Raw genomic sequence first — 72,089 nt, 5'->3', positions numbered from 1 at the left:
AGCACCCTGTCCCCATGTCGATGAGGACAGGACCTCTTCCCGACAACCCTTGCCATTGGTTGTCGGGGTCTGCGGGCGGGGGCTTATCGGAATCTGGGAGTCCCCTTTAATAAGGGGGCCCCCAGATACCGGCCCCCCACCCTAAGTGAATGGATATGGGGTACATCGTACCCCTATCCATTCACCTGGAGGCAAAATGTAAAAGTTAGTAAACACACAACACAAGGCTTTTTAAAATAATTTATTATTCTGCTCCGGATGCCCCCCCTGTCTTCGTTATTAGCTCAATTACCAGGGGGGGCTTCTTCTTCCACTCTCCGGGGGTCTTCTCCGCTCTCCGGGGGGGGTTTCTTCTTCCGTTCTCCGGGAGGGGGGTTTCTCCGGACTCCGGGGGGCTTCTTCCATCTTCTCCCCTCTTCCGCTGTTGACTCGGCGAACCCCGGTTCTTCTGCAGCTCTCCGGTGCCTTCTTCTTCAGCGCTGGCTGCCTGCTATGTTTGTGTGTTAGCTCAATTAGTAACAGGCAGCCGGCGCGGTCTTCTGTGACGTCAGGGTCTTCTGTTCTTCTCCCCTCTTCCGATGTTGACTCGTCGCCTGTTGTCGCTGTAATGATGGAAGCGCGCCTTGCATCACATTTATATAGGCATCACCGTCCCATCATGCTCCGGCAGGTACCCACGTGGTGGGTGCACGTGGGTAGGCACCCACCACGTGGGTACCTACCGGAGCATGATGGGACGGTGATGCCTATATAAATGTGATGCAAGGCGCGCTTCCATCATTACAGCGACAACAGGCGACGAGTCAACATCGGAAGAGGGGAGAAGAACAGAAGACCCTGACGTCACAGAAGACCGCGCCGGCTGCCTGTTACTAATTGAGCTAACACACAAACATAGCAGGCAGCCAGCGCTGAAGAAGAAGGCACCGGAGAGCTGCAGAAGAACCGGGGTTCGCCGAGTCAACAGCGGAAGAGGGGAGAAGATGGAAGAAGCCCCCCGGAGTCCGGAGAAGCCCCCCCCGGAGAGCGGAAGAAGAAACCCCCCCCGGAGAGCGGAGAAGACCCCCGGAGAGTGGAAGAAGAAGCCCCCCCTGGTAATTGAGCTAATAACGAAGACAGGGGGGGCATCCGGAGCAGAATAATAAATTATTTTAAAAAGCCTTGTGTTGTGTGTTTACTAACTTTTACTTTTTGCCTCCAGGTGAATGGATAGGGGTACGATGTACCCCATATCCATTCACTTAGGGTGGGGGGCCGGTATCTGGGGGCCCCCTTATTAAAGGGGACTCCCAGATTCCGATAAGCCCCCGCCCGCAGACCCCGACAACCAATGGCAAGGGTTGTCGGGAAGAGGTCCTGTCCTCATCAACATGGGGACAGGGTGCTCTGGGGTGGGGGGGCCCGCAGTGCGCCCCCCTGCCCCAGAGCACCCAACCCCCCCATGTTGAGGGCATGCGGCCTGGCACGGCTCAGGAGGGGGGGGACGCTCGCTCGTCCCCACTCCCATTCCTGACCGGCCGGGTAGCGTGCTTTGGATACGGGTCTGGTATGGATTGTAGGGGGACCCCCTACGTCAATTTTTCGGCGTGGGGGGGTCTCCTTACAACCCATACCAGACCTAAGGGCCTGGTATGCTCCTGGGGGGGGAACCCATGCCGTTTTTTTCTTTGAAAATTGGCATGGAGTTCTCCCTCTCAGGAATGCATGCTGAGCGACGCTGTCATTTTTTTTTATAATTATTTGTTTTCCCGGCGCGTCTTTTTTTTTCACCCGTCGCAACTTTAGTGTCCCGTCGAAATTCTCAAAGCCGCCCGGCGTTAATTACGTTCGCGCGCTGCACGTCGGGAAAATTACGTCACACGCATGCGCAGTACGGCCGGCGCGGGAGCGCGCCTCATTTAAATTTTAAACGCCCCCAGGAGAGGAGGACCGCCTTACGACGGCGGCACTTAAGTTACACGGCCTGAAATTTCTACCTAAGTGCTTTGACGATCGGGCACTTAGGTAGAAATTTTAAGTCAGTGTAACTTAACTGCTGAAATTTAAGTTAGGCAGACTTTTTGAGAATTTGGCCCTATATTCCTGGGCAGTCAAGTACAACAGTTTGTAAAGTTCACGGATAGATTTATTACTGAAGATAAGATAGATTTTCACTAAAAACAGACAGAATAAAGAAGAAGTGATCAGGGTCAGGATGATTGCAGTCACAAGTGCAGCCAAAGGAGGAGTTTAGGACTCTGGCTGTAACCTTGTAATAAATCTCTTTCATGATGCATCTCACTGCTCTTGTTCAGCACTGCTTTACCTTGTAACAGGATTGATAAATGTTTCCAAATGTATATTATGGCAAATACAAATACAATAGAGGGACATTCTGCCTGTATCTACTGGTGCTGAGGACAATCTCCCAAAGTCATTGTTCTGATTTAATATTTATGAAAAAAAAATGAAACGTAAAATAAATATTTGTAATTTGTCTTTTAATTGTTATCTTGTTTACTGTTATTGCAGGGCTAAATTCTCCAATACCGCAAAGGAGAAGAAGATCAAGATCGCCACTGCGGGACAGAGAAACTGAAAATCAGTTTCACCGGAGACGTCACAACCACGACATCTCCCAGAGATACGGAACTCAGCTGCGCCAGAGACATCAGGACCCTGACGTTCCAATGGTATTCACACCTCTTGAGGTCGACCAGAACCAGCCAGATCCGGGGAGCATCCAGAGCCCCCATCTTCATGATCAGCAGATGGAAGCAGGGCCGTCTTAATAGCATCATGGGCCCCTGGGCAAAGTAATGCTCTGGGACCCCTACACAAATGACAGGGCAGGTAAACAGACATCAAGTAGGTAGGAGGCAGCCTGCCTCTCCTGTGTATCTATCACTCTCAGTGCCATCATGGGGCCCCCAATTTTGGGACAGTGTGGGCTCAAGGACCAGCTGCTTTGGGGAAAGTACAGGGGCTCCCATGCAGCTGGGGCCCCTGGACAGTGCCCAGGTGTGCCCTCTCATTAAGACAGCCCTGGATGGAAGAGCATCCTGCTTGCAGAATATGCCAACAGCAATTGGAAGAGGAAGGAGAAAACCGCAGACTACCCTACTCCCACCAGTTTCGTGCCGTTTGCCTCACTAAATGGGCACAGGAGAGGGATTCCAACTGTCCCATCTGCAAGGTTCCCTTGGCATATGACGGTAAGTGTCTTATATCTGTTTTTTTCTCCCACATTTTCAATACTGAGTAAAGGTGATTGTTTTTATTAGCTAGAGGAAATTATATAAACTTATTTAGTTGATTCCGAATTTTTACTTTTGGGAAACTCTTAACCACTTCTCTACTTTGGGTCTTTTTCAGATTTGGCGTTTACAAGACTAAAACTGTTTTTTTTGCTAGAAAATTACTTAAAACCCCCAAACATTATATATATTTTTTTCTAACACCCTAGAGAATAAAATGGCGATCATTGCAATACTTTTTGTCACACCATATTTGCGCAGCGGTCTTACAAGCGCACTTTTGAAAAAAAAAACACTTTTTTGAATTAAAAAATAAGACAGCAATAAATTTGGCCCAATTTTTTTATATATTGTAAAAGATAATGTTATGCCGAGTAAAATGATACCCAACATGTCACGCTTAAAAATTGCGCCCGCTCGTGGCATGGCGTCAAACTTTTACCCTTAAGAATCTAGATAAGCGACGTTTAAAAAATTCTATAGGTTGCATTTTTTGAGCTACAGAGTAGGTCTAGGGATATAATTATTGCTCTCGCTCTAACGATCGCGGCCATACCTCACTTGTGTGGTTTGAATACTGTTTTCATATGCGGACGCTACTCACGTATGCGTTCGCTTCTGCGCGCGAGCTCGTCAGGACAGGGCGCTTTAAAAAAAAATATATTTTTTTCTTATTTATTTTTATTATTTTTTACACTGGAAAAAAAAAATTGATCACTTGTATTCCTATTACAAGGAATGTAAACATCCCTTGTAATAGAAAAAAGCATGACTGGTCCTCTTAAATATGAGATCTGGGGTCAAAAAGACCTCAGATCTTATAATTAGACTAGAATGCAAAAAAAAAAAAAATATGTAAATTTTGTCATTTGAAAAAATGACAACAAAAAAAATGTCTCTTTAAGACACTGGGCGGGACTGACGTTTTGACAATGCTATGGGGACGGGTGGGGGCCATCTTACCCTCACTCGTATCCCCACACAGCAGGCTGCAGCACCCGATCGCCTCCGCCGCTACCGACGGCTCCGGTAAGTGGCGGAGGGCGCGGGAGAGCGGCGGGAGGGGGGCCCCCTCCCGCCGCCGATAACGGTGATCTCGCGGCGAATCCGCCGCGGAGACCACTGTTATCTTTTACAGGACCGCTCACACTAAAGATGGTCTCTCGGTTGTGTAATGTAAAGTAAAGCCGTCCGGCGCAAGCCCGCCTAATTGAAATGGGGCGTGTACCATTTAAATTAGGTACGCTCCCGCGCCGAACGTTCTGCGCATGCTCCGTTAGTAAATTTCCAGACGTGCTTTGCGCGAAATTACGGCGCCCCAACGTATTGTTTGAACGGCGACGTGCGGAACGTATTCCCGGACGTCATAGGAAAAACAAAAATTTGAAATTCGACGTGGGAACGACGGCCATACTTTAACATGGCTGGTCTAAAGTTAAGCCATGAAAAAGCAGGCTTAACTTTGCGACGGGAAAAACGACTTGCGACGACGTAACGCACGCGAGTACCTTCGTGGATCGCCATAGAAGCTAATTTGCATACCCGACGCTGGAAAACGACGCAAACTCCACCCAGCGGCGGCCGAAGTATTGCAGCCTAAGATCCGAAGGCGTAAGAAGCCATAAGCCTGTCGGATCTTAGCCAAATGCCGTCGTATCTTGTTTGTGAATCACAAATTAAGATACGACGCAGCAAATTTGAAAATACGCCGGAGTATCAGTAGATACTCCGGCGTATTTCTTCTGTGAATCTGGCCCTATGTTTTAAGGGCATGGTAGCCCATTTTTATTAAAAAGGCAAAAATAAAAAGTTCAATCAAAGGTTTTCCACGCAGGGGGTTCTTCTCCATCAAATGCAAACAGAAAATGCTAGCCCACCTGGCTTTCTGTAGCAGTACTTCTGCATGTTATCCTGTTCACCCAGACCAGCGGATTCCTCAACATAGGCGGCTTCCCTAGAGCGTCTATAGCTCTGCCTCTTGCAGTTACCAATTTTCTGGCTGTCTCCTACAGCCTCTCAGACTTCTGGAGACCTCCTGTCTCTTACAGGAGCTGTCTCCAACTGGGAGCCCTGAGATCTTAGCACACTTTCATTATAAAGGCTGTGCTCATCTGAGTATACACCCTGCTGGTAATCACAAAGTCTGGATACAGGGTTGGAGATTCCGTCCCACCCCAGACACTGTGGAATCTCCAAACTACAGAGCCCCATGACACAGTACCAAAACCTGGAGAAAGCTGCACCAGCAGTCTTCTCCAGTCCACATCTACGCTCTGTAGAGTTGCACCCATCAAATGTGCATACCCTGTGTCCATTTTAACACTATTTTTATCTGGACAGAGCCTTGCTCTACCACAGTATGTATATATATATATATATATATATATATATATATATATATATATATGTGTGTGTGTAAGCTATTTGGATTTCACTACAGATATATCTTATTTCTATTGCATAGTGCAGATCAGTGACCATACCTGAACCCAGGGGTGTATTTAGGTTTTGTGCTGCCCTAGGCCTGACTAACTTGTGCACCCCCTAATTTAAATATGACCCGCCCCTTCCTGTCAAGACCGCACCCCTTGCGGTTTAAGACCCACCCTGAATTTTTCAAGTGGGGACACTAGTTCTGATGGCCTGGAGGGGAGGGCGCAATGGATTCCCTTAATTTGCATAGATTTCCTCTCACTTCCTGTTTGGCTATGGGACAGGAAGTGAAGGGAAATCTCTGCAATGGGACAGGGATGGTAAAAAAATTGAAGCGACGCCTCCCCCCCACAGTTGAAGAATGCCAACCGCCCACATACTGGAAGCAGTGCGGCCGATTTATGGGGGCTCTAAACAAATTTGCCTAACAGTGTAGCACAAGCCGGCGGGGACACTGTCGCTGCTGCCCCCCTGCAAAGTGCTGCCCTAGACCTGGGCCTTGTTGGCCTAGGCCAGGATACAGCATTGCCTGAACCTGTAGCTCTCCTTGGGCACCTGATGTGGACTCTGACAAAAGGAGGGCTCTCTGATAGAGACTCTGATGAAAGTAGGACCCTTAGGGCTACAGGGAGGGTTAGTGTTAGAGCTACAGGGAAGGCTGGCATTAGAATTAGTGTTAGGGTTACAGGGAGAGTTACAGTGAATATGAGTTTTAGGGCTACATGGAGGGTTCGTTTAAAAAAAAAAAGTTAGTGTTACAATGAGGATAAATGTTAAGGTTGCAAAAAGGTTTAGGTGGAGAGTTAGTGTTAAGGTTACATGGAGGGCTATGGTAAGGGGTTACGGGAATTATTAATGTGAAGTAGATCTTAGGGTGCTAGAGCATTGCTCTTTGCACCATAAACTACCAGTATCCCAGCACTAAAACCCAACCCTAGTAAAAATGCAGTAAAGATATGTGAGGATTTCCATCAGTGGTGGCTGGTGCTCCAATTTTGGGAGGGGCAGCAAACAAACCACCCGCCACCACCCGTTCACTCGGATGGTCAATCAGTTAAAGCCCCCTCACTCCCCCCATCATTCGCCTGTCTGCCCCACCCCCAGATTTGGCTCCTTCCTGCGTCTCCTCCTCGACGGCTTCCTCCTTGGTCGTTTTACCCTGCGTCCTATATGATCGCTTCTCCTCTCTCTCGGCCAATCGGGTCTGCATTATGATTGGCTGGGAGGAAGATCAGGAAGACAAAAGAAAATATTAATTTGCTATTGTCACACAACTTGGTGGGATCAAGGCGTAGTGCTCTGCGCCCCGAATCCACCCTGTTTTTAAGCCAATTAGAGCCTCAGGCTTTAATCATGTGCTTAAAAAAAAACATTGAAATCTATATCCGGCGCCCTGCATGTAGATTAGGGGCCGGGCACATGGATTAGGGGTGGTCCCCCTGTGCCCCTTATGGACGGGCCACCACTAATTTTCATCCATAGGGCCCCATCTCTCAATGTCAGTTTTAATGACAATGGTTACAGTGTTGACATTTTACAACACCCTAAAATTTTGCACAGGGCCTCACACAGCACAGCCTATATCTTGCCCTGTAAACATACATCCTCCTTACCAATAGCAGCCTCATAGGATGGGAAATGCTGAAGGGCCACAATGCTCACTTCTGCTCCACCGTGACACACGATGGAAACAAATATGATAATGATAATGATGATAAATGTAAATGAGTAAACTAGCATGTGTTGTCTGTAGTTATCCTGAATCACAGCAGGGAAGCCAAAGTCCAGAATAAGTAAACGAGAAATGAACACGATTATACAGCTGCAGGGCATGCTGGTAACATGTGTCTCGCTTAATAATATGCAGACAAAGAATTATTCAAAACGTTCCCTTTTACTCCAGCGCTCAGTCACACTTTATACGGCTGCTTGACCCAAGGCATATTTTCTATGGATTTAGTCCCAATAGTTCAAGCTAATGAGAGCCCTGAGGGGAAACAAATTAAAGTTATTCATTTGAAATCTACAGTCTGGTCATTCATTCTCCCGGGTCCCAGGTGAGGGGCCCGTCTTTGGCTGAGCAGAGATTTTACCATGGGATAAAGGGGATGTCGTCTATTTTAAATAGAGGCTTAGGATCATTATTTCCTGCTCCAGTGTGCTGATGAGGGGTGCTGGCAAAATTCTCAGTAAGAAAATGCAGAATGGGAACTATTACTCAGACAAAGCACCCTGATTTCCTGATTTCCCTGTATCCCCATTTCACAGAATTGGCAGATCATTTCTTACAAAGAGTGGCGTGTGACAGTCGTGTGTATATAGTATACTCTTGTGTCACACAATAAGGGATTGGTGTATAAGGAGTTTTTATAGCTATTTTCCCAATAAACATGCATACACATTCATCCTGTGTAAATAGGGCAAACAAATAACAGTCTATATCCTGTACTATTTGACTGTAAATTATTGATTTTAAACAGAAAGTACTACATTTAGCCACTAGATGGAGGTAAGGTTAATATACATTTCTTATAATACTACGTTCCACCTAGTGGCCAAATGTAGTATTTAACATTCAATTATTTACATTCGCACAGTACAGGATATAACCTATTTACACTTGGGGCGTTTTACCAACATCATTGTAACATAATGGCAGATATGAATATTATATATATATATATATATATATATATATATATATATATATATATATATATATATATATATATATATCATCTAAAAAGTTTTTGTTAGATCATACAAACAATATAGTCAATACAGGGCATTCATAGTTGCTGTATATATAATATTCATATCTACCATTATTTTACAATGATGTTGGTATTGTATCTCTAAAGCTTAATGTTAACATTCCTTTATGTGTTATTCTCTTTGTGTGCTATTCTAAAGGCCCTGACAAAGCAGGGTTACCGGCAAAACGCGTAGGCCACACCCTTGATACATCTGACCAGGATCTACACACCCTGGACCAAAGAAATAGTAAAGCTGTAATTTGCTTTAAACTGTGATCTGTTTTTAAAATTTTTCATCCATTGATGGAGAATAACGTTTTTGATATGCTTTTTTAAAACTATGGTAAGGTTCATTCATTTTCTCTAACCCAATGAGGCACATTTAAAGTCCCACCCCACTTTGTATTTTATTTGATTTTCATATTCTGCAGGGACGGTGCCTCCGTGGAGTTATAATCCTCTCACGCTTAGCCCTACCCCCATATACAATAATTTAGTATCACTTTAATTCTGTTTTATTGAGTTTTAAAAGTATGCAGGACAATTACATTAATACAAAAAGCAAAAACTACTCCCAGGTAGGCAGCAATAACAAAATTCAGACATGCTTGAAGCCCACCCTGGGTGACAACCACGGTTCTCTCCATAGAAACAGTGGAGAAGTGAGTGTAGCCACTTAGGGAAAGGAAGTGTGTTATTCACAGGTCCACCAGGTAAAAAAAAGGGGGAAAAGGGTGGTAAAAAGAAAAAACAAATGCAACTACTACATCTAAGGACTGGTAAGCTCCAATATATAAAAATCTGGGTTTAGATATGCTAACATGACTCCCTCTTTAGTTTATTTTTTATAAATCCTCCCACCATCTTTTAAAATATATATATATATATATATATATAGCACTAGTGAGTTTCTCCATCCTCCACTGCTGATTTACCATGTCCTCTGCCACCATTCAGTACCACCCACTTCTTGGGTGAATGACAGTCAGCATCATCTTAATATTTCTTGTGAGCCTGGGCTGTCATGGCCCCACCCCCTTGGGATACATCATCACACTGGCCTGTACACACAGTACTCCTACACTGAACAGAACCCATACTCATTGCATAAGTGCTTCAGTTAGGACCACCCCCTGCCCCTGCTGGACAAAAAGAGGAAGAGCACATGACATCACTAGCCATTCCAATAAACAGTTGGATATACTTTAACGTTGGAGTGATGATGCACATCCAAGAATGCAGACTTGGAAGACACGAATCCCCTCGCAGTCACGCCCCCCGGCCGTGGAGAGGCCGAAGGCTTCTCATCTGGCTCCTCCCCCCTCTGTGTTAACGTCTGTGACCAATAGAAATCTTTTTACTGTATAATAATAAAAATGACAATGAAACAGTGCAAAACGATAAACAGAATGACAAACTCTAGTCATCAGTCAAGGTTAGTCCTTAGGGATCAACCAAGAGCCCTGAGAAGAGGAGCAAATTATCACATAGAACACATTTTTAAGTAAACCAAAAACAGTAACAAAAGGAGAGAAAAGGAAAAGGAGAAAAGAAAATAGAGGCAGAGGTATAGAAAATAGGTGAGTTCAGCACTCCTGGGTAAGACGAGAGCATACCAATTATGGAAGCAAAGAGAGTGAGAGGTTCATGGGGGATCCTCCCGCAAATACCAGGGCTCCCAAATTACATTATGCCGCTTCACTGAGGGCAGCCAGCTCTGGAGTGTAGAGCGGGGCAGTAGTGTTAAAAAAGTAGCATCGATGCTTCTCTAATTTCCAGTATAGAAACAAAATTGGACAATGTCAATAAATATGGAGCAGAGCACCAACAGTCTTTAAGGCAGCACCAGCAGTGGTCCGAGGATGAAGGATAAATGTCTTTAAGATGGGTGAGAGTCATGTACCAGAATAATAGCACTTTATAAGCATTCTTGTAGAGTGTGTATATGGAGCTCTTAGCCACATGAGACCAAACCATCTGTCACTGTGGCAAAGACAGGGCTTCCTCAATGGCCTCCTCCCATTTAAGCATACCGGTGCTTGCCTAAGGTGTCCATTGGGTACATTTAGCAATTTATAAATGTCAGAGATTAGGCCCTTCTGAGATGGACCCACAAGGACTAGCTGTTCAAATGGGGATAATTTGGAGAAATGTAAATTAGGAGCAAAGGATAAGGCATAGTGGCAAATCTGAAGGTAGCCAAAGAAGGCACTATGGGGAAGATCATGCTTGTCACACAATTCCGCAAATGACAGTAGTGTGCGCATAACCGGATTAACTAGGTGTCCAAAAGGGAAAAGATTATTTCGACAGCCACAGGGAAATCATGGAGAGAGAAAGACTATCAGGCAACCTAGGGTTGTAAAAGAAAGAAGTCAGAAATGAGGCATCAGACTGGAGGGAGTGTTTTCAAAGACCACGCAGAAGGGCCATAGAGTGTAGTAAACAGGCATGAGGCACATTGGTATCAGCATTCCAGAGCAAAATTTTGGGGTGGTTCGGAGCCAGCCATAATTTATCGATTTCGGTCCAGAGGTTATACGCAGGCAATGTCACCCAGGAATCTATAGCTTTCAATTAGGCAACATAGTAGTAGTGAATCAAATTGGGGAAGGCCAGACCACCATCATTCTGAGAGGCAAAGAGAACCTTATTAATTACCCTGTGCTATTTATAGTTTCACACAAAATTTTAAAGATTTGTCTGAAGATTATGGAGAACAGGGACCGGAATGGGAAGAGTTGTAAAAAGATATTAGGTAAAATTGTCATTTTATTTGAGGCGATGCAGTCTAGCCAAGAGATGTGGAAATGTTTCCACTTCGCCAAGAGGGTTCTGATTGACGTGAAAAGGAGTCTAAAGTTAACGTTATAGAGGGTTTTGTAGCCTAGGGTAATGTAAACTCCCAGATATTTAATAGCAAAGAATTTCCATGCATAGGGGAAAGAACTCGAGCGAGACTGGACCTCTAAGGGGGCAGGTTAAGTGGAACGGCTTCTGATTTGGAAGGATTCATCTTGTAGCCTAACAGAGACCAAAATTCATCTAGAAGTTTATGTAGATTGGGTAGTGTCACCCGAGGCTGTGTTAGAGTAAGGTAGACATTATCCGCGAACAATGAGATCTTAAATTTCCTACCCCTAACCCAAAGCCCATGAATATTCATATCCTGGTGAATCTGGACCGAAAGGGGCTCAATACACAGAGCAAACAGTAAAAGAGAGAGCGGACACCCCTGCGTTGTCCCATTAGATAACATGAAGGGAGAAGAAGTAGCAAAACGAGTCTTAATTTAAGCGGTGGGGGCCTGATACAAGTGTTTAATTGTTCGGAGGAAAGAGCCCGAAAACCCCAGATACTCCAGGGTCTTAAACAAAAAGGCCAACTGTCAAAGGCCTGTCTCTGCAGCTAGACTTAACAGTAGTGCCTGCATGTTTTGCAGATTAGCTATGCTTATTAGGTTAATGATTCTCCTAGTGTTATCACCCGCCTGTCTCCAGGGGACGAAACCCACTTGATCATTGTGGATCAGAGATAGGAGGATTTTGTTCAGTTTTAGGGAAAGCAATTTCATGAAGATTTTAAGATCAGTGTTCAAAAGGGCTATAGGCCTATAATTCGCGTAAAGTGTATGGTCCTTGTCTGGTTTGGGTATTAGTGTAAGGAAAGAAGATTGCATATCTCTCCTGATCTCCTTGTCCCGCATGAAGCCATTAAACAGCTGGGCCATGTGGGGGACGAGGATAGCCGAGAAGGCCTTATAATACTCCTAGGGAAAACCATCTGGCCCTGGGGACTTACTGCTAGGCAATAATTTAAGAGTTTCTAGTATTTATTCCTCGTAATCGGGGCATTCAACAACCCCAGAGACGAGTCGGGTAACGCGGACACCGCGTTACGAGACAATTACGCTTGGGCATGTTCATAAAAAAGCATCCGACCATGGCAAATGTGGAATAGAGGAGTTATTGTAAAGGTAGAAAAAATAATCCTGAAAAATCCGAACTATACGCTCTGGGTGATAATGGAGAACACCCTGAGAGTCACACAGCACCTGAGGGGCCGTTCCACAATTATGCTCACAAAGTTTATGAGCTAATAATGTGTGGGCTTTATTCCCTTTGTCATAGAAGACATAGCATAGGTGCAAACTTGCCTTTCCCACCCTACCTAGGTCAAGGTTTTTCAATACCGTACATAAGCACACTATTTCCCGTAAAAGGCATAGTGAGGAGGTAGATGAGAGGCGAGACACCAAAATACAGAGCTGAGCCTAATGCCGCGTACACACCATCACTTTATGTGATGAAAAAAAACGACACTTTCTGTGAAGTAAAAAATGACGTTTTTGAAACTTCAATTTTCAAAGACGAAGTTGCCTACACACCATCGTTTTCTCACAATGATCTTGCAAAGTGAGGTTACGTTCCACCACGTTTTACCATTGAAGCTTGCTTCTGGGCATGCGTGGATGAAAAAACGTCTTAGAAAACGACGTTTTTTGCTACACACGGTCAATTTCTGTGAAGTAAAAAGTGCACTTTTGAAAAATGACACATAAAATTGAAGCATGCTTCAATTTTTTTTGGTCGTTTTTTACAAGACATAAAACGACGTTTTCCCCCACACACAGTCAATTAAAGTGACGTTTTTAAAAACGTCATTTTTTTTCATCACATAAAGTGATGGTGTGTACGCGGCATTAGTATGCTGCCACAGTAGTCTAGAGTTCTTTTTAAATGCCGTCGAGTTTGCAATACATTGGCCTCGAGTTACAGCCTTATGTGCTTCCCAAAGAGTACTAGCAGAAATCCCAGCAGTGGTATTCTCTACAAAATAAAACTGCAGGGCCTTCTTTAACTCCATCTTGGTGGGAGCATGCTTGAGCAAAAAGTCATTAAGACACCAATGGCATTCTTAAGAGTGGAAGCATCCAGACTGAGTGTCAAGAGGAACGGTGCATGATCCGACCAAGAGATGAGGAGAAGAGCCTCAGAGGTAGTCACCCATAAAGTGGGGGCATTTACAAAGAAGTAGTCTAACAGAGAAGGTGTACGGGAAGGGTGAGAGTAGTGTGTATATTGACGCACAGTCAGGTAAACTATCCGCAGAGCAATCAAACAACACAAACTTACGGATAAGTTGTCGAAACCGCTGGGATTGATGGGAAAGGCATGATGGGGGGGGGGGGAGTCTAGCAGCGACTAACGTTCGATCCGCAACCGAAGAGAACGAAAGGGTAAAATCCCCACCAATCACTAGGAAGGAATGTTCAAAACGAAACAGACGATTGTATATCTGTCACATGTAGGGCTGCCCATTGAAGTGGATGGGCTGCCCTATGCTGTCACACAACAAAAAAAATCCAACTGTCCTTGATTTCGAGGAACTGTCCCTGATTTGGAACAATGTCCCTCTTTTCTTCTTATTTGTCCCTCATTTTGGTCTGATCTATATAGTTGTATATAAAATATATATATATTTCAAAAAGTGTTTCCCATTTTCTAAACCTTTCATCCAACTTCTAAATGGCTGCATTTTTTTATTTCAAGGCGGCAGAATGGCTCCCCTGCGCGAATCACTGTATATGTACGGTGGCTCCTTTAAGAGCCTTCGCAGGCCACTGGAGGCGCAAGCACATACACGCTGCACGGGGGGACCTGAAGCACATGGCCGGCAGGTGCTAACCGCGAGCACAAGAGCAAGAAAGAGGATTTGTGTGTGTAAACACACAAATCCCTGTTCTGACAGGGGAGGAGAAACCAAGTAGGAACAACGATATGTCTCCTCCTCCAGTCAGTCCCATCCCCCCACAGATAGAAACACACCTAGGGAACACACTAAACCCCTTGATCGCCCCCTAGTGTTAACCCCTTCCCTGCCAGTGACATTTACACACTAATCAGTGGCTAGTTTAGCTTTGATCGCTGTATAAATGTCAATGATCCCAAAAAAGTGCCAAAAGTGTCCAATCTCTCTGCCGCAATGTCGCAGTCCTGATAAAAATCACATATCGCCTCTATTACTAGTAGAAAAACAATGCCATCAATCTATCCCATATTTTGTAGACGCTATAACTTTTGCGCAAACCAAGCAATATATGCTTATTGTAATTTTCTTTACCAAAAATATGTAGAAGAATACATATCGGCCTAAACTGATGAAGATTTTTTTTTTTTAAATTGGGATATTTATTATAGCAAAAAGTTTAAAAAAAAATAGTTTTTTTTCAAAATTGATGCTCCTTTTTTGTTTATAGTGCAAAAAAATAAAAACCTGTAGAGGTCATCAAATACCACCATAAGAAGGTTATATTTGTGGGAAAGAAAAGATAACATTTTTTTGGGGTAAAACGTTGCACGACCGCCCAATTGCCAGTTAAAGCGACACAGTGCGGTATCGCAAAAAATGGCCTGGTCAGGAAGGGGGTAAATTCTTCCGGGGCTGAAGTGGTTAACTAATGAATTTTTTAATATAAATCTCCTTTAAGGGGGGCGTGGCAGGAGGTGTTTTCTATGCCTACATACTTTTTCTAATAGGTGTCCCTCATTGTCATCTCAAAAAGTTGGGAGGAATGATGTCTATGCAAAGCTTATGGCAGGTACAACACATCGGGCCAGATTCTCAAAAGAGTTACGCCGGTGTATCTACTGATACACCGGCGTAATTCGAATTTCCCACCGGCGTATCATTGTTTTGTATTCGCAAAACATGATACGCCGGAATTAGGCTAGGATCCGACTGGTGTAAGTCACTTACACCGTCGGATCCTAAATGCAATACAACGCTGACCGCTAGGTGGCGTTTACGTTCAGGTCTCATTTGACTATGCAAATGAGCCTGATACGCTGATTCCCAAATGAATTTGCGTCGCGTAGTTGTCGCTTACGTTGTTTCCGTAAGCGTAAGGTTACCCCTGCTACATGAGGGATAACCTTACGCCAGTCCCGCCGTATGCCATGTTAAGTATGGCGTTGGGTCCGCGTCGTCTTTTTCCGTCGGTTACGTTGTTTTCCTAAGTCGTTCTTGAATACGACTTTACGTCAATGACGCTCACGTCGGCGTCATTGACATTTTCCGTCGTGAGCTGGAGCATGCGCACTCGGCTATTTTTCAGCCCGGCACATGCGCAGTTCAATCGGCACGGGGGCGCGCTTAATTTGAATACAAGCCGCCCCCTTTGACTTACGCGGCCATACGCCGGGCCAATTACACTACGCCGTTGCAAATTACGGAGCAAGTGCTTGGAGAATACGGCACTTGCTCCAGTAAGTTGCGGCGGCGTGGTGTAAATGGCTTACGCTACACCGCCGCAGATTCTACGAGAATCTGGCCCATTCTCCATATGTCTTCCAATCATGCAGTGAGCTGTGTGGTTGGAGTCCCACTTTAAGTCAACGAAGCCAAGCAGAGCGGAGAACATCTTTCTCTGGAAAGCTCTCCTGATTGTCCATTATGGAAACCTTCTGATACATCTAAAACGCCAGTTTCAAGTTTAATCATCCCGGTCCTAAATCAAATCTCCCATTTAAAACAACAAATGAAATTGTCTCCTCGCTTCGCTCAGCGCTGACAAATTAGTAAATGTGAGACTAAATTATGCATATCTTCCCGAGCGGTAATGATATACTGTACACAGCGCCGATAATTTACTTACGCCGAGTCCATCCATTTAATTATGCCTCTAAACTGGATAAGCCAATTGGTCATCGTGAGAGATTCCGGGCAAGCTAATCACAGATATATAGAACATGTCCCTTATTGTCCCCAGCGGCTAAGTGCTAAAATGCTACTTACTGCTCGGAAGGTTAATGACCTGCTTATGTAAATTGTCCAATTTAACATTCAGCGAGCGCTATTATAAATCCTGGCACTGGGGATTTCATTAAACGTATGTTCCAACTAGTTGACCTCAAAGGTTAACAAGCACAAGTTATGCAGGGCGATTATTGAACGGGGTGCTTATCAAGAGGCGGGAGCTTCTGACCGTTTAATGGCGCGCACATACGCGTGACAATCAGAATTCTGGAGAAGCTGTAGGCAATTTGTCAGGTCACACGTCGCTTCTGAAGCTTGGCAACTGTATCTCCTCACTTAGGATGGACACACACGGGCAGACAAAGGTGAATGTCGCAAAAGCCTGGTTCACACTGGTACGATTTGAGATGCGATTTGAGATGTCAAATCGCATCTCAAATCGGCGGCACTTGCCGGCAATGGCGCCGTCCTAATCGGTGCGACGCCGCATCTACGGCAGCAGCACCGATTTCAAAAAGTAGTTCCTGTACTACTTTTTGCGATTTCGGGCCGTGATTTACATTGACATCTGTGCAGAAACCTGCACAGATGTCTCTGAAATCGCGGCCAAAATCGGGACTGCCAGAGGGAGTGAAATCGTGCGAGTTCAGCTGAACTCGCAGGGCTTCACTCCCGCAGCCCAGTGTGAACCTGGGCAAAAGGTTCAAAGCGCTGTTTGCAACAATCACAAAACAAAGGGATTGGGGATAAGAAAGTTATTTTGGCCAAATCGATTTAGGTGAAGTGGATTTTAGTACTGGCAAATATTGGCTGAAGCTTAGTTGTGCTTATTGAGCTGCTTAGGTGATGTGCTTGGGGGGGGAAACAATTTTTTTAATCTTAGCCACTTCAGCTACGGAAGGTTTACCCCCTTTATGACCAGGCCATTTTATGTGAAACGGCACTGCGTTGCTTTAAAGCGGAGTTCCACCCAAAAGTGGAACTTCCGCTTTAAGCACTCCTCGCCCCCTTACATGACACATTTGGCATGTAATTTGTTTTGGGGGGGGAGTGGGGGCTTCGGTAGGAGTGGGACTTTCTGTCCCACTTCCTTATTCCGCCCAGGGACCGCCTTGGCGACTTCTCTTCTCGCCTTAGGTAGCCCCTCCCTTTAGACGATCTCCAGGGACATGTGACAGGTCCCAGGAGATCACCTGTCCACTCATAGAGCGCAGCGCGACTCGCACATGCGCAGTGAGTGCTCGGCCGTGAAGCCGAAAGCTGTAACGGCCGGGTGCCCACACTATGAATGGAGGCGCCGGCCGCAGAGGGGGGAGAGGAGAGGAGCTCCAGGCGGCCGCGTTGCTGGACCATGGAGCAGGTGTCTGTTTATTGAAAGTCAGCAGCTACACTTTTTGTAGCTGCTGACTTCTAATAAACACTAAAAGGCTAGAACTCCGCTTTAACTAGTTGCCACCCGCCCACCGTCAAATGATGGCGGGGCGGGGCGGTCCGGCTCTCGTTCTGGGGTGACGTCATATAACAGCGTCCCAGAACGGCTGCTCTCATGCGCCCGTGGGGGCGTGCAGCGCTACCCCGATCTCTGTAAAGAGCCGTGTCCGCTGCTTTTTAACCATGTGATCGACTGTGTCCAATCACAGCCGGTCACATGTAAACAGGGAGATACTGGTAATCGGCTCTCCTCGCCTCACACTGACAGAGTGTGTGGCAAGGAGAGCCGATCACCGGCATCTCCTCACAGGGGGACATCTAGGAATGTAATCAGGGCACTGATCATCGGTGCCCTGATTACTGTATAGCAATTTAGTGTCACTAATCAGTGCCCACCATTGCCATAAATCAGTGCCTACCAGTGGCAGCAATCAGTGCCCACCACTGCCCACAAGTGCCACCAATCAGTGCACATTAGCGATGCCATTCAATGCTTGATGTCAGTGCTGCCTATCAGTGCTGCCCATCAAAGTCCATCACTGCTGTCGATCAATGCCCATCATTGTTACCCATCAATGCCCATCAGTGCCCATCAGTACCACCTATCCGTGATGCCTATCAGTGCTCACCAGTGCCCATCAGTTCCACCTATCAGTGCCCATAAGTGTGGCATATTAGTACCTCCTCATTAGTGCCACAAGTGCCACCTCATCAATGCCCACCAGTTCAGCCTATCAGTACTCAGAAAGGGGGTGTAAGTATCCTGTAGGAAAGTGGTTAAGGGCTAGTTTACACTTGCTTCAAAACATGGCTTTGGACACACTTTGTTAAAGCTCTCTGAATGCCAGTCAAAACTCCTGTCACTAAATAAAATGGTTAGCTTACAGTCCTGTTGAGTTTGCTTTGCTTCGGCTTTGCTTCAAAAATGATACCCCATGTAGCTCTAGTGGTGCGTCAAAGTGCCTTCAAAGCCTCCATAGAAGTCTATGGCAAGGTTTGCTTGAAGCACCTAAAGCTTTTGAAAGGCTTTAATTCAGCTTTAGCTTTGTTTTGGAGAAATTGCAGGTATAAGATATCCACACACACGCACCTGCCAAGCTTCAACAAAGCTTCAAAAGAGCATCACCGAAGAATCACTGAAGCTTCACCGAAGCACCAAAAACGCATCCTAAAAGCATGTTGAAGCGGTTAAGCGCTTTAATGTGTTGAAGCCAAAGCAAGTGTAAATGAGCCTTACTGACAATTGCGCGGCCGTGCAATACTGTATCCAAATAAAATGTATGTCCTTTTTTCCCACAAATAGAGCTTTCCTTTGGTGGTATTTGATCACCTCTGCCATTTTAATTTCTTGCTCTATAAACAACAAAAAAAATAAAAAATGTTATTGTTTGACGGGGATACTTTGGTTGTTTTGCAGGCTGGTTGGTAAGTGTACTGGGAAATCATTTGTTTGTGGTAGGAATGGGCTGCCCTATGTGTGTTGCACAAAAAGCACGCAAATATGCACAGCACACTTTTGCACGTGTTCATCAAAAAAATGCTCGAGCAAAGCGCATTTACGTACAACACGTATGACGGCATTATAAAGGGGAAGTTCCATTCCAATGGCGCCACCCTTTGGGCTGCTTTTGCTGATTTTGTGTTACCGCGTGACGAATGTGCTATCTCCATTACGAACGCTAGTTTTACCAGAACGATCGCTCCTGTCTCATAACTTGCTTCTGAGCATGCGCGTTCCCCCCCCCCCCCCCCCCCCCCCACGTTAAAGCCTGCACACAATCGTTTTTTATGACGTGAAATAGAACGTGAAAAACAATGAGAAAAAATAGAGCAGGTTCTAAATCGTCGAGAAAAATGCTCTGGAGCCTACACACGGCCGTTTTTCACGACCAATTTAAAAAATTTAATTTTTCTCGTCATGAAAAGCTGTCGTGTGTACGCGGCATTATATTTTGGATATCCCCACACTGTCAAAAGGAGGGTGACTCCCTCCACTGTAATCAGTAATTCAGTGTCAACACATGAGAAAAAATAATTTAATAATTTATTTGTTTTTTAACTTATGTATGTACATGCCGTTTTTAACATACATTTCTAAGGGTGTGCCTATGAAGTCCAATCTTTTTTGATCAATCCATTTCCAACATGAGAAAACAGTGCAATACAAATACACTGCCGTTAACTCAGGTACTTTAAGGCCGGGTTCACCCCTATGCGAATTGAGTGCGGCTTAAACCGCATCCAAATCTCAGAACATTTCAAAATACATTGTTTTCAATGAGGCTGGTTCACATATGTGCGATGCATTCGCACTGCGCATTGCCGGAAAACCGTGTGCGTTTTTTAGGCATTGTGGTGCGGCTCAGGTGCAAATTCAGTCCCATTATCTTCTATGGGTACGCTGCTGAATCGCAGATGTGTTCATTTCTCTTCAGGATTTCTCTCATTGAGCTCAATACACTTCCCCCCTCCCAGGTCTCCAAATTCGCAGCTAATCTGCAGCTAAAACGCAATGGATCTGCTGAAAACTTATCTTATCTCTCTGCAGAGATAAGAGAGCTGAAATTCGCACCGCACTAGTGTGATCCTGGCCTTAAGAATGGACTGCATACTGCATACTGCAGTACCAAGTGCATAAACAATAGGGCCCAGATTCACAAAGCACTTACGCCGACGTATAACAAGGTACGCCGACGTAAGTGCAAATGTGCGCCGTCGTTTCTGTGCGCCAGACCCACAAAGATGCGCCTAAAAACAGGCTTCACCCCGCCGACGTAAATTGCCTACGCCGGCGTAGGGTGGGCGCACATTTAGGCTGGACGCATGGTGGCGCTCCCATTGATTAGCCATTCAAATATGCAAATGAGGGAAATACGGCGATTCACAAACGTACGTGCGCCCGACGCAGGCTACGCGGGGTGCGCGTAAGTTGTACGTCCGTAAAGTTATTCCCCATAAAGGAGGTGCAACCCAGCAGCAGACATGCAAAGGTCTGCACCAGGGAACACAAGCCGGCGTATTTTACGTTGGACGTGTGTCTGGCTGGGCGTAGGTTACGTTCACGCTGTACACAGTGATCCGGCGTAGTTTAGGCAGTTGTTCCGATGTGATTGTGAGCAGGCGCAGGGGGGTGCGTCCACATCACGGCGCGTGCGCAGTTCGTGATACGTATCTGTCTGGCGCTCGGCCCATCATTTGCATGGGGTCACGTCTCATTTGCATGGGTCACGCCCACTTCCACCTACGCCGGCGTACGCCTTCGAAACCTGGCGAAGCGTTGGGAGCACTGGCTTGCTGAATCCAATGCTTTCCTCTCTGCGCTGCGTTGGCGTAGCGTACATTGTTTGCCCTACGGCGGCCTAATGTGCGCCCACACTCTGTGAATCTGGGCCTAGGTCTCTGACTGAGAAATGACACCCCAAGTGACTGTGGAGGGCTAACAATAAGTATGACAGGCTGGTTCACTTGGGGGATCGCCGTCAAGAGGGGCTAGACTTAGGCCTGGCAATTTGAGATACTACCAGCAACCCAGTTCTGACCCAAAATATGCCACAAGATCTGAACAGTTCCTTGATGTTAACTTCTGCCGCCTCATTTGGGGCTCTTTAGTGTTGGTGCACTTAGTGCAGTGTTTCTAGGATGTAGAGTTCAGGAACAGTTAAATGAAAGGTAGGCTCAGTATACTAGTATAAAAAAAAATGAATAAAAATTCTATTCTATTCTAGTTTGTATACGCTATAACGTTCTCATACATTAATCAATATACATGTATTGGAGTTTTTTCTCCACAAAAATATGTAGCAGAATATATATTGGCCTAAATTTATCAAGAAATTCGATTTTTTTTTTCCAATGTGTTTTATAGCAGAAAGTAGGCTCGGAGCTGAAGTGGTTAAGTAACAACTTTTAAAGGGCTTGTGATATTATATATTTATTTCTCAAACAATGGGGGTTAGTTACTAAAATCTTGTGCTGCTGTGCATGGTAGCCAATCAGCTTCTAGGTTTCAGCCCTGATTTATATTGGAGTGATTTATGGCAGCCTTTTGCCGGCAATGCCAGCGCTCCAAACGGTGCGACACTGACTGTGCGGCGCTACACCGATTTGCAGAAGTAGTTCCTGCACTACTTTTGGTGACTTTGGGTGTGATTTCAATAGACATAAGATGTTCATGTGACCGTACAGATGTATTTCAAGTCTGACCCAAAGTCGCACTGAAATGCTGCTCATGCGATTTCAAAAGTCGTGTTCAATGTGAACGAGCGCTTATTGTCAAAGCTCAACTGAACAAGCTGAAGCTAGAAGCTGATTGGCTACCATGCACCAGATTCTGTCTGCCCCCAATGTGCCATATCCATATCTTCCAACTGTCCCTGATTTGGAGTCATGTCCCTCTGTCCCTCTTTCCCCTTCATTTGTCTCTCATTTTTGTCTGATCTATATAGTTGTATATAAAATGCACTTTTTATCTTTCAAAAGGTGATTCCCAGTGATAAACCTTTCATCCAAATTCTAAATTGCTACATTTGTAAAATTTAAGACCTAATATAAAGGAATATTAGTGGTAAAAAAAGCACTTGTGGATTCAATTAATAATTTTTTGGGTTAATTATCCTTTTACATTGGTTAGTAGGTGTCTCTCATTCACATCTCAAAATGTTGGGAGGTATACAGGGGCGTCGGGAGGGGGTGGCTAGCCGTGGCTGAATCCCCAAATGTGACCCCGTAAAGCCCAGAGTCTCACGGTGGCATGACTGCATTATTAGCCCCGAGCCGCCGAGCGAGTGTCGAGCGCTGGGATCGATCTGATCCCGAGCCCAATCGAATGTTGCCGAGTCCCATAGCAGGTCCCGCCTCCTGGAGCCTGCGCAACGCCTATGATGGACGTCCCACTGGTCCAATGCCATGACCACGGGATGTGTGACGTCCATCATAGGCGCTGCACTGGCTCCAGAAGGCGGGAATTACAATACGGCCTCTTTGCCGGCGCCACATCCCTGCTCGGCGCTCGGGCGGGCGGCTCTCCTCTCCTCAAGGCTCCTCAGCTCTCCTCCCCTCCAGCCAGGCTCCTCGGCTCTCTGACGGAATGACTGCCTGCTGCTGTGACACTGCTGAGCTGAGGTAGGTCAGAACCGTCAGACAGTGTTATAATGTGTATGTAAATGTCAGTGTAGCGCCCCCCCTACTTTCAGTACGGGCGCTACACTAAAGCTAGTGGGGAATGGGAGGCTTAATTACTCCCATTCGCGAATTATGGAAATTTAGGCTGCTGCCAATTCCAGAGTCTGTCCTGTAGGTCAGTCTGCGCGCCAGGGGTGTGATGTTACCCCTGGGCGGCAGTTGGCGCTAGAGGGGTTCTGGGGATCCACCTCCTTCCAGCAGCCAATCAAGGGGGTTTTCCCTCGTTGGGCATGCTGGGAGGGGGATATATCTGTGGTGGGCGCTTTTGGCGGGTTCGTTCTTGCGGGGCCCGAGTTACAGGTGCGGTACCCACCTTCAGGGTACGCGCATCCATGGGCCCCGCCACCGCGTCCAGCTTTGTCAAGGTCATGCATTCCGTACCTCGATTTGAGAAGGACCCCAGCGGCTTGCTGGGTCTCGAACTGTTGCTGAGAGGATCCTAAGCTGGGAGCTGTGCGATGGGAATTGGCCCAGGAGAACCTAGAGTTAGAGGTTGTCTGGAAGGCCTACACGAACCATCGGGGATCCGGTCACCACACCTTATGACAGGTATGCTTGAGCTGTCAGTGGGTGACAATAGTTGAACTAACAGGGAGGATCTACTCAAATTGACCCTTTTCTAAATCCTAAATTGTCCAGCCTGTGGCAGAGGCCTGCATCCTCCTAGTGATTCTTTACAAGTGGTGCTCCGGCTGCCAGGCCTGAAATAACTGCCTGTCCGGGGGCACTTTACCCACCCTGACTGGGTGGCGACGAATTGATCTATGCTATTGCTGAGAGCAGGCTTGTTCTCTACTAACATCCAAGGGCCTGATACTAAAGTTACTCTACATTTATCAACCTTTTCTGTTGTGTGCCTTGTTGATGTTGGCCAGTTCAGGCCTTGGAATAAAGCTTTGAAAACGGAATTCTGTGTCTGGACACTTGTTTTCACTCGCACACCCTCAGAAGTCACTCCTAGACCAGGTCAAGAAGGTAACTTAGAAAGCCGATCCCAAATCAACCAGCGGCTCCTTTGGGGGTAGCGCTACACGAGTGTATGTCAGGTAGGTTAGTGTAGGTAGGTCAGTGTATGTAGGTAACTACAGTCAGTGCAGGTAGGTCAGTGTATGTAGGTCACTACCGTCAATGTATGTAGGTCAGTGTATGTCAGGTAAGTCAGTGTATGTAGGTCAGTAACACTGACCTACATACACTGACCTACCTGCACTGACGGTAGTAACCTATAAATACTGTGCTTGCCTGACCTACATACACTGACTCAGTGGGGCAGATTCACGTAGATCTGCGGCGGCGTAACGTATCGCATTTACGCTAGGCCGCCGCAAGTTTTACGGGCAAGTGCTTGATTCACAAAGCACTTGCCTGTAAAGTTGCGGCGGCGTAGCGTAAATCCCCCGGTGCAAGCCCGCCTAATTCAAATGATCCGGGTAGGGGGCGTGGATCATTTAAAATTAGGAGCGTTCCCGCGCCGAACGTACTGCGCATGCGCCGTCCCTAAAATTTCCTGACGTGCATTGCGGTAAATGACGTCGCAAGGACGTCATTGGTTTCTACGTGAACGTAAATGGCGTCCAGCCCCATTCACGGACGACTTACGCAAACGACGTAAAATTTTCAAATTGCGACGCGGGAACGACGGCCATACTTAACATTGGGTACGCTACCTAGGGGGCATGTTTATCTTTACGCCACGTATCTCTTACGGAAGCGGCGTAAATTTACTGCGACGGGCAAGTGTACGTTCGTGAATCGGCGTAACGACTCATTTGCATATTCTACACCGACCGCAATGGAAGCGCCACCTAGCGGCCAGTGTAAATATTGCACCCTAAGATACGACGGCGCAGGCCGTCGTATCTTAGGCATGTTTAAGTGTATCTCAGTTTGAGCATACACTTAAACATACGACGGCCTTAGATTCGGAGTTACGTCGGCGTATCTACTGATACGCCGGCGTAACTCTTTGTGAATCTGGCCCTGTGTATGTAGGTCACGTGTATGTAGGTCACTATTGTCAGTGTATGTAGGTCAGGTAGGTCACGTGTATGTAGGTCAGGTAGGTCACGTGTATGTAGGTCAGGTAGGTCAGGTAGGTCACGTGTATGTAGGTCACGTGTATGTAGGTCAGGTAGGTCACGTGTATGTAGGTCAGGTAGGTCACCGCCCCCCTCCACCCTTCCCGGCCTTGGACTTCGGGCTGAAGCCCCTGGTCTTTCTGCCACCTAGCAACACCCCTGGAGGTATGTATATCAAGCAAATAAGTTCCTGGTTTTCCAGGAGAACATTATACACCTTTAGCTACAGTGCACCAACTAAGGAATCCCATTTTAGTCTGACCTATGTCTAGAATCTGGGACATTTCCTAAATTCATTCCCAGAATGTAGAACTTTTCCGGCGAACCAAAAAGACCAGTTTTCAGTGTACGAGGTGACCGCAGCCAGGCCACCACAAGATGGCACTGTTGGGGGAAAAAAATTGATTACCTTTTCAAAGATGGCCGTTCGGTGGACAGCGGCGGTCACATGGACAGGATGTGTATCGGCGCAGAGCCCCGCCCCTCCCGGAAGAGCTAGGAGACGCACGTGGAAGGATGGAGGTGGTAAAGGAAAGCGCTGCAGGTATGGTGGCCGGGAATATGACCGTGTTAGGAGACGTGTCTGGGAATATGAGTCCTGGGTCAGGGGAGTTTTCAGGTGTCTTTCTCTATATGAAGCGTGCTGGTGTTTGTATGTGAGGTGTAATCACGGCTGTGTTATAGAGAGGGGCTCAGGGATCTGCTTCCATAATCAATGTCCTGTTTACTCAGAGGGGGAGATTTACTAAGACGACTTCACACAGAATCTGGTGCAGCTGTGTGTAGTAACCAATCAGCTTCCAGCCCAGGTTTTCGATTTGACAGACATCTGTGCGGGTTCATGTCCAGATTTCTATTGCAATCGCCAAAAGCAGTACAAAAACTACTTCTGGGGATCAGTGCGGCGCCGCAAAGTCAGCGTCACAGCGATTCGGGCGGTGCCATTGCTGGAAATAGATGCCGATTTGACATGCGGTTTGACATGTCAAATCGCATGCCAAATCTGCCCAATGTCAACGTGGGCTTATTAAAGGGGAGTTCCAGGCTTTTTTTTATGTTCATTGAAAGTCAGCAGCTAAAAAAAGTGTAGCTGCTGGCTCTTAATAAACATACACTCACCTGCTTCACGGTCCAGCAATGCTCCGCTCCCCTCCCCCTCTCCGGCCGGCGTCTTCATTCCTAGTGTGGGCGCCTGGCCGTGACAGCTTTCGTCTTCACGGCCGGGCACTCTCTGTGCATGCGCGAATGGCGCTGCGCTCTGTGAGTGGTCAGACGATCGCCTGGGACCTGTCACATGTCCCAGGCGATTGCCTACAGCAGGGATATGCAATTAGCGGACCTCCAGCTGTTGCAAAACTACAAGTCCCATGAGGCATAGCGAGACTCTGATTGCCACAAGCATGACACCCAAAGGCATGATGGGACTTGTAGTTTTGCAACAGCTGGAGGTCCGCTAATTGCTTATCTCTGGCCTACAGGGAGGGGCCGCCGTAGGTGATATGACGTATCGCCTAAGCGGTTCCTGGGTGGAAGGAGGAAGTGGGACAGGAAGTCCCACTCCTGAAAAAATGTGGCATGTAAGGGGGCAAGGAGTGGTTTAAGCGGAAGTTCCGCTATTGGGTGGAACTCTGCATTAAGCCAAGGATCACACTTGGGAATGAAGCCGTGCGACTTCGGCTGAACTTGCATAATTTCACTCCCGCTTGTCAGTCCCAGTTTTGGCTGCGATTTCACAGACACCTGTGTGGCTTTCTGCACAGATGCCAATAGAAATCGCACCCCGAAATTGCAAACAGTAGTACAGAAACTGCTTTTTGAAATCGGTGTGGTGCCGCAAGTGCTGTGTCGCACCGATTAGGACGGTGCAATTGCCACTGATTTGTCATGAACCAGGGCTTAAAGCGGGAGTTCACCCTAAAAAAAAAATTTAAGATTAGATTGATGCTCATTTTGTGAATGGGAATCGGGTAGTTTTTTTAAAAACGAAGCAGTACTTACCGTTTTAGAGAGCGATCTTCTCCGCCGCTTCTGGGTATGGTCTTCGGGACTGGGCGTTCCTATTTTGATTGACAGTCTTCCGACGGTCGCATCTTTCGCGTCACGAGTAGCCGAAAGAAGCCGAACGTCGGTGCGGCTCTATACGGCGCCTGCGCACCGACATTCGGCTACTTTTGGAAAATCGTGACGCGATAGATGCGACCGTCGGAAGACTGTCGGAAGCCTGTCAATCAAGAAGGAACGCCCATTCCCACAGCCTATACCCGGAAGCGGCGGAGAAGATGCATCTCTAAAACGGTAAGTACTGCTTTGATTTAAAAAAAACTACCCGATTCCCCTTCACAAAATGAGCATCAATCTAATCTTAAAAATTGTCATTTCCGGGTGAACCTCCACTTTAAGCGGAGTTCTAGTCCTCCGAACACTTTAAAAAGAAAAAATAATTGCTCTTCATTAGTCCAAACATGTACATTAACCACTTTTGCCCTATAAGGATTTGCCTTGTGTCATTTTAACTGTCAATTGTGTGACACTGTACCCAAACAAAACCACAAATAGAGCTTTCTTTTGGTGGTATTTGCTCATCTGTGTTTTTTTGTTTATAAACAAAGAGCGACAATTTAAACATTTTTTTTTTGCTAAAATACCCCCCCCCCCCCATGTAAAAACGAATTAGGCCAATATGTGTTGTTCTACATATTTTGGGTTAAAAAAAAAATCGCAATAAGCTTATATTGGTTGGTTTGGGCAAAATAGGTGCTAGATTTATGGCATAATAATGGAAATCTGCAATTTTTAACGGGACTGCGACAGGCAGATTGGACACTTTTTACACTTTTTTGGGATCAGTGACATTTTTTACAGTGATCAGTGCTAAAAAAAAATGCACCAATTACTGTATAAATGTCACTGGCAGGGAAAGGGTTGACACTAGGGGTCAATTTAGGGCTTAACTGTGTTCCCTAGGTGTGTTTCTAACTATGATGGGACTGACTAGAGGAGGAGCCAGATCGCTGTTCCTACTTGGTAGGAGCACACAAGCTGCCTCTCCTGCCCTGTCAGAACAGGGATTTATGTGTTTACACACACAAATCCCTGTTCTGACTCTCATGCCCGTGAACGTGGTTGGCTGGCGGTGATCGCGTCCGCCAGGCTACGCGCATCGTGTCCCCCGCCGTGCAGCTTTGGTTCTTAAAGGAGTCGCCGTACGGTTTCAGCGATTCACGCAGTGGTGCAACTCTGCCGCCTCAATAGTGCCTGGATCACACAGAGCGGTGATCTTCCGCTGTGACATGGAGCTTGGATTTGAATTATCCAGCGACCGCTCTCAACAAAGTCCCGACTCCTATGATAGACGTCACTGATTAAATTTCCCTGCATTGGATCATCTATCATAGGAGGCGGGGACTTTGTTACAGCAGCCGCCGAACATTTCAGATTCGAACTCTGTGTGTGACACAGCGGGAGATGGCCGCTCTGTGTGACACACACACACACATACACATGGAGAGGAGGGAGGGAGGGGACGACTCTGACAGGGGAGAGTGGGGTTGACATCAATGCTATTGCGATTTAGCCGCTCTCTACATTGATGCAGAATTGTGATGCTTTGATTATACTGTTATTTTTAGTAAACCTAACTTCTACACAGATCCCCGGTTCCCACCCACACTTCTCTGGAACCCACCCTCACTTTTACACGGATACCCCAGATCCCGCCCACACTTCTGCAGGGATCCCCCCAGAACTACATGAAGAAATAGGTCACTGACCTAAACATTAAAATAACCTTTTTTTTTTATTGTGACCTATTTCCCCTTTCACACGGGCAGACTGATCTGGGTCCTCCTGTCAGTTTGTTAGGCGGATTTTATCAGACCATCAATTACCCTCTATGTAGAAGTGGATGTCAGCGGTCATCTGTCAGTTGACGCCGGAGGACATTTGATCCAATCCTTTCTGCTAAAAACAGATGGATGAGGATTTGTTCCCCATCGGTCTGGTGGTCTGGCATAAAGCCTCATACACACATTCAGATTTTCAGAGCGACCAAACGTCTGATTTTTGTGGCATGCTAGTCTCATGTCGAAAGTGAAGAGGTTACTGAAAATACAAAAATTTTCATACGACAGAATACGTGTCGATTAATTTTTGTATGTATTCTTTTGTTTGAATATGCATAGTCACTTTTTTTTTTTTTTTACCGCACCAATGAAACAAAAATCGGATGTTGAGTTCAAATTTTATAGTCTGCACAAAAAACTTTTGTCTGACAAAAAAAAATGTCAAAGCACCATACTAAGGATCCGAAAATCGACAGCTCGTCGTATGTATTTCCCCGTCTGATTTTCGCATTGTGTACGGGCCTTTATGGAGGGTTATAACAATCTGTGCCCTATTCAGGAGATTTCCCTTCACTTCCCGTTCCATAGTTAAATCAGGAAGTGGGAGTTCATCCCTCCAAAGTGAGAGAATCCCAGGTTGTCCCCACTGGAGGATTTAATGACAACTAGATTACAGGGCCATTGAGTAGTGGACGTGTATAGATTGTTTTTGAAAAATAACGATATTGTTTAGTGTCACTTTAAAAACTTAATGAGTGTGCTAAAGTGGTTGTAAACCCTAGAAACAAAACGAACAAAAAAAACCTACAAGACAAAGGCATAATGAGCTAGTGTGCATAGCATGCTTGCTCATTATGTATTACTTACCTTAGATCGAAGCTCACGCAGTGGTCCTCATTCACCGCTCCGGACAGTGACATCGCTCCCGGAGTTACTTCCGGGTATCACGGGATCCGTCACTGTGATTGGTCAGAGCCGTGATGACGTCACTTCTGCGCATGCGCACGGGAGCCGCCCGTAACGGCACAGTCTAACTGAAGCAATGACACGATGTGCCATTGCTTCAGTGTGCATGTGCCGATGACTTTGGCACATGCAGATACAGGAGATATCTCCTAAACCGTGCGGGTTTAGGAGATATCAGGGGTAGCTACAGGTAAGCCTTATTATAGGCTTACCTGTAGTAAAAAAGTGGTTGTAAAGGGTTTACAGCCACTTTAATGAGGGGGGAAAAGAGGAACCAGAGACGAAATGTAAGCCGATAAAAATGTCGGCAGTCATTTTCTTTTTCAGTTGTAAAAAAATTATGGAAATCGGGCAATGTACAATATTGCTTTCTTTTCTTTTTTAAAGTGGGTCACACACACATAATATGGCAGAGTTTTTTCAGAGAATAGTCGATTTGGTGGTTATTTGGAGCAGTTCCTTTACATAAGCGCTGTGTTTCACTGACGGCCTTCACTGCAAAGTATGCTTTGTGCTTTAACCCCTTCACATTTGTTGGTGTGTAGTCTTTATTCCAGGACAGGGCTGGTGGGAATGTTTGTTAAAGTTTCTTCCATGTCAGTTCTCTGTGTCTCCTCTTCTCCAGCTTCCCAGTTTATTCTACCGAGGATAAAGATGTGGCTGTTAACGCATTATGGCTAAATCTTTTTTTTTTTTTTTTTTTTTTTAAATCCTTCACCTGGCAGACATGATTCTTTACAGCAGGCCTCGACAAAATCCGGGTGCCAGGTAGCAATTGCAACAAGAAATTGTGACCTGGCGCTTGGGAAGCTTATGGCTGCAGAAGGCCGCAAAGCCGCGGCCTCAATTACCGGCCGGCGTGGGTGCCCGCTGGTAATTGAGGCAGCGGCTTTGCGGCCTTCACAGAAGGAAGCTGAGGACTACAGAAGGCCGCAAAGCCGCAGCCTCAATTACCGGCCGGCGCACGATCGCGGCAGGCCAGCGCCTGCCGGTAATTGAGGCTGCGGCTTTGCGACCTTCACAGAAGGAAGCTGAGGACTACAGAAGGCCGCAAAGCCGCAGCCTCAATTACCAGCCAGTGCGGGCCTGCCGGTAATTGAGGCCGCGGCCTTCACAGAAGGAAGCTGAGGCCTGCAGAAAGAATCTAGGAGTCTGGCTCCTAACTTTTTTTTAGCTGGCTCCAAACAAATTTGTCAAACCCTGCTTTACAGCTAGTCTGGTTATACCACACAGGTATGTGAAGTCATCCGGTCCCCTGCTGCACTCCCACAGACCTATACAGCCTTGCAGGACAAGGTGGCTATGAAAGGGACAACAAAGTGCAGCGTGGGACCAAGATTTAACACTCCTGGTAAGGATGAATGTTGGTGTTTCTATAGCTGCAGATATTGGTCTCATGACCGGTAGATATATTTACGCCTGTCCTTATCGGGAGCCTTTTTGTTATTTAAAAACATAATCTAGGCCCAGTCACGTATGCATTCACATTTTTTAATTGGATTGTACATTTAAGTGTTATTAAACCCACAACCGTAAAGTCAGTCTGTATATGCAGTAAAGCATGCTTGTTATACTCACTGTGGAACCCAAGGGGTTAATTTTCTGCATTGTGTAAAATGCCGGCACCTAATGGTACTTGCATATAGTATTGGATGTCTTCTCCATTGCCCCAGCTGCCCCAAACCCAGGAGTTGCTATAAAAGGAGAATTTGACACTTTCTGACTTAAGATCTGACCAGCCGCCTCCTGTCCCCTCCCCCCTCCCTTTTTGACAGCGAGGTTGCACGTTAAAGTAAATTGCCCTCATTTTATTGATAGCTTTTCTATATTATGGGGGAAAATGCAAAATGAAAACCGTTTTGATTCAGTCAAAAAGTTCTGGTTTGGTAAACTAAACTAGTTTTAATTACCCCTTGAAGTTCACTTCTTTCTTAGCTTATATATTTTCTTTTGCATGTTATGCAATTTCATATGCATTTATCTGTTTCGTGTAAAGTTACTGCTGTTATTCATATCTGTGAGCCTTTGTAAGGTGTGTACTTGTAGGAGAATGAAGTAATACTAGAGTGCTGCATGGTGATCATAAAATACTTATGTGGCAGCCTCTTCTTTTTTTTTTTTTTGGCACTGTCCTCTGCAGTAATTCGTTTCCGCCACTAGATGTCAACGTGGAGCTTTACACTGCACTGAAAGCGGTGCTGCTGTCATCACATTAGGTCTGCTCTGTGCATGGTTGAGGACTGCACACCACTGGAGAAAATCTGAAGAGGGGCTTCATGTAACCTGACCACTGCTTCCAACAAAAGTGCTTTTTGCTTCCTGTAATAAAAACAAGTATTCCTGTATATTGTGCCTGGCTGCATTAAAGTATTAATGAGAGTTCAGTTTGACTTTAAAGTAATACTAAAGCCTTGGTGGCTTTTTTTTTTTTTAATAAGTATGCTATGCTTGCCTGCTTTTGTGCAGTGGTTTTGTACAAAGCAGCCTAGATCCTCCCCCTCTCGGGTCCCTCGTCTGCACTCCTGGCTCCTCCCTGCTGTGGGGGCACCCAGGCAGGCACGCTCTTGCCCCACAGCTATGTGTGTCCATTCATATAATGAGCCGTGGTTCAGCCCCGCCTCCTCCGTTTCCTGATCGTCTCACTGGCTGTTATTGACAGCAGTGGGAGCCAATGACACTGCTGCTGCCAAAAGCAAATTTGGAGTGTGAGTCCCCGGAGCGGCAAGGCTCTCGTGGACATTGCTGGATCAAGAGGGGCCTCAGGTAAGTTATAGGGGAGTCTGGGGAACTTCTGCACACAGTTTTTAACTTCCATGCATAGAATGCATGAAGGTAAAAAACCTTATGCCTTTACAACCACTTTAAGCCCGGGTTCACACTGCTGTGGTGTGAGACACCTTGTCACATTCCTGTGCGAATTACATGCAGTGTCTCTGGGGTTGGATTTGAGCCACAGGCTTTTATGGTTTAAATTGCACCGCATGCGCACCAAACTGGAGCAGGACTCTTGCTTATTTGATGCCAAGACAGTCCCGGAATGGAAAGGGGACGCTTCCATATTCCTTCTACAGTCTACAACTGTAACGGAGAAAGTGGCGTCCTTTGCCTGGCAGTGCCATGTAAGTCTCAGTATTGTACAGGTAGAATTACAAATCTGAGACGGAAGAAAAACGGCTCCCGTATATGTATTTCATCTGTGTGTTTAGCCGTTTGCCTGGAGTTGAGCTTTTAAGATTATAGAATCTCTGCACAGATTCCTAGCTGCAGCCATCTGAGGGAAGCTCTTCCTTTCCTGAGACCACCTAGTGCTTTTACATGTCGATGAAAGGGAACGGTGACAGGTCCTCGCTCATTTTCCACAACGATCTGCTTTCTATTATCGACTTAAGACCGACCACATGCAATATCCCAAGAGTAAGCTAACGCTTCCTGCCATCTTCAGAGCAAATATTTTTACTCTTATCTGTATCTCCCGTGTGGGGGGTACATATTGGTTTTGGTAATCTAAATCTAGGTCCTCTTAAAGGGGGCATCTAATGAATGTTCTTTATAGCCTAACTACTGCATCTTTAGTCTCCCCCCCCCCCCCTCTTTTTTTTTTTTTTTTTTCTTAAAGGGGAGGTTCACCCTATAACAAATTTCTAACACTACATCCAGCACCGTGCTGCATATAAAATGTCACTGACCTTTATTTTATTATTTTCCGTAGATATCGTTTAGCCGTGGAATTCACTGCGGCTTCCGGGAAGGGAATCCTGTGGGAGTGGGCGTTCCTATTGACATGCCAATCAATTGGCATGCTAAACGACGGCGCACACAGCGCGTCACGACTTCCCAAAAGAAGCTCGGCTCTATTCGGCGCCTGTGCACCGGCGCCGAATAGAGCCGGCCCAAGCTTCTTTCGGGAAGTCGTGACGCGCTGTGCGCGCCGTCGTTTAGCATGCCAATTGATTGGCATGTCAATAGGAACGCCCACTCCCGCGGGATTCCCTACCCGGAAGCCGCAGTGAATTCCACCGCTAAACGATATCTAGCCAGTCAGTGACTTTTTTTTTCGCAGCACGGTGCTGGATGTAGTGTTAGAAATTTTTTATAGGGTGAACCTCCACTTTAATATAGTTTTATCTTATGTTCTGGAAGGATTGAAAACTTATTTTTCTTTTTTTTATTATTTAATTTGTTGCAGATTTGGAAGGGAGCTCTGATTTTGCAGATGATAGCTTCTCATCTGATGAAGATGTCGGTGAGCCCGAAGCCACCAAGAATGAGTCGGAGGACAATGTTGAGCCTGATGAAGATCCGAACAAGGGCTGGGCTGATGCCATGGCCAAAATTCTTAACAAAAAGATTCCGGACAAAGCCGGCACTATACTGGTGAAGAGCAAAGCCCTGGAGAAAGAGAAGGCGCGGGAAAGGCTCGAGAAGTTGGAAAAGAGGAAAGAGGTGAGCTCTGAACTTGGAGGCTGGACTCTGTGGGATAAGGAAAAGCTAACTCATTTAGCAATGCTTAGTTGTAAAGTAAAAGTTATCTTTATACAGTATTTTAGTTATAGTTTGAACCTAGTGGGTTCGATTGCTTTACCTTTTGAGTTTACACATAGCTTGGAAGTTAAAGAAAACTGGGCTATTTCAGCTGAGCCTACAATATTTCAGGCAAACCGCTAGTCAAATGGGTGAGTAGATATGGTTTTCTCTGTAGTGCAAGTTGAGGTTGAAACCTTTCCCTACCAGCCTATGGTGCCTATTTGTCCCTTACTGTGATGGGTAACCTTTTCTCTATTCGGTGATTATAGTTTCGAACAGTGGTCTCCAAACCGTGCCTGAGGACCACATGCTGCCATTTGCTTCCCATTATCCCCTTCCCTTTTGTTCCCTTGGGGCACTATTTTATCAACTGATGCCAATGATGGAACACCATTCCTTCCACTGACACCTATAATGGTACTATTCTTCTCACCGATATCAACAGTGGGGACTTCTTCCTCCATTAAAACCAATGATGCAGAAATGCACAGCATAATTGTCCAGAGCTGTTTGCTCACTTTTAAGCCTTGTACACATGAGCAGAATGTCGGGAGACATTTGCCAGTTCAAAAAATACCAGCAGACATTCTGCCCATGCATATGTCTGTTTGTCAGATCAGCGGTCTCGGCCAATGAAAGAGAGCGCCGATCGGAGTGTTCTGGCAGAGCCTTCCCCCTGTCAGAACATAACAGCTCAGTGGGGGAGATTGCTGGACTAACCTTGCATGGTTAGTACAGCGGCTCCCGACTGGAGCTGTCGTGTGTACCCGGCTTTAGTTTTAGCCTGGGTTCACACTTGTGCGAGCACAGACATTGCATGTGATTTTCCCCCGCACTGCGGTGCCAATCGCATGGCTGAACTTGCATTGGATTTGCAGGAAAATAGTGCAGGGACTTTCTTTTCCCTGAACTGGAATAGGATCACATGGGTGTTTTCACCTATGCAATCTGATTCCTGTGTGAGTTCGCACTGCGATCTGTGAACCGATCGGGGGGTGTCATTAACATTGTATTGACACTCGCAGTGTTTCGCAGAGGGCAGTGAGAACTGCCTGCAGGAGAGATGCAATGCAGAAACCGGCGCTGTAATCGTGCTGGTTCCCGCATCGCTACAGTGTGAACCCAGGCTCAGAGAGATTTCCCATTCCTGCTGTTTCTGGGTAAGGTAGTAAAGGTAAAACTTCTGAATGGGACACTGACGCCAATAAAAACCTGTCAGGGATTCTTATCTATCCCCACTTGGTCAATAATAAACATATGCCTAGATTAACACTATGGCTATATCGACTTCTTCCGTTTTGTTAAAATTTACAATAGATATGTAATCGGTATATAAAGAATTTAGTAATGTAATATTCATCTACCCAGAATTCACCTAACTAAACCAAACGTGTGCAAAAACAATGTGTCAATGTTTTCTATCAAACAGAATCAAATGTCCACAAAAGAAACAAATGAATAATATTTCAATCTGATATCCATGTATATTTTATCAATTGGTGTCCTCAGTGAAAGAAGATTTAAAGCAGAACCAAACTCTCCTATTTTTTACTGCCAATGAGGCTGCCATCTTGGCCTCTATTTGATTTGCTGTTGCCATAGTGCTGCACATTAGTTATGACACCAGCCATTTATGGTTTGCTTGAGAGTACAAGCACCCATGACAGTTGTCATTCACGGCATTCCTCAAATGTAACTTCAGTAATAAAACGAACACAGAATGTGTATTCGGTAAAAACGCACTTTCTATGAATGCACTAATTTGAAGCACATTTAAAGCGGAGGACCCCCCGATTTTTTTTTTTTTTTTTTTTTTTAAAGCCAGCAGCTACAAATACTGCAGCTGCTGACTTTTAAAAAATTAACACTTACCTGTCCCGCACACCCGCAATATCGGCAGACGAGGACGAGCGATCACTCGGTCCTCGGATGCTGCCGCCGCCATGCTCGGTGAGGGAATCGAGAAGTGAAGCCTTGCGGCTTCACTGCCCAGTTCCCTGCTGCGCATGCGCAGCGAGCTGTCACTGGTCCCCGCTCTCTCCTGGGAACAATGTTTCCCAGACAGCGAGGGGGGTGACGTGAAGGGGCGTGACTCCTGTGGTAGTCAATACCACGGAAGTGGTGCAAATACCTGTTTTATACAGGTATCTGCACCCCCTCCCCCTGAAAGGTGTCAAATGTGACACACCGGAGGGGGGGCGTGTGTTCCGAAAAGCAGAAGTTCCACTTTTGGGTGGAACTCCGATTTAATGGATAAGTTCACTTTTTGTAACACATTACACCTATATTCAGGGTGTAACATGTTACAGATGCACCGGCGTCTGCAGCTCCCACCCCCGATCCCCCATTTTGGCTGCAAGCGGGGGGATCTTCTCCCTCTGCTCACTGTCGCAATCTGTGAGGCCGTGTCATTCATTTACAGGGTTCTGTGAATGTGAAAACTAAAAATACCGACAGCCTTTGCGGCTGTCAGCTTGTAGTTTTTTAATGAACTACCCAGGGCGCTGTTGAGCGCTCTAGGTAGTTGCCTGTCTGGATGATGTAAGAGCTGACAGCTACACAGACTATCTGCAAGTGCCCCATGTGGCACCCTGTTAATCGTGGATGCAATGCTTTGCAGGCTCATACTAAAAAAATAAAAATGCACATTTTTGTTGCCTACAAAATGATGTGCATTTTTATTTATTTTTTACAAAGGTGAACTTCTCATTTTAACTATTTTGCATATGACATCGGCTGGTCAATTTGGTTGGATAATGTCAACGTCCAACGGACATTGGGATGACACAAGTTATTTAATTATTACACATCTTAAGGCTTACAATTTTTCCAGCACTAAGCTGGAACTCCTCACATGGTTGCAGATTATTTCCAATCTCGAGAAACGCTCCTGAAAACACAAAAACTTCCCCAATGCACATTGGTGAAACTACATAACTGATCTGCGGGGCATGACAGTGTTGGCAGTCTTTATTTTGTGCAACAGAGGAACTGATATCTCGAAAGTAAAGCCCCATACACACGTCGTACTGCAACCAGTCTGACAGAAGCCTGTCCGAACATCCGGCTTCTGTCAAAGAGGCAGAAAAGTCTGCCGATCAGCGCTCTCAGCCAAAGTGCTGACCAGTGTGCTTTGGTGGGGGGGGGGTCTCCCTGTCAAAACACAATAGCAAAGAGGGGGAGATTGCTCCATTAACATTGGGTTGTTAGTACAGGATCTCCTTCTGAGTCCAGCTTTTTTTTTTTTTTTTTTTTTTTTATTCGGCCTGGTTGAAGGAAAAAAAGTGTGTACCAGGCATAATATGCGGCAGCGACAGGCTTTTGGGTGACAGCCAGCTGCAGTGATCACATGACTGGGAAGCCAATGACGCTCCTTTTGGGGTTAATATATTGGCCAACTCCTGATGGTTGGAAAGGGTTGAAGAAAAGCGGAGATTATAGAACTTTATTATATCTTCTCGTACTGCTCTTATGGTATGTTGTATGTCCCCTGACATCTCTTGTCCATTGCAGATTGATAAGAAGCGACAGTGGGAGATGATGTGCCGAGTGAAACCAGATGTGGTCAGAGACAAAGAGGTGGAGAGGAATCTGCAGAGAATCGCCACCAGGTACAAAACAAGAATGCAAAGAGCTTTTGTTTTCCATGACTTGCTTTTTTATCAGTTTTTCTCAACGTGTGCTATTGCATGGCAACTGCAGTTCTCTGGAGTTTGGACTTACCTGAACTATCAACTGCCATTCTGTGTATGTTTAAAGTGGTTCTAAACCCACTTAAAAAAAAAAAACATGTGGAAGACCAAGGCATAATGAGCTAGTATGCATAGCATGCTAGCTCATTATGTATTACCTAAGATCAAAGCCCCCGCAGCCATCCTCATACACCGCTCGGTCAGCCGCCATCACTACTGGGGGTTATGTCCGGGTATCGCAGCTCTGGTGCTGTGATTGGCCGGAGCCACGTTGATGTCAGTCCCGCGCATGCGGGCGGGAGCTGCCAGTCATGACACGGCCTCCTTTAGGAATGGCACGGTCGCCATTGCTAAAGTACACATCGGCGCCCGTCATTTTTATAAGTCTCTCCTAAACTGTGGAGGTTTAGGAGATATTTTGAGCAAAGATAAAACTAAAGTAAGGTACAGATCTAATGTGAGACAGCTTAGGTGTCTATTCTAATAGAACAAAAGAAAATGCATTCTGATGATGGTGAGACCATCATTTGGTTTTCTCAAGGCTAAGTTTACCCTTATGGACATATTAAATGTTACACCTGCGCTTATATAATCGCAGTAAAACACATACACTGGCTTCCACTAGCCCAACGTATTAAATTCAAAATGATAACCTCAACATCGCCCCCATCTACATCACCAACCTCATCTGCAGATATTGCCCAAATCGTCCCCTCCGCTCCTCCCAAGACCTCCTGCTCTCCAGCCCCCTTGTCACCTCATCCCATGCTCGCCTCAAGGACTTCTTTCATCTTCTGGAATGCCCTACCCCAGTATGTCCAGTCAGCTCCCACCCTGTCTGCCTACAGGCGATCCTTGCTGCATTACCTAAGGGGAAGACCGAGGTCACTGGGTGAGGACTGAGGAGGTTGCTGCATGGACTGAGAGGAAAGGGAGAGGTTGCTGCTTGGATTAAAGGAGAAGTATAGCCAAAGCTTTTTTGGCTGTACTTCGCCTGTGGATCACAGGAGTTCGGTACTTCTGTTACGCGTTGTCTGCTGACTTTAGAGCCAGTCATGACTCTTAAAAGATTCTGACTATATGGTTGAAATCCACCCAGAAGCCGGATCGGCACCTGGGTAAGCCTGAGCCAACCCCTCCAGCCCCCTCCACGGCCCAGCACTCCAGTGAGCACTGAAGGGGCAGAGAAGAGTGCCAGTGACTGTCTTGGCTCTCAGCTCAGAGCAGAGGGGAGAACTGAGTGATCAGTGCAGTTTGATCGCTCAGTTCAGAGGCAGCAGAGGACAAATGCAGCATGGGATCGATACTGCATCCACCTTGGTGAGTGTGTTCGTGTCTTGTTTTTCTTTTTTAGACAGTCGTGCTTCAATTTGCTTGTAAATTTCAGCTTGAGCTATTGAGTGCTTTAACATTTTCTGCTAATTAGATAAGGATAGAAGTGTCTTTAGCTGTTTGACTGGCATGCTATTGGTAACATTTTTGTTTAAACTTATCAGTGGTCTTTTTTGACTGTAAAATGTTGTCTCCCCCCCTCCCTTCTGCAGAGGTGTCGTACAGTTATTTAATGCCGTCAGAATTCATCAGGGTAAAGTAAATGACAAGCTGAAAGAAGCTGGAGGCTCTGAAAGAAAGAGAAGTAAACTGATGTCATCTGTGTCAAAGAGAGATTTCATTGATGTTCTGCGAGGGAAAGAAAGCAAAAGTGAACAAAAAGGGAAAAAAGAATCTAAGAAGGTATGTCGGAGGCAGCCATCTTGTCTTTCTAAGCTGAACTCCAGGCAAACTGCTGGAATTGCAAATGAAATGCATATGTGGGAGTTGATATTAAAATTTTTTTCCCCCTTTTCAAAGATTTCTAATACTGCCCATCCAGCCCCTAGATTTATACATCTCTTCCAGAACCCAGCACTTTCTGGTAGGGCAGGAGACCTGACTTATTTTCCTGCTGCAGTAAAGTAACTCTTATGCTGGCCATACACTATACAAAAAATCGGCTTAGACCAGTGGTCATCAACCCTGTCCTCAGGGCCCACTAACAGGCCAGGTTTGCAAGATAACTGAAATACATCACAGGGGATATTATTTGCTGCTCAGTGATTGCAGTATTCTAGAAGAAGGTAGAGAAGGGAAGCGACACCTGAGTGTAGTATTAAAATCGATTTTATTGGCAAGGTATTCGGCCGCTAGCGGTGCGGTTCTGCAGAGGCGCATTGCCGGGGGTATTACCGCGGTGTCCCGTTGTTTTCAATGGGAAGGAGCGGTAAACACACCGCTTCAAAGATGCTGCTAGCAGGTCTTTTGGAGCGGTCCCGCCAGCGCATCGCCTCAGTGTGAAAGCCCTCCGGCTTTCACATTGAGACTACAGGGCAGGGGTTTTTCAGGCGGTATTTTGGCGCTATTTTTAGCGCTAAACCAACTGAAAAACTCCTCAGTGTGAAAGGGGTCTTGGTCATCTTGTGCGCTTTTGTATTTTATAGTTGTCATCACCTTGTTATTGCAGTATTCTAGTCGGCATCTCCCCATGGTAATACATAAAATCTGGCCTGTTAGTGTGCCCTGAGGACAGGGTTGATGACCACTGATTTAGACCACTGAGTTTATTTGTATTTCGGCCAGTTAATGGGCACAAAATCTATAATCGGGACGTTTTTGAGCCAAAAAAACGTACAACAAGTTTGTAAATTTTCTAACGAATGATGAATTGAAAGGTTAATGTGTTTCCCGTCCGAACTGTCTGCATTAGGTTTATGTAAAAAAAACGAATGAAAAAATGCATTAATTTATTTGCACTGAACGATTTATCGGTCATTACACGGTCGAATGTTCTTTCGAAAATGGGTTCGGCCAATTTTTCGTATATTGTATGGCCAGCGTTACAGGTCATATCCCTCCCCTGGCCTGTGATTGGACAGTGAAAGGAAAAGCAGCAGATCAGTGGGCTCATCTCTCTGTCCCTCTGCTCTCCATCCAGCAGGTTCTTGACTTACATGGTACAACTGATTGGCTGCTTTTTCCTCTGCTATGCGGGAGGCTGGGAGAAGCCGATACTGGTTCAGCTTTTAGATGCTTGCACTGCTTATATTTTAAAACACCTGGAGATGTATTGACCCCTCCCACCTAAGGGTAAAACAAATCTAAATGCCTAAGCACAATTTTGATGTTTGTAAAACCGTACATATCATCACAACTACTTTGTGCATCCAGCTGGATTATACCTTGTTTTTTTAGGACAAATTGGGATTTCATTTGGTAGTAAATGGTTATGAATTTCTCCTTATTTAGTAAAGAAAACTGGCCCAAAATAGTAAAAAATAATATATTTTTTAAATGTAGCTGTATATTTTTTGCTACTACCATAACCTACCACCTAAGAACAACCCAAAATTGTACTTCTCCCGCTCTTGATGATCGCAGCAATACCACATACACTATATAGTCAAAAGTATTTGGGCGCCTAACGGCTTTAATTCTTCTGGGAAAGCCGTCCACAAGGTTTAGGAGTGTGTCTATGGGACTGTTTGACCTTTCTTCCAGAAGAGCATTTCTGAGGTCGTGCACGGATGTGGATGAGAAGGCCTGGCTCGCAGTCTCCGCTTTAATTCATCCCATAGGTTTCCTATCGGGTTGGTGTCAGGATTCTGTGCAGGCCACAGGGAACTCTTGAGGCGTCGGCATACCAAGACATTTTGGACAATTTCATGCTCCCAACTTTGTGGGAAGTTTGGGGATGGCCTCTTCCTGTTTCAACATGGCGGCGCACCAATGCACAAAGCAAGGTTCACAAAGACATGGATGAGGGAGTTTGGGGTGGAGGAATTTGACTGACCTGCACCTCAACCCCGGTAGAAAACCTTTGGGATAAAATAGAGAGGAGACTGCGAGCCAGGCCTTCTCGTCCAACATCGGTATCTGACCTTACAAATGTTCTTCTAGAACAGGGATATGCAATTAGCGGACCTCCAGCTGTTGCAAAACTACAAGTCCCATCATGCCTCTGCCTCTGAACGTCATGCTTGCGTCTGTCAGAGTCTTGCTATGCCTCATGGGACTTGTAGTTCTGCAACAGCTGGAGGTCCGCTAATTGCATATCCCTGTTCTAGAAGAATGGTCAAACATTCCCATAGACACACTCCTAAATCTTGTGGACGGCCTTCCCAGAAGAGTTATAGCTGCAAAGGGTGGGCCAACTCAATATGGAACTCTATGGACTAAGACTGGGATGTCATTAAAGTTTTGTGTGTAAAGGCAGGCGTCCCAATACTTAAGCCCAGAAACTATGTTGCTTTTTGCTTCTTTTTTTTGTCCTACCTAAAACACACTGATAATTTTTATAAATCAAATCATGCCCAAAATATGCTGACCTTGAGACAAACACTAACTCTGGCATTGACCTTGATCTAAGTATCTTTCCTTTTTTTTTTTTTTTTTTTCAAGGAAAGAGATGCATTGTATTTTTCCTCGCCATTCACAGAGAGAAAATCCCAGGGGCGGGCTTCACGGTGACGGATCACTGTGGTAACCAATCAGATTGTCAGTATGGGGCTCTCTGTGAGACCCCAGTCTCTGTGCTGGGAGTGCACTAACCTACAAACTGGACTGCTTTGCTGCTGCTGCTGGGTTTGGGGTTACTCAAGTCCACAAACTGACTTTCAGTGAAATCTTAGCCCACATTGAAAGCTTTAATTTCAATACATTGCATTCTGTAGCACAAATGATCAAATTTGGTCAAATTATGATTTGCCGGGGGTCAAGAGTCCTGGGCTGTTCCTGAAGCCCGCACCGCTCTCCCAGCCTTTTTGTGGATGCCCGGCAGGGCTGTCCCTGGAGCCTGCGGCCGCCCACTCGGCCTTTTCACAGCCGCCCATTAAGTTCATGGCATGGCTGGGGGGCAGAGACTAGCGGTCAGCTGACTGGTGAAGAAGTGGGAGGGGCTGGAGGAGACCCTGTCTCGATTTTGGCATGGGTGTCACTGCTATGGGACACCACAAAGTTGGAGACACAGTGAGTAACACTACCTGTGATTATATTTGCTATTAAAAGTCCCCACTACAGTTCTCAGATCAGCAGATGACCTTCATCAAGAGCACCTAAATTGGCTGGGTTAGGGGCGCAAATTACTTGTCGTGCCTTGGGTGCTGACAACCCACGCTACAAAATCTATTTTACTCTTGGGGCTCCCCACAACTTGGAAATTTTATCAAAAAGTCATGGCACTAGAAGGGTTGAGAACCACTCACTGCTCTATGTGTAAAATAAGGCAGCATGTGCACAAGGAGATGCCTGGAAAGTGATGTACAGTATGCTGGGGTGACGTCACTCTCCTCCAGTTCCTGGCATGGCGTTCCACACTGTACCAGGAAAATATGGCATTACCGTGGCGATGTTTACAGAGGGAAGGCTATATTACAGTACTAAAGCTGGATACACACTATGCAATTTTCTTTAGATTATTTCCTTTTAGATTTACCAAAACGATATAATATGAGGACACACCTCAACACTTTCAATTTGTATGCAAGCAGGCAGTCCCTTACACTACATAGTTGAAGGAAAATGTAAAGAAAATTGAACAACAGTTGTATAGTGTGTATCCAGTGATGTATTTCTCCCTGGGAAAGCAGATGGGCAACGTCTGGAAGGTAGCGCTTGTTTTTAGGAGCAAGGCTTGGCGATTTGCAATTTTCAAATAGATCCTGGAATTTAACGATTATAGGCAATATTTTACAGTCTGATATATAATGGGTAATAAGTAGTCTTGAAAATATGGTTGGGTTAATTTCTGCTTTAACTTGGTGTAAGACCTCTTTCACACGGAGCGGACCGTTTTTGTGTCCGCTCCGTGTGTGTCCATTGGCTCAGCGGGGATCCCCGCTGAGCTGTCGGCGGACAGGGCGGTCCCCGCACACACAGTGCAGAGACCGCCCTGTCTCTCCTCCGCTCTCCCCTATGGGGAATCGGAAGTAGACGGACCGTCTGTCAGTCTGCATCTGATCCGTTCCGCCGGACGGAAGAAAAATAGGGTTTTCTTCCGTCTGCGGATGGTCGCGGACGTTAGCGGATGCTCCATCCGCTAACGGACACGATCCCATAGGGATGTATTACAAGTCCGTGAACTGTAATAAACGGACGAGCGGAGCGGACGTGTGAAAGGACCCTAACCCTTCTATTTAAAGCAGTTACACGACCCCCAGATAACTAAGGGGAAGCTTTGTGATACTTTTCTGGATGTGTGCATTACTAGCTAGCAACCTGCAGGTGTCACTGTTGCCTTTTAAATTGTACTCCTCAGTTGAAGTCTTTCATGTAAACCCCCAACAATGAACTTCTCTTCTTTGCTCCCTTTAGGTCTTTTGAATATACCATTGAAAACTTTCTTAGCTTTCAATGTCATTTAACCTTTAATGAGTTGAAGCAGACTTTGCACCCCATGCAAGACCTCCTTTGTTAGTATACGATGGAAAAAAAACACTTGAAGGGGACAAAAAAGCTGGATAATGAGCTAGCCTTTCCCCCCCTAATTCCATAATGAAGGGGTTGAGTATCTTCTTGATTGCTCACACAAATACTACCAGCCAGTGATTCATCAATTAGCTTCCCTACACAGATTCACACAGGAAAGCTATATTTAGAGTCCATTCATAGTTCTTATCTGAACTTAAAGGGGGAGTTTTCTCTGAACCCCCAAATGCATTGGCTGTTTTCTAATTCAAACTAATGAATTTGGACTCTCTTATCCTTTTTGTCTGGCGCTCCTTTCATTGGTGCATGTTCTGCCCTGCATGAGGCACATGGACTTTAATGTGGTTGTAAACCTCAGACATGAAATCTAAAAAAAGCATATCCCTCTATATTGTGCACTTGCCTCAATCCAGAGCACTAAGTGTAATTTCTGTCTACTTTGTTTCTCTATCAGCATGAGTCACTTCTGACAAAATTTCCTTAAACTGAGATAAAAGGTGACAGCGGAGGGATCTCCATCACACGGCTGGGGATTGACCGCCTCAGCTCTGTCCCTGTGTGCTGTGTGAAGAGATGTGGGGGTGTACCCTCCCCCCCCTTTCCTTCCCTCCTCCCTTCCCCCCCCCTTTCCTTCCCTCCTCCCTTCCCCCCCATTTCCTTCCCTTCCTCCCTTTCCTTCCTCCCTTTCCTTCCCTCCTCCCTTTCCTTCCTCCCTTTCCTTCCCTCCTCCCTTCCCCCCCTTTCCTTCCTTCCCTTTCCTTCCCTCCTCCCTTTCCTTCCCTCCTCCCTTCCCTCCTTCCTCCCTTTCCTTCCCTCCTTCCTCCCTTTCCTTCCTTCCCTTCCTCCCTTTCCTTCCTTCCCTTCCTCCCTTTCCTTCCCTCCTCCCTTTCCCTCCCACCCTTCCTCCCTCCAATCAGCTCTCCTCACTGAGCTCTGCAGTGTGCAACTTCTTCAGCTCTCCACCCCGTTTTCAGAAAGCTCAGACACATTGTATGAATTCTGTACGTAAAGTGTTACTAAACCCTGGACCCTGCATTCAATATATCTGGTCTCCCACAGTACACAGAACATGAAAATGCAGTAGTAAATATAAACTGCATCAGCAGTATGTAGCAGTCTTGTGACTACTTGTGTCCACCTGAGCACTTGTTAAAGCTTGTAGGAGGAGATTTCATTCTACGTTGACTGTCCTATGAGGCTGCAGGACCCCTAACCCTCTGTCTGGACAGTGCTGATTGGTCCTGTGCTGATCACATGCTCCCTCCCAAGAAAAAGGGGAGAAAAAACAATAGCAATACACACAACTGAGCATGTGCAGCTTGTCCCCCAAGGCTCTTTTAGAAGATGGATTAGGGCAAGGGTCTCCAAACTGCGGCCCGAGGGCCGGATGCGGCCCTTTGCTAGCCTTTATCCGGCCCTTGGGGCAGTATTGCTCCCAACCATGAGGCACTATTCCTCCCAATGACACCAACAATGGGGCACTATTTCTTCCACTAACAGCAATGATGGAGCATAATGCCTCCTCCTACTGCCCACCAACACTGGGGCCATATTTATGCTCGTTGTTGCTTGGCCCTGGGGCATGTTCTACCCCCATTGGTTAGAATCTGGCCCCCCTGAAGTCTGAAAGACAGTAAACTGGCCCTTTGCTTGAAAAGTACGGAGACCCCTGGATTAGGGAATGTGGAAGAAGGGGAGTAAACCCCCACAGTGTGGAGGATTAACCCCTTGGGTCCCACAGTGAGTATAACAAGCATGCTTTACTGCATGTACAGACTGATTTTACTGTTGTGGGTTTAGTAATTTAAGAGGAATTGTATAAAGACTGCAAATAGAAAGGGGCAACCTATATAGGGGGATTAGTTTAATCTGTATTACTTGAGGCTAGTCACTTCACTGGGTAAAACCAGAAAAAACAGGCCTAGTGTATTATCCTCAATATAAGTCTTTAAAAGGTAAAAACGGTATCATACTCGCAATTAGACGCAAGTATCGGAGCCTTTCATAAATAGACAGCCGCTTTAAAATCCACGATACGACATGCCACACAGCAGAGAACATTTGGCAGTTCAGCAGGCTGATGCGTTTTGAGGACTTGCCTCTTCCTCAGAGCCAACCATATGTTTATGTACTTCAGTGGTTCTCAAACTCAGTCATAAAGTACCCACCACAGGCCATGTTTGCAGGTTTTCCTTTATCTTGCACAGGTGCTTTAAATCTGAGTCAATGGCTTGGTATTTTGGACAGCTATTTTGCCAAAGAGAAGGTCCCAAAACATGGCCTGTTGGGGGTACTTGAGGACTGAGGTTGAGAACCACTCATGTACTTCGCTGGGTAAGGGTTTAGAACCACTTTAAAAGAGAAGTTTTTTTTTGTTTTTTTTTTACCTACCTAGGTGGCTCATGCATCTGTCCCCAGACGCCTCTGCGCTGAGAACCAATCGATCGAACACCGCCAATTGCTTGGTTCTCACAAATCCCCAAGAGGAGAGCTGCTGACTGTCAATTGGCAGCTCTCCTCTGTACTCTCCCCATGCTCACGGGAGCGCTGAGCTGTGGAGGGGGGCGGGGATCTCAGCAGCTCACTGAGAACGGGTGTTAGTCCAGGCACCTGGCGGATCCAGACTTTATGGTTGGGATGACGTAGTCCCTGGACTGATTCCAGTGACATCGGCAGAGAGCTGAAAATGGGTCACAGGAGTGCAAAACGAATTGCACTCCTGTGACGCTTAGGAGAAGGCCAGCTAAACAAGCTCAGGCTGGACTTCTCCTTTAAGGCCCAACTGGACTGCTGCTGCACATGGGCCGTTGGCAAGAAGTTAAAGTGTTAGTTTACCCTTTTCTCTGTGCGCTGCTTCCAGGACAGAAGTGCTGCACACAGCAGAGGTAGAAGAGCTGAGATTTCAGATGGCCAGACTGGCTGCGTGGCCACTGACAGCTCAGCATCCCCAGGGGTAGGTACAGCAGCAGGGGTTTGGGTGTGCAAGCATAGTTTTCACTTGCATGCAGTTCCATTATAGGTGGGGATTGCAAAGCGCATTGCATATTTGTTCTGCTTTAAGCATAGCCATGACTTTCACTTTAAGGTGATTTTCAAAAAAAAAATTCCCCAGAGTTCTGATTAAAGTGATATTCTCAGGCCAATGGCCTTTCCAGCTGTAAACAACACACAGGCAGACCCATGCAGGCGCTGTGTGCACTGAACAGAACGTGCTGTGAATGTCCTCTTAAAAAGTGCACATTAGGTAAATGGGTTTCGGTTTAGCTGGCTTGGCACAGGGAGAGCCCTCCCCCCCACCCCTCTCATGAGCTCATGCTTCTAATAATGGACCCGTATATTCTCTTAGCTCCTGCTAATCTCTGCCCAAGCTTTCTCCCTGGAAGACGTTTGTGTGGTTTCTCTTCAGTAATAGATGAGACTTCAACAAAATAAATGTTCTCCTGATGGGCGGCGGTTGCGGCGTATCCAGAGCCCGCGGTATCTGTGTGCCGGTGCTTGCAGTTTGATGTGAGCGCACAGAGGCGGAAAGCACTTGGCCCATATTCTACCTTTTTTAGCAAATTTTTTTTTTGTTTCCCTCCTTCAGCTTAAGTGCTTTTGCTGTGCCAGCACACTGCGTTTGATCCAATTACCACATAAACATTGTGTCATATGGTTTTTGTTTGTGTGTATTCTGGCCACGGTGAGGCTTCATTGGTTGTACCTTTCTCTGAAGAACTCCGGACTACATACAGCTTTGTATAGACTCCGCAGAGGGGACTGTTGCAGTGAATTGAGCGGTGTATGCATACTACTTTGCAACCTGCCTCAGAAAAATATGATTTTATGCCAAAGTGTATGTAGAGCTTTTATTTTTTTTAGCCATATAGTAAGGGGTTAAACTTTTTTTTTTTTTTTTATTATTATTATTATTGTACATGACCAAATGTCTCTTTACTACTTCTTCATAAAAGCCAATAACCCTTGGGGGAAATTCAGTAAAACACTAAACGCTTCTCTGGTGGTATTTCTCTTTAACCACTTCAGGCCCAGGCCAATTCTGACACTTCTCTCCTGCATGTAAAAACCATCATCCTTTTTTTTTTTTTTTTTTTTTTGCTAGAAAATTAAATAGAACCCCCAAACACTGACTAAGCACTGGCCCAAAGTGTGAAACGCGTAGGCTGCTATTCCCATTTTTTTGTTGCGTTTTTGTAGTGCATTTTCTGTTCTGATTTTACAATAAAGACAACTGAAAGGTCTATTGGAGTGCGGCTGTACATTTTTCCCTAAGCCTCTATCATTTGCCTTGTGCAGTGCCAGCACCCTTAAGTTCCTGAGAAACCACTGATTGCTCAGCACACCCACCTGGAGTGGTGACTCCTTCTTTCCAAACACTATATATGTTTTGTTTAGCAGAGACCCCCGAGAAGGCAATGGCAGTCATTGCAACTTTTTATCTCGCACAGTATTTGCGCAGCAAATGCCTTTTTTTGGGGCGAAAAAGTTTCATGCTTATAAATAAGTTGGCCCTTTTTTTTTTTTTTTTCATAATGTGAAAGATGTTACGCTGAGTAAATTGATACCTAACATGTTACGCTTCAAAATTGCACACGCTCGTGGAATGGCGCCAAACTTCGGTACTTAAAAATTCCCATAGGTGACACTTGACATGTTTTTACTGGTTACATGTTTTGAGTTATAGAGGAGGTCTATGGCTAGAATTATTGCTCTCGCTGTAACGTTTGCGGCGATACCTCACGTGTGGTTTGAACACAGTTTTCATATGTGGGCGGGACTTGCGTATGTGTTCGCTTCTGCATGCGAGCACACGGGGACAGGGGCGCACTTAAACAATAAAGTTTTTTTTTTTTTTTACTTTTTTTTTTTATTTTGCCACTTTAAAAAAAAAAAAACACTTTTGTTCCTATTACAAGGAATGTAAACATCCCTTGTAATAGGAGTATGACATGACAGGACCTCTTTACAGTGAGATATGGTGTCAATAAGATATCACCACTAGGCTGGGAAGGCTAAAAAAATCAAAATAAACGATCACAGCCGAGGCGGCGCCATTATTTTGAATGCTGGGGCCGGGCATTAACGTCATAACAGCGCACCCGGCCGACGATCATAGAGACTCTGGCGACCATCTCGTCCCCCGGAAATCACTGTGATTAGCATCCGGCGCTGGCAGATCCGTTCTCCGACTCACCGATTGCACATCTTTATTTACTTTTACACATCCAGGCTGGTTCATTTATGTATTTATTTTTTTACACATTTTCAGGCTACGAACACCCCCAATTGTACATTCATTATTTTGTTTAATTTTTTTTTTACCAAAATTGGCCTTTTATGGAACCTTTGCATCTTTTTAGTTTAGCGATGGATGTTTACACTGGTGTTTTTTCCTCAGACGCTGTTCATATTTTTTAGTACAAGCCATAAGCTTCTGATGAGTATTCGCTTTATGTTCTCCCAAACCCAACCCCCCCCCCGCCTGGCCAGCGGTGAAATGGAGTTTTGTGTGCCCATATGGAATTCATTATATTTGGGCTGAAAGCCAACACAGTTCCCTTTCATATCTCCCACTGTTTATCAAGGTATTGCATTATCCTTGTTCAACCCATTGATATGTCTTCCTTTTTTTTTTTTTTTTTGTCATTGTTTTTTTTTACCGTCGTTCTAGTTCCCGGGCAACGACGCTTAACTTATTGCCAGTCCTTTGAGATATGTCGACCAGATCAAACACATACGTTTTTGCTGGCCAGCGTCCTGAGCTCTGAAAATCAAATTTGTGGCTTTATGAAGTCACTTCCAAAGAGAAGAGTTATAGATCTACCTAAACAACGAGGGTTTTTCGTGTCATGCGATGGTTGTGTTTGAAACGAGGCCCAGGTCTCCTGTTGCTCATTTAGTTGATGTTTTGGTTTTTAGCTACCGAGAAACATGTCATCAGATTAAGTTTTCTGTTTATCTGAATTGGAGCAGAATGCTGCCGCCTCCAATTACCCCCCGCCCCCCGGCTCTGTTTTTTAGGTTTCATATCGGAAGACCATTTTAAAGGACAACTCCAGATAACATAAGTGAACTGCCTTCGCTGTTCAGAAAACGGTACAGCTGTGTTTAAATTGATTATACTCGCCTGTAGGGGGTGCACCCCAAATGACAGGGTACAAGGCCATTCATGTGTCCAGTGCTGCATCGTGGAAGGAAGGTGAGAGACTCCCATGCAGAAAGTCCTGGGTGCGCCACTGTGCTCTGACAGGGTGCAGCGTCCTAGATGGTAAAGGCAAAACCTAAATTCTGTAAAGTATTTGGAGTTTGGACTAGTGGGATTGGAGAGGTAATTAAAGTTAAATGCAGTTCAAAAAAACTTTAATTTAAAAGGTTGAAGGTGGTAAAAAGTTACATTGTAAGGCCTCATTCACACGAGGTGGATCCGTTGATCTCCGCTGAGCCGAGGGATGAAAGGTCCATCTCTGCTCACTGAGCGCCACTGATTCCTATGGTGAGATCGGATGAAAATGGACAGCATGTCAGTTTTAATCAGATCTCCTCCGATCTGCCAAGATGGATGCCGAACTTATCGCCATACGTCTGTCTTGATCGGATGGCAGGCGGTTGTCAGCGGACACATCTCCGCTGACATTTGCCTACCCATAGGAGTCAATAGCGTTACAGGAGTCAAAACGGTCAGGCTGATCCGAGAGGGTTTTGCTGTGTGAAAGGGGCCTCAGACCCCTTTCACACTGGGGCATTTTTCTGGTGCTTTAGTGCTAAAAATAGTGCCTGAAAATGCCTCATCTGCAGTCCCAGTGTGAGATCCTGAGTGCTTTCACACTGGGGCGGTGCGTTTGAAGCACGTTGGAAAAGGTCCTGCAAGCAGCATCTTTGGGGCGGTTTGCGAGCAGCGTATATATCGCTCCTCCACTACCCCTGGGCAGTGCTGCCAAAGCGCTTCGGCAGTTGCACTACACGAGCGCCCTGCTCCTGCCCGAAAAGCGCAGCTAAAACTAGCGGTGCTTTACCCGCTACCAGCCCCCCACCACCCCAGTGTGAAAAGGCTCTAAAAGCAACAGTGACACTACTGTACTGCATATAACCTATGCAAAAGCAGAGCTGTGGGACCCAGAAGGCTCTGCCTACTACAGGCTGCTTGTAGAAAACTACAGAAAGGGACAGAGTTGAGACCTGTCACCATGCACGAGGAGATAGAAAAACAGGGACTGGTCTTTATTACAGGAAGATCTTGCACAGAGTTAGTTTGTCTGGATTACTGCACACATCTGGAAGAAACACACAAAGCTTGTCTGTTGCATCCGCGGCTCCATAGAGGAGTACGGAGCGCCCGTTCAGGTCCGCCAAAAAAAACTGGCAGGCGGATCTGAACAGGCCGCCCGTGAGAAAGTGCCCTAAGCTTTGGTTCACACTGCTGCGACTTTCCAGCATGCCTTGCATGCGACTTCTTTTAAAGTGGTTGTAAAGTTAGGTGTGTGTTTTTTTTTTTGTTTTTTTTTTCTCTTCTTATTGCATTCTGTTCATTAAAGTGGTTGTTACGTCACTATAACCTATTCTTGCCCGAAAAGAGGAGGATCTGGGCTGCTCTGTGCAAAACCACTTCACAGCGCAGGTAAGTATAACATGTTTGTTTGATTTTAAAGGGAAAAAAAAACATATTTTAGTATCACTTTAACAGAAGTCAATTCTGGGACCCTTTTCTTAGTCGGAGCGACTCAAGTCGCTCTCATTTGAGCAGTTCCATTGCACTTAGTGGGGCGTGCCTTGTTATGTGACATGTGCTCTCAAAGTCGCACCATGCGCGTCGCCCCAGTGTGAACCGGGCCTAATTGAACAAGCTGAAGTTAGAAGCTGATTGGTTTCTATGCACAGCTGCACCATTTTTAGTAAATCTCCCCCAGTGTTTCAATTGAACTAAAATCTTAAAGGGGTTGTAAAGGTACAATTTTTTTTTTTCCTTAATAGCTTCCTTTACCTTAGTAGAATTGAACTAAGGACTAGTGAGTTGGGCTTTGAAGGCACACGATACAAAAATTGTAGAAAACTAGAAAAATGTATTATAGATATAGAAATATCATAGAAACCGTTATAAATAAAAAATCACAAAGTGAAGTTCAATTGACAACTGGTTTACCACACACGGTTCACATACATTGTATAGTTCTAACATAAAAAGCTTAAAATAAAAAGCATAATTATAAAAAACGTTATATCACAAGTGACCAGATGGTTGTCCAGAGGACTAGGAGGATTTGCTCGACATGTTGCGCGCTTATGGAATTAGCGCTTCCTCAGGAGCATAGATATTTCATTCTAATAAAACATATACAAGAAACAACATCAGTCTACAGGTATATGTAAATCACAAAACAGAAAAACATTACATTACATTTTAAGAAATTTTAAGAAAAACAATAAAAATATATTACAACAGAAGTACATATAGATGTCCACCCATGCTGCAGAGATTGCGTGGTGGACAGCCAGATAAAGAACTATAAACATGTTATCTCAATGCAGCAATGCGCAACGAAGCACGCAGAGAGAGAGCCCTCCCCCTGAGACTTCCATATAAAAAGGGGGGAAATTCCATAAAAGGAAGAAAAAAGAAAAAGAAAAAAGAAAAGAAAGAAAACAAAAAAGGGGGGAAAAGGGGAGGGAGGGGGAAAAGAATCATATCATGTGGGGGTTCTTATATTGAGGGTATGTGCATAAGCTCCTTTACCTTAGTGCCGTCCTCCTTCACTTACCTCATCCTTCGATTTTGCTTTTAAATGTCCTTATTTCTTCTGAGAAATCCTCACTTCCTGTTCTTCTGTCTGTAACTCCACACAGTAATGCGAGGCTTTCTCCCTGGTGTGGAGTGTTGTGTTTGCCCCCTCCCTTGGACTACTGGAGAGTCAGGGCGCTCTCTACGTTGCAGATAGAGAAAGGAGCTGTGTGTTAGTGGGCGTCCTGACTCTCCTGTAGTCCAAGGGAGGGGGGCGAGCACGACACTCCACACCAGGGGGAAAGCCTCGCATTACTGTGTGGAGTTACAGACAGAAGAACAGGAAGTGAGGATTTCTCAGAAGAAATAAGGACATTTAAAAGCAAAATCGAAGGATGAGGTAAGTGAAGGAGGACTGCACTAAAGTAAAAGGAAGCTATTTAGGAAAAAAAAAATTGTACCTTTACAACCCCTTTAAGCAAGCTGATCGCAGGCTTTCGAAAAGCTTCAAGAACTGCTGAAGCCTTTAAAGCATGGGTCTTCAAACTATGGCCCTCCAGTTGTTTAGGAACTACAATTTCCATCATGTCTGTGAATGTCAGAGTTTTACAGTGCCTCATGGGATGTGTAGTTCCGCAACAGCTGGATCGCCGTAGTTTGAGGATCTCTGCTTTAAAGGATAAATAGAAAAAAAATAGATGCACATTTTTTACCTAAGGAGCCTAAAGAGCATTGCACCTGCTATCAGAATTTTGTGGGTGCAATCTCATACTCCTGCAGACTTTCAGGAGAGTTGTCTGCACACACACTGTATGGGCAGGCAGTTACCTGAGAGTATGTAGAATCAAAGCACTACAGGAGTGCTCTCCAGCTGACCACACTCTGCTGTTACAGAGAGTAGATCGGCCATGCAGGGCACAAATGCTGTAACATGTTCCGGAGGTAAAAGTATCCTGTAAAGTGACAGTCGGCACTATCATTAGGATCTATGTTCAACATTTACAAACTGAAGCTGAATGTTTCAACACGGCTTGCTGAAAGCTCTGAAAATGCTGTCTAAGCTTGCTTTTCACACGGCTCTTATACAAGCCGAAGCCCACATGAAACAGGCCTGATGCAGGGAGTGCATTAAAGTGTTGTTAAACCTAAAATGTATTGCTTGCATTAAGGGGAAGTTTTTAGTGTCCTTGTGTGAAGTGCAAGAAAGCGGAGAAGAAATCGGCACTGTGCAGGGCTACGTCTCTTCTCCCCTTCCTCTTTACACTGCATTCGAGCAGCAGCAGGAGCTATTTGCTCTTGCTGCTGTCAATCAGAGGAAGTGGGGGGAGCCGAAGTCTTGCTGTGTAAGTCTATGAGCTCTATAGAGACACGGCTCTGGAGCTGGGGACCCCAGAAGAGGAGAATCGGTGCTGCTATGAGCAATACCACTGCACAGAGAAGGTAAGTATAATATGTTTATTTTAATAGAAAAAAATATTTTGAATTTAGTAACACTTTAAGGTGATGTCTTGAATTTTGTACCACTTTAATTTTGCTGATGGTTAAAAAAGAGATCTTGCATCTTGTCATTTGTCTAAACCTCGGTCAGGACTCTGTACCTGATTATGTCTCTGGGTGGTCTTTTAATAATTGATTGCAATACGGATAGGTAAATAGGATTATATCGGACACAAGCAACGGCGGTCCTTAACATTCCACAGACACTAAGGATGTTCCTGACCCAGTGCTGTGAATAGGCAAGGATTATATTGATGATCCAGGTTATTTACACACTACTTGTATGTGAATCCCATAAATAGACCTTTCAGACTGACACAGCTAAGCAAATACACTTCATTGTAGTGTGTGGTCTGTCCAGACCCCCCGTTAAAGAAGAACTCCGGTCTAATTCTGAATAGGGTTTTATTTGTATTTGAACCACAAAAAAACAACCAATTTAAAGCAGAACCTAAATGGAATGTAGTGTAGCGATTAGCGAAACACCAAAATCTACATATGAACAATTCAGAATCTCCAAAAATATACAAGTGTCCAACAATGAAATATAAATGTGTCCAATTATTTCAAAGTAATAAAAAAATACTGTTAAAAAATAACAAAGTGAAAAAAGTACTGATCCAATTCAGCTCACATATAATCAGGTAAAAGGGCACAGACATATTGTGCTCTGATTCACTTATTAAAATACCCCATAATAAAATACACTTGCAAGATAGTAAAATCAATAGTGCTTAAAGTGGAGGTCCACCCAAAAACACTATTTTTAACATTCGATTGATGCTCGTTTTGTGAATGGGAATCGGGTGTTTTTTTTTTTTTTTAAATCGAAGCAGTACTTACAGTTTTAGAGAGCGATCTTCTCCGCCGCTTCCATGTATGGGCTGTGGGACTGGGCGTTCCTATTTGATTGACAGGCTTCCGACCGTCGCATACAGCGCGTCACGATTTTCCGAAAGTAGCCGAACGTTGGTGCGCAGGCGCCGTATAGAGCCACACCGATGTTCGTGACGCGATGTATGCGACCGTGGGAAGCCTGTAAATCAAATAGGAACGCCCAGTCCCGAAGACCATACCCGGAAGCGGCGGAGAAGTTCGCTCTCTAAAATGGTAAGTACTGCTTCGATTTAAAAAAAAAACACCCGATTCCCCTTGACAAAACGAGCCTCAATCTAATGTTAAAAATAGTTTTTTGGGTGAACTCCCGCATTAAAAGAATCTCCCTGCCTGGCTCACCTCCATATACAGCGCGATCCTGGTGTGTCGTCACAGGCTCGGCTCCTCCCTAGACGCGCTGCGCCCCACGATTGGGCTTCCTCAGTAGGCCAACTGAGGAAGCCCAATGGTTGCATTGGAAGAGTACTTTAGGCAGTGGACTGGTCTATTGGGAATCGAGGAGGAGACGAGATGTATCTGGGTTGTAGTGTGATGAGCGTGTGCTGCTCATTGCATTGAGGTGAGCAGGCACGCTATCTGGTGAAGGATATGCACTGCGCATAAGTGAAAACACTGAGGGCCAGATCCAGAGAGAGAGAGTACGCCGGCGTACTTTCAAATTTCCTGCGTCGTATCTTTAGTTTGAATCCTTAAACCAAGATACGACGGCATCTGGGTTTGATCCGACAGGCGTACGGCTTCGTACGCCTTCGGATCGTAGATGCAATACTTCGGCGTCCACTGGGTGGAGTTCGCGTCGTTTTCCGCCTCGGGTATGCTAATTAGCTATTTCCGACGATCCACGAACGTACGAGCGGCCGTCGCATTCTCTTACGTCGTCTCTAGTCGGCTTTTTCCGGTGTATAGTTAAAGCTGCTTGCCATGTTAAGTATGGCCGTCGTTCCCGCCTCGAAATTTGAATTTTTTTTTTTTTTTTTTTTTTGCGCAGGTCATCTGTGAATAGGGATGGACTATGTGTTTAAAAAAAAAAAAATCACGTTATTTTTCACAGTATTTTTTCATTACTTTGAAATAATTGGACACATTTATATTTAATTGTTGGACACTTATATATTTTTTGTAACTCTGAATTGTTCATATGTCGACTTTGGTGTTGCGCTACAATGCATTCATTTTAGGTTAATATTTTGGTGGTGTGAAAACGCTGTACAGTGTCTGGTTGTGCAACACAATTGGTCTATATTTATTATTTAAGATTTTGCACTGAACGTATTTTTATTTTTACTTTAAAGAACGCTCACCAAAAAACTTATTTTTTATAAGATTGCTCAATTATTAGCAAGCTTTGTGTGTTAAGAATTTGTAAACTTTTATGTTCAAGGGATGTAAAAAAGGAAAAGTAGAATGAGTTCAAAAGCATTTTCTGCTAGCAATATATCCAAGAGCCAGTCAGTTACTGAACATGGCCACATGGTGGTGCTGCTGCACTCCATATAATCTCTTTCCAACCCCGAATTAGCCGATCAGCTTTGGCACGGTGTATATAATTGTGTAGATGGACAGTAATATGGGACTAGATGGGATTTGCAGATGGCATGTTTCACTGGCCGTGCTGTACAGTCTGGGTGTATTCAGGCTCCTAGGTACAGGTCTCATTTAAAGAAGTGTGTGTTTTTCTTTCAATACTTTCATTAAACAGTCATCTTAGGGCACCTTCACACTTTTCTGTTCCATCATAGCACACTACTGTGCACTCGTTAATGTGTTGTGTTAAAACAGACCAGCCAGTGTGCCACGACAGCCAAAAATAATTCACCTGCATCATGTATCTCTGTAGTGTGCGATGTGTTGCCAGCTAGTGTGCTTGTGGATTGGGGTGTCATTCTAAATGGCCAACTTTACCATGCTTTATTACAAAACATGTGTGTCACCAGTCTAAGGCTAAGTTCACACTTCATCAGTCTCTGAATAACAATCTGTGGTGGATCGCTTTTCAGAAGACTGCAAAGCAGTTGCTGCCATATGTTCAACACACAGGGGGGGTGCCTCTAAGTGCAATATTTATAAGAACTTTCATGGAGCAGCCAAATAAACCACTCGCATGTGTATTATATTCTGATGGATACACTTTTCTTTCATAGATGTAAAGAATAAAAAAAGTGTTCCATAAGAATGTGCATATCTAGTGGTATCAACGTAGGGGTCGCCCAAGTTCCAAGCCAATAGCCAGCCGCTGCTGGTGGGAGCCGGGTCACCGCTCATTGGATGTAAGGAAGACTTTTGTAACCACCGTGAAATGTGGAAGTGACATCATGTTTTGCTAAAGGAGCTGATTTGCGCTCTGAAACGTGTTACCAGGGCAACATGACCATCCTTCAGGTGTGACGTCACTTCCGCTTTGGTTACGGAAGTCGTCCTCTACATCGAATGAGCGGTGATCCGGCTCGCATTGTTGGACACCACCAGTGGCAGCTGGCTACCGACCAGGAACTTGGGCGACCCCCTCTGATGCTTCTGGATACGCACATTCTTATGGTACACATGTGAGGGTTTGTTTGGCTGCTCCATTAAAGTTTTTACATGCCAATTTACCAGGGATTGCACATATATCTTGTTTTTGTAATAGATGTTCAAGAAAATATATATATATACTAGGGCCGAAACAATTAATCGACAACTAATCGATTATGAAAATAGTTGTCAACTATTTTCATAATCGATTAATCGGCCAGTTGATTAGTTGGCCTGCATATTGAATGCAATATTTGTTTACATATCGGGAAATACAGTGCAGCACACAATACAGCTCAGTACACCATCCATGTCACTAAGTGCCTGAGAATTTGTGAATGTGAAAGTGTGAGGAGCAATGCCTCATGGGACATGTAGTCCTGGGCAAGAAGTGAGTGGTTCTAAAAGGCAGAAGTTTTTTTTTACCTTGCTATAGCGGGCGCTCTATACTATACTTTGCAGCTTGCTATTGAGGCACTCTGAAGGCAGGAGGAGCCAGAAGCATCGGTGAGGGACCCCAGAAGTGGAGGATCTGGGCTGCTTTGTGCAAAACCATTACACAGAGCATGTAAGTATAACAAGTTTGTTAAAAAAATAAAAATCACTTTAATGACTCTGTGCAGGGAAGATCAGCATCTGAACCCAGAGAAAGTGGAGGTAATAGAAGGCATTACCACTGTGTGTATGTATATTTAAGAATAAATTGCCTTTTTTTTATTTACATAAATACTAAATTGTACACCACACTTTTTTTTTTTTTTTTTTAAGATTATCCGATTAGTCGATTAATCGAAACAAAAATCGGACAACTAATCGATTATGAAAATAATCGTTAGTTGCAGACCTAATACACACACAGTACAGACCAAAAGTTTGGACACACCTTCTCATTCAAAGAGTTTTCTTTATTTTCATGACTATGAAAATTGTAGATCCACACTGAAGGCATCAGAACTATGAATGAACACATGTGGAATTATACATAACAAAAAAGTGTGAAACAACTGAAAATATATTTCATATTCTGTCACTGTGAGGCCCTACGGTTGGGACTGTCACTGTGAGGCCCTACGGTTGGGGCTGTCACTGTGAGGCCCTACGGTTGCCCTAGACATTAATGAGAAATTTACCCTTGCAGTGAGGCCGTTTTTTTTTTTTTTTGTTTTTTTTTAAATTGTCCAGAGTTGGGCTTCAACAAAAAATGTTGTTAAATTCATAGGCATCCATTGTGTGTTTTTGTTCCATTACTTCGGTATTTCCAGACCATTGATCTGGAAGAGGCATGCAGTTAACACAGTTGTCATTTTTAATATTGTGTTCTTTCCATATTTATTGTGATTATTAAAGTTATCGCTGATGTTTTGTTCTTTCACATAGTTTCTGAAATATGTATTCCTTAAATAATTGCCCTTTTTTGTTTTATTCTCTCCAGAATTTCATAAAATCAGAGGACACTTCAGAATGGAACATCCTTCGGGACGACTTTATGATGGGGGCATCCATGAAGGACTGGGACAAGAACAGCGAGGATGACGAGGCTGGCGCGGGGGAGGAATATAGCGGAAGTGATTCAGATAGATAACAAAGTTCTGCGGAAGGTCTAAAGATAATTCCTTATCTGTGGAGCTGACTGGGATAAAGTCTTCATTCGGAGAATGCATGGCATTTTTCACATTTCACAAATACCATTTTTTTTTTATAAGTAAAGAAACCGAACAAAAAAAATGATGAGAACTTTCATTCTCCTGGCCTTGGGAAGCCTTTAATCCTGAAATATTTTCCAAAATGTCTAATTTTTCAACCTATTTTTCCAAAACATCTTGTGCAGTCAAAACAGTGGCACCTGCCCAGTTCGGCGAGGGGAAGCGCCAGAGGTCACTCACTTTGCTTCCGTCACCCTGATGGATATCCTGGCTCAGAAGACTTTGCCCGCGTTCTGTTGCTCAGCCCCCCTAGCGCCTGACAGGAGTGCGGCCGTCTCTTCCGGCCCGTCACCTTGTGTGGTGTTTAGAATCTCTCCTCTTGCTGGCAGAGACGAGAGGCCCTGGCTGAGTTTAAAACGGATTCCAGCGCCGCTTTTGAAAAGAGTTCTGCTCGAAAATAACTACTTGGCTTTCACTTATGTCTCTCCAAGGTTAGCAGGAGCAGAAAACAGTTTAAGGATTCTTTATCAAAGGGTGCAGCGCAGCCCCTTCCAAAAAATATACCTTTTCGGGAGGTTGTAGGGGGGGAGGTCAGTCTGTACATGTACAGTTGTCAGCTCGAATAAAAGACACGGCTACTGTGGATGGCAGAGGAATATGTCCATGTGTGTGTGTTGGAGGGGGGCGAGTATAAAGGCAGCTATTGCTAACGTTTGTTATTAAATGCTGCTGAAACCCGCCTTGTTTTTCTGTATTGCTTTGAAGTTTTTATATTGAAATGGTTTGACCTATTTTCCTGATAGTTTAACATTCATAAAGCTGCACTCTAGGCAGATATAAGAGACAATTTAATGCAGCACTGTTGTCATTTATACATCATTAAAGTGTTTGTAAAGTCACTAATCTCATATCCTGGAATCCCCTCTGTTACAGGAAGATATACTGTGCAATGTATGTGTGTTTTAAAAATTATTCAGAGAAATGCCTTATTTCAGCACGCCACTGTGCGGTCACGTGACCGCCCTGCACTCCTCCTACCCGATCTAAGGACTACACAGTTGGAGGGGCTGAGATTCCCCTCTGACGTCAGCTGGGAGGTCAAGTGACTGCTCAGCGGCGCTCTTAAATGAGGTATTTCACTGCATAGTTTTAAAAAAAAAAAAACACACCATTTCATATCTTCCTATAACAGAGGGGATTCCAGGATTTGTGAATAGTGTTTTTTTTTTTAACAGGAAGGTGGGGAGGCGATGGCTCAGACTTCCAAGCTGACAGGGGCAAAGGGGAGAAACTGCCGGATGATGGAGGCACGTGACCTGACCACGGTATCGTAAATCAGCAGCCCTCTCCCCTTCTGATTACTGTGGTCAGCACACTAAAGAACAGGCAGGATCAACCAAGTATTTTACAGCATAGAAAGGGACAAATTGCACAACACAAACGCTATGCTGTATATCTTGCTTTTAAAGGAACAGGATTTTTTGGGGGGGTTTACAACCACTTTAAATGTATTTTTGAAATACGAGTAGTGCAAGTAACTTATTGTCAGCATCTTGCTGTCCATGTACAGCTGAGCTGGATTGTGAGAAGAAGCACAAGAAGCCAAGTCCGTTCATGTGCTGATAGAAGGAAAAGAGAATGACAGATGAGCTCATCCTTGTGCTGCTTCTCCTTTCACTGTCCATTCACAGGCTGGGGGTGAGTCCAGAATAACCTGGGCTCAGAGGAAAAGGATTGAATTGTTCTGGATAGAAAATTTAAGGGAAAAAAGAAAAGTACTGCAAATCTTTGGTTTTAAAAAAAATATTATTTTGTTCTTTTAAAGCACTATTAAACATATAAAAAAAAAGTAATATATGGCCAGATCCACAGATAATTAGATGGGCGCAGCGTATCAGATGCGCTACGCCGCCGTACCTTGCCTGGCGGATCTTCAAATCCTCAAAGAATTTGCGCATTAAGTTACGGCTGCGTAGTGTATTTCTGGCGGCGGAATTCAAACCGGCGGGTAGGGGGCGTGATTCATTTAAATGAAGCGCGTCCCCGCGCCGAATGAACTGCGCATGCGTCGTTCCGAAATTTCCCACCGTTTATTGCGCTAAATGACGTCGCTAGGACGTCATTTTTTTAACTTAGACGTGAGTTACGTCCATCCCTATTCACGGATGATGCGCAAAAAAATAAAAATTTCTAATTTCGACGCAGGAACGACGGCCATACTTAACATGGCAAGTCTATCTATACGCCGCAAAATACCAGCTTTAACTATACGCCGGAAAAAGCCGACTAGAGACGAGGTTAGAAAATGCGACGGCCGCGCGTACGTTCGTGGATCGTCGAAAATCGCTAATTTGCATACCCGACGCGGTAAACGACGCAAACTACACCCAGTGGGCGCCGAAGTTTTGCATCTAAGATCCGAAGGCGTACGCCTGTCGGATCTTACCCAGATGCCGTCGTATCTTGGTTTGAGGATTCAAATTAAATATACAACGCGGGAATATAAGCCGAGGCATCTAGTTTTACAACAAAAACTGGGAAAACGTATTGACTCAAATATAAGCCTAGGGTGTCCATGCGCATGCCTCATCGTGTCCATGCCTAGACTGACGTTTAACATGGGAGTCTATGGAAGGGGTGACCGGCTTTGAAAAATCGGTGCTTCCGAGCCATAGGTCCCCCAGACAAAAAACTTTGCACACTTGTAGAAGAGAAATGGGTGCCAAGTTCCGGGTCCAGGGGACCTACGACCGGCCGGTACCGGGTCCCTAAAGTCACCATAGAAATTATATTTGGCCCAATTGTGGCCCACATTCCGGTTTAATGTGACCCCCTGATAATTTGGATACACATATCTTTTGTGGCCCCCAGGGCCACAAAAGATATATATACTATATTTATCAGTGCTGCCTTGGAGGTGGCAGGACGAGCACCATCAGATTACATACAGGAGAATCTCCTGTTTACTCTGAGGCATCTGTATTTAAGTACTGTCTCCTGGGCTGCCATTGGATGACTGTTCCATCTATCACAGGAGGCGGGACTTTGTATTAAAGAGGCCACCTCTGCCTGTCCCCTCCGAGGCTGCAGATGGGCATCAACAGGGCTGCACTCATGGCAATGGTGAGGCTGCAGATGGGCACTGATTTAGGCTGCATTGAAGGGGACTGACCCTTATTGTGCTTCAGTTATTTAAAATGTACGTTTTTTTTCCCCTGAAACTTACCTCATAAAGTGAAGGTGCGTGTTATATGCCGATAAATACGGTATATCCAAATAACACGCCCAAGCGCATCTCTTCACCACACACAGTCACAAAGGCAGGATAATTCTTGTTGGACCGTGTATTAGAGCTCGGACTGCATTTTAATGGTTCAAATAATGTTAGGCAAAATGGTCGGCCCTCACGCATGTTCACTTCATCAAATCTGGCCCTCTTTGAAAAAAGTTTGGACACCCCTGATATACGGTATGTTCATTGGACCTCACACGTCTCTGGGATTTGTTGATGAGCGTACTTAACAATTGTCTACTTTTTATTAACCACTTGCTGCAGAATCATGTACGTGATTATTTTCAAGTGGTTATACCGGCGTTATGGCTGCAGCTGTATGCCATAACCCCAATATTTTATTTCTTTCAGCTGGGGCTGCTCTTTTAAAAACGTCCCTACCAGCTGATTAGCCGCTGGCGATGCTCTTCTAAAAGCAGTCCTTGATTGCTTCCTTTTTTTTTCTTTTTCTTTTTTTAAAGTATCTCCCTGGGATTACTGATTTATTGACAGAATTGAGTAGTTATGAAGTATAGAATGGGAGAACAGCTTCTCTTAACTTCTTTATGTAAGATGAAGTGACCTCCCTATAGGGAGTGTGTATAGTGTGGAATAGCAGTGTAGTATACATAGATTCTAACTCAGGGCTTTTTCTAACCTAGATTAATTTTAGAGACACAATCTGTCCTCAAATCCTTGATAAGGACACAGAGTAGCATTTTGATTCTGTATAGCAGGGGTCTCCAAACTACGGCCCGCGGGCCACATCCGGCCCGCCAGGCCATTTCTTCCGGCCCGCAGCGTGAATCCTTAGTCCACCTGTTAGTTGTGGAACCTGCGCTGCATATTCGCCCCCGGCAATATGCAGCGCAGGTCCCGCAATCCCTCCCGGCGTCTCACTGTGTGTGTTGGCTGCTGGGACCACGGCATCCCAGCAGCCAATGAGGTGTTTAGGGCAGACCCGTTGCCGCCTCCCTGCTCCCGCCTCCCGCCTCGCTGTTAACCAGTAACGAGTGTGTAATACCAGCGGGGCGGGAGTCAGGAGATGCAGCAGGTCTGCACAGCCAGTGATGGAGAGTGGAGACGCGCTGGACACATGCAAGGAGGGGGGGCTGATACACTTGTGTGGGGGTGGGTTGAATGGCTCTGATGGGGCACAAACATCTGGGGGCTGATGACTCTGCTTGGGACACACGTGGAGGGGGGTTGTAGACTGACGGGGACACACATTTTGGGGGGCTGATGACTCTGATGGGGACACAAATGTGGGGGGGGGGCTGATGACTCTGATGGGGACATACATGTGGGGGGGGGGCTGATGACTGATGGGGACATAAATGTGGGGGGGGGGTGATGACTCTGATGGGGACATACATGTGGGGGGGGGGGTGATGACTCCGATGGGGACATACATGTGGGGGGGGCTGATGACTCTGATGGGGACATACATGTGGGGGGGGGCTCTGATGACTCTGATGGGGACACAAATGTGGGGGGGTGATGACTCTGATGGGGACATACATGTGGGGGGGGCTGATGACTGATGGGGACATAAATGTGGGGGGGGGGGTGATGACTCTGATGGGGACATAAATGTGGGGGGGAGGTGATGACTCTGATGGGGACATACATGTAGGGGGGGGGCTGATGACTGATGGGGACATACATGTGGGGGGGGGGCTGATGACTGATGGGGACATAAATGTAGGGGGGGGGGTGATGACTCTGATGGGGACACAAATGTGGGGGGGGGGGGGCTGATGACTCTGATGGGGACATACATGTGGGGGGGGGGCTGATGACTGATGGGGACATAAATGTGGGGGGGGGGGTGATGACTCTGATGGGGACACAAATATCTGTGGGGTCTGATGGGGACACACATGTGGGGGGGGGCCTGATGATTCTGATGGGGACATAAATGTGGGGGGGGGGGGGGTGATGACTCTGATGGGGACACAAATATCTGTGGGGTTTGATGGGGACACAAATGTGGGGGTGCTGGTGGCTCTTATGGGGACACAAACATGTGAGGAGGGGGGCTGATGGCTCTAATGGTGACACAAATATGCAGGTGGGGGTGGGCTGTGATGGGGACACCGTGCAGGAAGACTCGGATGAATGATGGGGGGGGGGGGGGCTCTAATGGGGACACCAATTTGTGGGGATAGCCTGATGAGTGATGGGGACACAGATGATTGGGGACACAGATGATTGGGGACACCGATGGGGACACAGATGAATGGAAGGACTGATGGGGACACAGATGAATGGGGACACAGGTGGATGGGGAAACTGATGGGGACACAGATGAATGGGGACACAGATGGATGGGGACACAGATGAATGGGGACACAGGTGGATGGGGAAACTGATGGGGACACAGATGGATGGGGACACAGATGAATGGGGACACAGATGGATGTGGACACAGATGGATGGGGACACAGATGAATGGGGACACAGATAATTGGGGACACAGATGGATGTGGACACAGATGGATGTGGACACAGATGGATGTGGACACAGATGAATGGGGAGACTGATGGGGACACAGATGAATGGGGACACAGATGAATGGGGACACAGATAATTGGGGACACAGATGGATGTGGACACAGATGGATGGGGACACAGATGGATGTGGACACAGATGGATGGGGGCACAGATGAATGGGGAGACTGATGGGGACACAGATGAATGGGGACACAGATGAATGGGGAGACTGATGGGGACACAGATGAATGGGGACACAGATGAATGGGGAGACTGATGGGGACACAGATGATGGGGACACAGATAATTGGGGACACAGATGGATGTGGACACAGATGGATGGGGACACAGATGGATGTGGACACAGATGGATGGGGGCACAGATGAATGGGGACACAGATGAATGGGGAGACTGATGGGGACACAGATGATGGGGACACAGATGAATGGGGAGACTGATGGGGACACAGATGATGGGGACACAGATGATTGGGGACACAGATGATTGGGGACACAGATGATGGGGACACAGATGTATGGGAAGACTGATGGGCACACAGATGAATGGGAAGACTGATGGGGATACAGATGGATGGGGACACAGATGGATGGGGACACAGATGGATGGGGACACAGATGGATGGGGACACAGATGAATGGGGAGACTGATGGGGACACAGATGAATGGGGAGACTGATGGGGACACAGATGATGGGGACACAGATGAATGGGGACACATGATGGGGACACAGATGTATGGGAAGACTGATGGGGACACAGATGAATGGGAAGACTGATGGGGACACAGATGAATGGGGACACAGATGGATGGGGACACAGATGGATGGGGACACAGATGGATGGGGACACAGATGAATGGGGAGACTGATGGGGACACAGATGAATGGGGAGACTGATGGGGACACAGATGAATGGAGAGACTGATGGGGACACCGATGATGGTGACACAGATGGATGGGGACACAGATGGATGGGGACACAGATGAATGGGGAGACTGATGGGGACACAGATGATGGGGACACATGATGGGGACACAGATGTATGGGAAGACTGATGGGGACACAGATGAATGGGAAGACTGATGGGGACACAGATGAATGGGGACACAGATGGATGGGGACACAGATGGATGGGGACACAGATGAATGGGGAGACTGATGGGGACACAGATGAATGGGGACACAGATGGATGGGGACACAGATGGATGGGGACACAGATGAATGGGGAGACTGATGGGGACACAGATGAATGGGGAGACTGATGGGGACACAGATGAATGGGGACACAGATGAATGGGGACACAGATGGATGGGGACACAGATGGATGGGGACACAGATGAATGGGGAGACTGATGGGGACACAGATGAATGGGGAGACTGATGGGGACACAGATGAATGGGGACACAGATGGATGGGGACACAGATGGATGGGGACACAGATGGATGGGGACACAGATGAATGGGGAGACTGATGGGGACACAGATGAATGGGGAGACTGATGGGGACACAGATGAATGGGGAGACTGATGGGGACACAGATGAATGGAGAGACTGACTGATGGGGACACAGATGATGGTGACACAGATGGATGGGGACACAGATGGATGGGGACACAGATGGATGGGGACACAGATGGATGGGCACACAGATGGATGGGGACACAGATGGATGGGCACACAGATGGATGGGCACACAGATGGATGGGCACACAGATGGATGGGGACACGGATGTAAAGCCTCATGCACGCTGGAAGTTTAGCCCCGCTGCATGATGCTCCAGCGTTTAGGTGCCAGCAAAGAATATAGGAGCACCATCCAGTCCTGCTGTCAGCAGTAAGTCAAATTCTATTCTATTCTTCTTCTACTGTGGATTTATTTATAAATTATGTTTCCGGCCCGCGAATATGTGTGAAATATAGAATGTGGCCCTCGAAGTAAAAAGTTTGGAGACCCCTGCTGTATAGGATCAGTCTGTAACATTTTGGGAAAAGGACACTCTGTGATGCCAACTGTAAACTCTGCCCTTTCTCTGCCATCTGTCCCCTATTTGCATGCCTGGGTTACACCTGTTTATAGGTAGTTGGATGCCAGTGTGTCATTTGCTGCCTGTGTGCCCTCTGTTGCCGATCCTACTTGCATGACACACTACCATACTCTAAAGATGTGGGAGCTGCTGATGTAGTGTTGTTGTGTTTTTTTTTTTTTAGGACAACGTTTTTAAAGTTGATTTACAGGTTTTAGTGAAGTTTAAATAGTTAATTTGAACCAAGCTGGTCATAACGACAGTGCTGTATTCTAACAGCCAGATGGGAACTTCCTATGTCACTCCCAGAACAAAACTCAAGATAGGTGCTTCTCAGCCATTCACAGCAAGCTTTGTATTATAGGAATGAATACAGTTTTCTCTGGCTGAATCAGTGAGGTGGGTGGGTGGATTATGGGTGTCAGTCCAGACAGCTGGCGGTTCCAGACTCCCATTGTCGGGATGACACAGTGCCTGGACCGACATTGGTGACGTCAGCAGAGAGCAGATTTCAGTCCGCTCTCTGCTGAAAACTGGTCACAGGAGCGCAAAACAAACTGCACTCCTGTGATCTGTTGGAGAAGCCCAGCCAAATGAGCTTTGGCTGGAATTCTCCTTTAACCACTTACCCCCCGGACCATATTGCTGCCCAAAGACCAGAGTACTTTTTGCGATTCGGGACTGCGTCGCTTTAACAGACAATTGCGCGGTCGTGCGACGTGGCTCCCAAACAAAATTGGCGTCCTTTTTTTCCCACAAATAGAGCTTTCTTTTGGTGGTATTTGATCACCTCTGCGGTTTTTATTTTTTGCGCTATAAACAAAAATAGAACGACAATTTTGAAAAAAATGAATATTTTTTACTTTTTGCTGTAATAAATATCCCCCAAAAATATATAAAAAAACATTTTTTTTCCTCAGTTTAGGCCGATACGTATTCTTCTACATATTTTTCGTAAAAAAAAATCGCAATAAGCGTTTATTGATTGGTTTGCGCAAAAGTTATAGCGTTTACAAAATAGGGGGTATTTTTATGGCATTTTTATTAATATTTTTTTTACTAGTAATGGCGGCGATCAGCGATTTTTTTTTTGGTATTGCGACATTATGGCGGACACTTCGGACATTTTTGACACATTTTTGGGACCATTGGCATTTTTATAGCGATCAGTGCTATAAAAATGCATTAGATTACTATAAAAATGCCACTGGCAGTGAAGGGGTTAACACTAGGGGGCGGGGAAGGGGTTAAGTATGCCTGGGTGTGTTCTTACTGTGGGGGGGGGGGTGGCCTCACTTGGGGAAACACTGATTTTCTGTTCATACATTGTATGAACCGAAGAAAAGCATTTCCCCTGCTGACAGGAACGAGAGCTGTGTGTTTACACACACAGCTCCCGTTCCCCGCTCTGTACCGAGCGATCGCGTGTGCCCGGCGGCGATCGCGCCCGCCGGGCACACGCACGGGAGTCGGGGGCGAGCGGGGGGCGCGTGCGCGCGCCTCCGGCGGCGCGCGTGCGCCCCTAGTGGCGGCTAAAGGGTAGGACGTCATAATACGTGATCTCGCCTAGGAGAGCCACCTTGTGGACGTATTATGACGGTGCGGCGACGGCAAGTAGTTAAGTCATCTGGTATTGTGGCCCTGCTGGCTCTTTGTTTGGAATGCAATTTTCAAAGCGTCTTTCCCGATGAACCCTGTCCAGTGTCTGCTCTTCACTGTCATTATAGATTTGGTGGCTTCCCGTGCTTGGGTTATCGGGTGATGCAACATGACCTCACATGATGTTGGAGTGTGAAGTGAAGAGACAGGCTTCTAGGAGATTAGGGTGGAAGGAAGGTCCTTAGGAGAGGATTACCTCTTCTCTCCAAGTGTCAACTGGAAGTCTAGTGCTTAAGCAATAAATGGCATTGTATTGCCGGCTGAGTACCTGGGCTATTATAGCGATAAAACGTGATGACAAAATAGAAACTAAACAGGCTGACAACAATGTTGGTTTAGAACTTAGAAAGCCTTTATAGACTTTTTATTCTATGTAGATAGGGCCTTTATCAAAATGTGGGATGCTTAAAGTGATTGTAAAGGCAGAAGATTTTTTTATCTTCTAGAGGAACTTCAGTCAGACTTTAAAAGTCGTAGAAAAAATGCAAATGTGATTTATCCACTTTACTGTTTTAAATCTGCTATTTTTAAGTATAAAAAGTAGTTTCTAAATACACGAACCAAAAATGTTGAGGCACCCATTTTAACGGAGGGCAGCTGAGGTTTCTGGGGAGTTCTCTACGGTGCACAGTGAGTTTGCGTGTTAGCGCAGTACACCCCGGAGTCCACGCTTACGCAACGCACCTTGCCTCCGTATGGTATGTGATTTACCTGTCTCCGCCCTCCTCCAGCTCTCACCTGGACTCCTTCAGCTTCCCTTCGCTCTACTAGCTCCCCTTTCAGCTATTCCCCACCCTCCTCTAGCATTCCTCCGACCTCCTCCAGCTCTCCTCCCCTCATATCAACAAAATAAAACCTTAAGTCTCCTGGGATTGCTGACGAAAATATCCCAGGTGTTCATAGAAGTACATTATAGACATAATTTGCCTACAAGGAGGAATCAGGAAGTGAAGTGGAACAATTATCAAAGTATTTGGAGCTAGAATTATTATTATTTTTTCATCCATTGGTATTTAACCTCTTCCGGACTAGCCACCGCAGTTATACTGTGGCAGGCTGCAACCACCGCCCCCCGGGAGGCATCGTAGCTGTACGTCGGTTCTATTAGACACCTCCGGTGCCCGAAGCGTGTCCCCGGTGCCGATGCGAATGACCGGCAGGCACCCGCGATCGTGCTTACAGAAAGAGAACGGGGGTGTGTGTGTAAACACACATCCCAGTTCTCTCAGGGGCGAGGAGACTGATTGTGTGTTTATACGATGTATGAACACCGATCGATCTATTCCCCTAGTCCGTCCCATCCTCCCACAGTTAGAACACACACATAGGGAACACAGTTAACCCCGTGATTGCGCCCTAGTTTTAAACCCTTTCCTGCCAGTGAAATTTTTACAGTAATAAGTGCATTTTTATAGAACTGATCACTATATAAATGCCAAATCGCTGATCGCCGCCATTACTAGTAAAAAAAATAAGAAAACTGTCTATCATAGGAGGCGGGACTTTGTATTAAAGAGGCCGCTGAGTAAACAGGAAATTCTCCTGTATGTAATCTGCTGGCACTCGTCCTGGCCCCCTCCCTATCCCCTCCGACGCTGCAGATGGGAATCGATCAGGCTGCACTGATGGCAATGGTGAGGCTGCCTGCATGGCAATGATAAAGCTGCATTGATTTCAATGGTGAGGCTGCATTCATGGCAATGGTGAGGCTGCATTCATGGCAATAGTGAGGCTGCATTCATGGCAATGGTGAGGCTGCAGATGGGCACTGACCCTTATTTTGCTTCATATTTCTTTATTTAAAAAGTACGTTTTTTTCCTGAAACTTACCTCATAAAGTGAAGGTGTGTTTTACGCCAATAAATACGGTACTGTATATCCAAATAACATGCCCAAGTTCATCCTTAAAGCGGATATATATCCAAATAACATGCCCAAGCTCATCACTTCACCACACACAGCCAATAAAGGCAAGAGAATCCTTGTTGAGCAGTGTATTAGTGCTCGGATGAACACACTTAGACCGAATTTTAATGGTTCAAAGAATGTCAGGCAAAATGGTCGGCCCTTACACATGTTCACTTCATCAAATCTGGCCCTCTGAAAAAAGTTTGAACACCCCTGTTATGTAGCAATAAGGAAACCTTTTGGTACACAAACATGACTGTAGAAGGGGCAGCATCGTAACTGGGCTGAAATCACTCTCTTCAAATGCAAATGAATAAATACATTTTTTCATTTGCCAACTGTATTTCATTTTCCACGCCGCGCTACAGATGTGCATTTTGTGAAACAAGCATTTTCTGAGGGTAGATGAGGACACATGACTTGACTGCACAGCGTTCTTTCCCCACTCTATTTTTTGAGTGACCTGAGTCTACAAATAAGGGATCTCATTGGCACCTAATCTGCTGCAAATACAACAATTTGGGGTTTTGGGTTTTATGATTTTTTTTCTATCCGGAGTAACCATGGAGTAGCTCGCTAACATTCGTCTCTGTTGCATTTCTTGGTCATGCCATTGCTTAGGGAATATAAACACACTTACAAAAGTACAAATGCAGCCAAGATCACTGTACCGGTGCCAAGTGTTAGGTGACAATTTCACATTATTTGACAAACAATGGGTCGCACACAAGTATCACACCTCCTCTGGCAAAATTTGACAAGACAGCTAAATCTTGCACACCTCCAACTAAGGAACGCCCCTAACATGTTTCACATTTACATGCTTAGTTATAAAGATGGTGAAGAGGGTCGGGGGAGAGATGTGTATACAGTTGTGCTCATAAGTTTACATACCCTGGCAGAATTTATGATTTCTTGGCAATTTTTCAGAGAATATGAATGATAACACACAAACTTTTTTTTCACTCATGGTTAGTGTTTGGCTGAAGCCATTTATTATCAATCAACTGTGTTTTCTCTTTTTGAATCATAATGACAACAAAAACTACCCAAATGACCCCGATTAAAAGTTTACATACCCTGGTGA

At 45.6% G+C, this 72,089-nt stretch overlaps 1 protein-coding gene across 1 annotated transcript; it reads left to right on the top strand.

The window, feature by feature from the left end:
• The first annotated feature begins 25,314 nt into the window (after positions 1-25,314).
• RRP15 (ribosomal RNA processing 15 homolog) lies at positions 25,315-60,357 on the top strand. Its single transcript, XM_040351437.1, has 5 exons — positions 25,315-25,417; positions 33,868-34,124; positions 37,719-37,816; positions 39,442-39,631; positions 59,407-60,357. The coding sequence occupies exons 1-5, from the start codon at positions 25,390-25,392 to the stop codon at positions 59,554-59,556; spliced, it is 723 nt and encodes a 240-aa protein (XP_040207371.1). The 5' UTR covers positions 25,315-25,389; the 3' UTR covers positions 59,557-60,357.
• Positions 60,358-72,089: the final 11,732 nt, after the last annotated feature.

Source organism: Rana temporaria, chromosome 4 (genome assembly GCF_905171775.1).
Source record: "Rana temporaria chromosome 4, aRanTem1.1, whole genome shotgun sequence".
Lineage (NCBI taxonomy): Eukaryota > Metazoa > Chordata > Amphibia > Anura > Ranidae > Rana > Rana temporaria.
The sequence above is the reverse complement of the archived record's forward strand: the minus strand, read 5'-3'. Positions and strand labels throughout refer to the sequence as shown.

Excerpts from the sequence above, each read along its gene's own strand:
- RRP15 (XM_040351437.1), top strand. The coding sequence starts at position 25,390 with ATGGAGGTGGTAAAGGAAAGCGCTGCAG. Across the intron at positions 37,817-39,441 it reads CTGCAGAGAATCGCCACCAG|AGGTGTCGTACAGTTATTTA; the intron begins GTACAAAACAAG and ends TCCCTTCTGCAG. Across the intron at positions 39,632-59,406 it reads GGAAAAAAGAATCTAAGAAG|AATTTCATAAAATCAGAGGA; the intron begins GTATGTCGGAGG and ends TATTCTCTCCAG.